Source organism: Abrus precatorius, unplaced genomic scaffold, assembly GCF_003935025.1.
Source record: "Abrus precatorius isolate BTA unplaced genomic scaffold, Abrus_2018 Scaffold2, whole genome shotgun sequence".
Taxonomy (NCBI): domain Eukaryota; kingdom Viridiplantae; phylum Streptophyta; class Magnoliopsida; order Fabales; family Fabaceae; genus Abrus; species Abrus precatorius.
In genome coordinates this window covers 2,587,325-2,654,963 of record NW_020874362.1, presented here as the reverse complement: position 1 = coordinate 2,654,963, position 67,639 = coordinate 2,587,325, and the positions used below count along the sequence as shown (strand labels likewise).

Genomic DNA, 67,639 nt, shown 5'->3' with positions numbered 1-67,639 from the left:
ATTCATTATGAACTACACCAAGGATTAACCCTCAAAACTTAGCCATCCATAAAGGTTTGATTCAGTATTACAAGCATTTAATGTTCAAAAATATAGAAAAACAGAGTAAAAGAGGGAGAAGAAATAGAAACCCTAAAAAGTGAGTTTTGGCTAGTCGCCCAGAACTCCTACCCTAATTCTTTGAGAGTGTAGAAATGAAAAATTACAAGAAATGGTAAAAAGAGTGCCTCCATTCTAATTGGGGATCTATTTATAGTAAAATTAATGTTTTCTCGATGTAGTCACTTTGAATGGAGGAAGTGATTATGCACAGTGATCCCATTGCATTGCTTCTTGACTAGAATGATTACTATAAGTGATAAAAGTAACCACGCATAGCAAAGTGATCAATATGAACACTAGAAGTAGCTACGTGCAATGAAAGTGATCACTATGAATATTGGAAGTGATTACGCGTAGCTTCATTAGTAGAATAAGCCTGCACATAATCACTATGAATGTTGGGAGTGATTACATGCAGCTTTGCTTCGTAGAGTTGGTTTTAGAACACTCACTATGAATGTTGGAAGTATTCACTTTCAGATAGCCATTGGGTAATGCTCTCTAGAACAATTACTTTGGGTGCTGGAAGTGATCACTTTCACCCAGTTTTCATTAAAAACTCGGTTCCCATGGATCATTGCTCAAAATTTCTTGCACAATTATTCTAATCAGTATATTTACAAAAGAGAATTATAAAACTATGTAAATTGAACTAAATTTAGGAAAATTGAAATTAATAACAAAAATAACATTTTTATGGTATTTACATTTTCTAACTTCATTTTTCTATTAAAAAGCTGTTGAAAAGATAACTAAAATATTAACAAAATATGGATTCATCAATGACAGTTAAAAGTAAGAATTGTGGTGCTCAGTTGATCATGGCAACACTCCTTCATCCATCACTCCCACTTCCACCTCTAGGCTATGAGGGAGGAGCAATTTATAATAGTGCCTAACCTTAGGTACGTGCTTCCTCCCCCTCCAATACAGCAAGTTTCATAATATGTACCGCCAACTACATATGCCACACAGTCCTTATCTACGCAATGTACATACGAGAGATCCACTGCTGTTGCTGCTTCCTGTGGTAACAGTAATCATATACCCAAGCATCATTGAGATTGCTTCTAGGTTTGAGATGGGATGGATCCACTTAGTAAGTTATATTCAAAATATGAAGTAAAGCTCTATTTGATATGAATTTTGTAATAATTGTGTTAGTTTATTGTGTGGTTAGTTGGTATCCACAATAGAAGAGTATCCATCAAGTAACAGATATCATTAAAAAGATGTATGATGTGCCTTACACTAGGTTTGCTAAGATGTCTACGGATACAAAGCTGGAGTGGTTCAAAGATTGGAAGGTAATTAAAAGTCAATTAACTTATTTTAAGTTTAAGATGTTAATTTCTTGGACCTATATTAATTATTTTCTATTTATGTAGAGCAACTTTTCCATTCTTTTCCCCGGATGAGAAGATGATTTCAAGGCCTAGAAGAGTCACACTGCAAAGTAACTAAGACAAATGTACATTAAGGCTTGTTAGGATTTGTTGTCTACAAATTGAATAATACTCAACTTCTTTCATGCCTTGCAAGAGTATTAACATAAGGATTAGTTTAAAAATCTCAATGTAAAGAATAAGACAAAGAGTGTAACGCCCCGAATTTTGGTAATATTAATTATTATTATTTATATAAATCTAAATGTATATATATATACACGTGTGTTGATTTACTTGATAATGATGTTTATGTGTACTAAGTATACAGATGTGTGTATTATGTGTATGCATAACTGGATAGGGCTGAAATGGGCTAAGTGCCTAAGTGCAGGGCGTGATACTTGGCTATTCTCGCTGCAGCGAGAGGATTCTCATTGTAGTGAGAGGGCCCTGGGAGAGAGGACTGGAACAGTTACCTTCTCGTTGTAGCGAGAGAGCGACAATTTGTGGTGCATTTCTGGGTGCAGTCTCGCTGTATCGAGATTCTGCAGAAATCAGGGTGCAGTTTCATCTGATATTTTTGCTGTAGCGAGAAGGCGTGTCAGACCTTGCTGCGGCGAGAATATCTCACTGTAGTGAGAGTGTCGCGACCAGAAAAGGATTTAAAGAGGGTTAGGGTTCGGGAAGGGCTATTTCTCCCTCTTCCTTCAAAATTCCTTTGATTCTCTCATTCCCAAACTCTTTTTCACCGATTAAATTGCCTCCAAAGCCATTCGTGAGCTTGATTGAAGGTTGAATCTTCGTAGAGAATGCTTGGAGGTGAGTTTTAATGGTTAGGGTTCCGTTTCTCATCCTCTTTTCTGTGTTTCTGGGTTTCCTTGGATTCTCATAAAGTTCTTCCATGTGTTTTAGGCCGAAATCTGTGTAGGGAGCACGTCCGTAGTCGAATCTGAGTGTGGGTCTTCAATCCAAGGTAAGAAGGGACTCTACCCTACTCTTTTTTATGTGTAATTGATTGAATATGGAGTTGTGGCTGAGTTAGAAGGTAGAAAATATGCAGAGAATGAAAGTTGATTGAAAATTGTGACGAGGGCCATATGTCGTGAGATGTGAATATTGTGTGTGTTTGACCGAAATGGATGAATGTGAATTGTATGCTAGATGTTGCATGATAGAATAAACATTGTGTACAAATGTGGGCCGGAGGCCGTGTAATATAAATGAATATTGGCTATGTGTCATGTAATGTGAAACAAATGTGGGCCTAGTGCAGTGTATTTGAATGCAATGTGGGCTGTGTGCCGTGTGTGAGCATGAATATTGCGTGTGTGAATGAAATATATGTGAATGGGGCGTGTTAGCGCTGTTGTAATGTATTGTGAATGGTTCAGCAATACACTAAGGGTGTAGGGATGAGGACGGTAGAAATACCTTGGGGAAGAGAGAGTGGTGGTGACACCGACTGCGAAACGGGTGCACTACGGGGCCACACACTCTGTTCTTGACTAGACCTCTGACCACTACCTTTGCTGAGCAACCCGCGACTGTTCACATGATATCCGTGAGGTGGGAATAACCGGCGACCATTCATAGTGAAAATCTGTGATCGCAGTGCCACAGTGAGTGTGGCTGGTATGCGTATGCATGAGTTTGTGTATTATACTTATGGATGTGAAATGTTGTCTGTGATTGCATTTGTCTAATGTATTGAAAATGTGCTGGAGGTGAGACTTTATGTTGACTGTGTGTTTTTGGTAGTATAAAGTACTCACCCTTATATTCATTTTTTAGGCAATCAAGACGATCAGCACTGGACTCAGTAAATGGGTGGATGGAACTGTTATAGGACTTATGATATTATTTTAGAAAACTGTTGTATTTGAATAAGTCTTGTAGCAATTGTTTGATATAATTTGTAACCCCTTTCTTTATTTGAAATGGTTGATGAAACTTGAATTAAAAATGGAAATTTTATTATTTCAAAAATTGACAAAATTTCTTATTTATTGAAATTAAATTTAAGGTGTTACAAACATGACATCGAATAAAAGAGTATCATTGCATATTGGTGACTCTATTCTTTTAAAATTTATGTATTTCAATTTATAATTAATATTTGAGAGGTTTATTAAATGAAATTATAGGAAAAGTTGTTGAAGAGATCACTTACGCATGAAGAGGTGCTCAAGAAGACACACACTCACAAAGGACAATCTTAGGCCACATATATAAGTATAATCACTAAAACCATATTTTATTATTAAAGAATTATCAAATATTTCTTGAGACTAATATATAATTATTTGCACTAAACTGTAGGATGACTATTTTCAAAAGCTTGAGGAGACATCTTCTCAGGACCCAAAGTCTGTTGATGAGGATGCTATGTAGTTAGAGACCACTGACAACCTTTATAAAAGCTACATTTATGGCATGACAGCCACTTTGCAGACTTGATGTCCCTTGCATCTATCATCGAATATGCCCTTTCCCTTGTGCCTGAGGAGTTGGAAGACATAGTTTGCACTCAAGTCTATGCCTTAAATGAAGAGTTCTAGAAGCAGATAAGAAGATGTAGAAGACCAAGGAGAGTACATGGAAGAAGAAGTGGGCCAAAAAAATCAAGAAGAAGATAGAGAAAAAGGTGATATCGATAATGTAAAGGGAGGTGCAACAACAAGATATGTAGATATAGTAGATGCATGTATACTTCAAGCTCATGAGAGTAAGCAACTCCACACTTCTTCCTCCTCCTCTACTAGCTTCAGCACCACTAGTCTTTAGTTTCATACCGCATTCTTTCTCCTCTTCTCTCACTGATGATGATGTTCCTACCAAGGATGATCACATATTACTCATGAGCTACATTGTTATTTTATTTTTGACATTATTTCGTTGAATATTTTGTTATTTTATTTGTGATATTATTTCTTTGGATATTTACTTATTTAATGTTAATATCCATTTTAATTTAACATTTTTAAATAATTTTTTATTTTTAAATTATAATTTTATAATTTTTTTATGTTTTCAATTTGTGATAATTAGAAACAGTGAGAAATAATTATACAAGTATACAAAAGAAGAAAACAATAAAACAAATGATGTAGACAAATTATAAATGAAAAAATTTATTTGTAAACTATAGACAACAAAAATTGGTCAGACAGATTCAAAAATCTGTTAGTACTCATTTATCAATGAGGAAATTACAAATGACTTTGTCTTGTCTATAAATTTGTCTCTAATACTAAAGTGCGTCAACAAATTATTAAAAATATGTCTGTGATTTTGATATTTTTACTAGTGAATAAGGATAGATAAGATAGGATAATATATTATATTTACATACACTTATGGCTCATTTGGTGGTCATAATAAGGATAGATAAGATACAATAATATATTATATTTATTCTTAATTAAATATTTGTTGAGCCACAAGGATAAAAATAATTGATCATGTTATATTCCTCCTATTCATAATACAAATGACTAAATTTTAATTAGTACTTTACTCAATTATGCTTTACTAATATTGTTTCTTTCTTTCTTTCTTTTTCTCATTCTATTCACAATTAAGCTATATTTGCATCATAGAATATTTAATATTAGATTATACGAGGTAATCTACTAAGGCCCAATTCTGAAGGTTGTTTTGTGGTCTCGTTCCTATATTGGCTCAATCTGCTCTCATGACCATTAAGCATATGCGCTTATAAATCGTGTAATCTATACGCACTCAACTTGTTTGGTAGTCATGATAATGATAGATAAGATAGAATAACATATCATATCTATTCTTGATCAAGTGTTTGTTGAGCCATAAAGATAAGATTAATTTATCCTATTATCTATTAGACTAGTGTAATTGTTATCCTAAGAATATAACTTAGTTAAAAGATGAAGGAAATTATAGTAATTATCTCTACCAAAATATCCTTGGAGCCTATTTGGTGGTCAAGATAAGATCATGATGGATAGAATAAAAAGGTTAGATAAGAGTACGATATGATAAAAACATAATAAAATTTTATCATATCCAATATTTGATATAAACTTGATAAAAGAAGGATATGATATAACTTTACAGAACATGACAAAATTATCTTTTTATCTATATTTATTAATTTTTTTTTTACTTTTCATAAGTTATTTAAATTTATTTAAAAATTACATAAATAATTTAAAATATTTTTTTAATAAAAAAGATATAAAAATATTTTTACATATTTATGTCATATCTTTCTTTTTTATGGATTTAAATGCTCTCTAGTTTACATGAAATTAGAAGTCTAGTTCTTTTTTCATTTAAATAAATTTATCGCTTAAGCAAATTTATTGCTTAAGTTAAAAAACAATTTTTGCTTAAGCCTCTAATTTTGCTTAAGTGAAAGTCTCAATTCCTTCCTATTCTCTCTTTCTTCTCAAAGTTTGAACTCCATCAACGCAAACCTTTGTGAATGGGGTCAAATGTTTATACTCATTTGGTCGCAACTGACGGTCCACTATGTGTATTACAATAAGTTATGTGTGTATAACATGTTTAGACTCATCCACACTAGCCAATCCTTTCACTTCCATTTATCTTTTTTTCCCCCAATAGGTTATGAATGTAAAGGGTAAAGATAACAATCATTATAATTATCATAGATTTTGTAAATACGACAACAATATCAAATAAAAGTTTTATTTTTCATATTCACACTATGAAGTAGTCTTTCTCATTCACACTTAACATCACCATTGATTGAACAACTAAAATGGATAACAGAGAAATGACATAGATAAATACACTACCTAGAGGGGTAAAAGATACCAAATCAAAGCTAAGAAAGGAAAGAACTTTTCAATGAACTAACTAACCATTATAAGAGGAAGATGCATTCCAAGAAAAGCCAACAAACCCAACAAAGAGAGAAGCTTGCAAAGCATGGTGGAGTTAGAAACGAAGAAAGATGAGAGAGCACAATAAAGTATTTCACATATTCATCCACCCGCTGTCACAAAGGTTTTAGTTTTGGAGTTTATTAGCAAAATTTTGGTGGTGAGAACTTCAAACTTTAAGAAGAAAGAGAGGGAATATAAAAGAAATTAAGATTTTTATTGAAGTGAAATCTAGAGGCTAAAGCAAAAATTGTTTTTTCATGTAAGCGAGTGTAGATTCGCTTAAACAAAAAAAGAATTAAATATTCAATTTTCACGTGAATTGGAGAAAATCTGTATCTTCTTTCTATCATTATGCATCAGATGTAATAAAAACTTATGATGCATAAATGGGCTCTTATTATATGAAATTATAAAACTATAGTTGACACTTATAATTACGATAACACATATTTTAACAAATATGTCAAAATGGCACACCACGTGGACCACTCTCATTCCATGATTGTATGTTATTCACATTCATGCATTCTATTACTAGATAAAATATGTGATTTATTTATTTTCTGTTACTATACTAATTGGACTATTGTTTGCCTTTTACAAGCCTTATTTTATGACCAATCTTATGTATTAGCTCACTGTACTAATTCTATTATTGCTAAGCTCACTAAAATATGTAGATCATAAAATAAATCTAAGTGATGTTAGTGGTTATGTACTTATGTCTACTGTTCAAATTGCATCGAAGCAATATGAAGAAACAATGGAGCACAAGACTTTTGATGAAAGAGAGCTTGACAAAGAAAGAACCAAGATGCAGTTCAACCACTAAGGAGAGCTTATTTTGCTAGAATTTTAATCCATTACGTAATATCTATCTTTAATCTCACAATTATGAAATTACTATTCTCATTGATCTTGAATTACGTAGTTCTTACAAACATATATTTGAATGGCAAGTGTACCATTCGAGAAGTAATAAAGGGTTCTAAAATAAGTTCCTAAAATATCATCTCACAATGATTGATTTTCAATTACTAAGAATTTTTTAATTCAATTGCTTAAGCCTAAAAGATGTGAAATTAAGAAGAACTAGAATTTAATTATAAAATTAATTATGAATAAAAGCAAATAACAGAACACAAGTCTTGGTTGAACTTATAAGAAAAGAACCTAGGGCGTATAAATTTTTTCATTCAATCTTTTATGTTATTTTTTTGTTTAACTCTAAATTTAATTTTCTTATGATTACCAATCATTCATACAAATACTATAATACCAAATGAGCATGCAATACTAATATTCTTTTCTCTAAATTAATATCCTCAATGATCATGAAAGACATCAATTAAAGAAAGTATAAAACACTTATGAACTTGTTAATTTAATAAAGATTAGAAGAGAAAGATTGGTTTGGTCCACTTAATCCTTTGTCTCATTTTATCCTATAGATCCATTAACTAATCGAGGTACAATTGCCTAATGATATAATTAATTAGGATTATAATTTTGCATAATAGGATAAAAGCTAATCACGAACGGAAACCAAATATAGATTCAAACTTCAAAATTTCATAAATTCATGAATAATAGTTCTCATAGCTCTAGCTATGAACTTAGTTACTCGTCCTAAAGAGAAGAACTAAAATAATTATAATAAAACTATAGAGAAAAGCAAATTAGAGTGTGAGATGAGTTCCTGATCTTCAAGTACAATCGTTCAAAGCTCTAAGTCCCACCAAAAGTATGCCCAAGATCCTATACAAGAGAAACAAGATGAGAAGCATATTAGAGAGTAAGAAACAAGATGTAAATAGTGTGTCCAACAAGATGCATGAGGTATTTCTTTTATAGGGTTTAAAAATCCTAAAAGCTCTTTATAATTGGGCTTCTTGCAGATGAATACGACCATGCAAGGTCTTGTTGAAAGGGTCTGAGCATGCTGACTGCTGCGAAGCTCAGATCTTTCATTAATTTGGACCAAAAAGGCATCTAAAATCCACTTGTAGCCTCTTCATACAAAATTGCACATTTAACATATAAATTAGTGTAAAAATCAATTAAAATAAAGGCTAAACATATATATATGGGCCATAGAAAACTGCCTAACTATGGACTTATCAACATCAAGTTCTCCCACTATTAAAGATTTTGAGAGTACTAACCTAAATCCACTATAATCTCCCTTTGATGTTCTTAAGCTCTAGTATTTTTCTTAACTCTTCCTTCTTCATTTAACTCATCTATGGTAGTTGAGAGAAAGTGTCTGTGACATCCATAATTTCATATTCAACTTATATAATAAATTATGACAAAATAAAAGAAATAAAATGAATTTTTCATAAAACAATTAATATGAAAATGTGATAAAATTTAAACTTTCTTGTAAATGATTTTTTTAATGAAAATTTACAAAAGAATTAAAGATAACAAATGATAAATTGTACCTTAACAATTAAATTTATACTAGAACCTATAACATCCTTATTCTTTTTTATTGATAAATTTCAATAAAACTTAATTAAAATAGGTAACATTTTAGATGAATTAGAAAATGTTCATGTTGATTTAAATCTTAAAATAATAGAAGTTATCAAAATCTTAAGTCTTCACAAATAAATCTCATTCATAACATAGATGGAAATGTATTTTCACAATTTAAATTTATCATTAAAAAATAAAATTGAGGGAATTAATTGCTAAATATTACGAATATAATTCAAATAATTATTTACAGTAAACTTTATCAAACCTTTTAAGTATCTAAATTTGACATCAAATTATTTTCATCCCAGAATCCATTTCTATCTAAGACTTGATCAAAATTATTACAACCTTAATATAACTTAAATCTTAACAGAGCAAATTCTTCCTTGCAACACCCTTGAGAATATGATCCTAGAACGAATCATTCTTCATTTCAATTATTGAAAAATAGTTATAAGGGTAAATATTCATCATCCCACTAAATTCTTTATTTTTTTAATAAAACAAGTAATACAAAAATATTTTTAAATACAATATACATCAAAATAATACTAGTTTGCATATTATATTAATGATTTTACAGTAGATCAACCATCATAACAAACACATTATTAATATTTCAAAACATACAATAAGACCATGTTATTTCATATATTTTTACACCAATTAATATGTCATAATATGTGAGTGATAATCATATTAATCAATGTATTACAATACATACATTATAATCACACTTGTCGATGTATTACAATACTTATATTATAATCATACCAATCAATCTATTACAACACACGTTTTATAATCACAAGATAGTATTATAACATAGATATAATTATACATTCATTACTCTCGAGATCCCTTAAGGTCTTCATAGTATAAATAGTTGCTGGTTAGCCGTAGTAATACAGATACAACGTATTGCTAACTTGGCTCCTTCTAGCAAAAGTATGGTCAAGAGTATATGTCAGAAAATGAGTGTAAGGCCTGTGATACTTTTATTCTTAGTAGTTAGTGTGCAATTTAAAGGAAAGCATTCACCACCCTGCATTTTCCCAAGTTTTTCCAAAATTGACTCTATTTTTCACACTCTTATTGTATCTTTGTCATTATTTATACACATTTTTACCACTTTTTCATGACACATCCTTTTCTCAACAATTCACTTTTCATGTTTTTCTTTCATATTCAATCATTTTCACATTTTCTTAACTATTCAAACAACACTTTTTTTTTTATACAAATTCATATTCTCAAATATTTACACAAACAATTATTCCAATTTTCTCTTACATACTATCAATTTCACATCCACAACAATTCATAATCATAATAATGTTCCATTGAATTACAATTAAATCATTAAAAATTTTGCCAGAGGTTGAATACCTCTGGACTCAGCTCTAATCGTACAGTTAAAACACATTAAAATTAAATCACATACTATAATTACATTACCAAAAATCACACTTTCTTAGTCTTTAATAGAAACCATCTATGCTAAAGTTTAGTATTTTCTCTAGTACACATTGTTCAAGATAATAATTCATAATATCTATTGTACATACATAATAACCAATAGCAAAACCACACAAATTTCTTATAACATGTTTTATTCATAAATTTTACTATGAAATTTTGTTTAGGTAGTTCCAAAAATAAATAACAGCTTTTCATGCTCAAGAATCCATTTTTAACACTATAGTTTTAGGAAAACATTAGAGCTCTACTATTTAAAATAGGAAAATTTTGAGTTTTTAAACTAAAAACATGTAAATAGAAGTTAAGATTTAGGATTAATTCTCGTTACTTAGAAATTGGTCTTTCACAGTAGAGAGATCAAAGTTGATGTCTTTAAGACAAAGTTCTTCTTAAAATCTAAAGGAAAGCTACAAGGTTACGATGAAAAATGTTGTCCAAAAGACCAAGATCTCCCTAAGCATTATTAAATAGAATAACTTTTAAGAAAGAAGAAAATGAAAATGAAGGAATAGATATAAGATTGAAAGATCAATCTCTAAGAAACTTACTTGGAATCAAGAGGAAAAAATATCTAAACTCGAATTTAAAAGAGATTTGGAGTTCAAAGATATTTTCTTTGAGAAAGGAAAGTGAGAGAATAGAGAAAAATATGAGAATGGTTTCTTACTTTGAAATATGTGTTTTTAGAGGGTCATAATCACTTAAATACCCAATTCTCTTACAAGTTTTTATTTGAGTGAGGGTATTTTCACTTGAGCGAGAAAACCGAATAAAATTTGCTAATTTTTTGTTGATATTTTCACTAGAGCAAGAGTGTTTTCGCTCATGGCAGTGCTATATATTTTTGTCATTACAAATTTCTCGCTTGAGGGAGAGTACAATTGAAATCCGACCTTTTTTTCCTTGAGCTAAAAAGAATATTCTTTTATTCTTTTTTAAATATTTTTTTGGAAAAATCTTCTTTTGTAAACAAGAAAATACAATTGAAAATTTAGAGTATTACAATGTCTCTTTTCTAGGTACCGTAAGACTGTGAAAATAAAGAGAGACCGTGAAAATGAGAATGACTGTAATTTTTATTTTGTTAACCGCTTTTTGGTTTATCTGAAAAGAGAGGAAAGTTTTCTTATAATTGTATTTTTCTAATTATACTTTTAATAAATCTATATTTTATATTTAACAACCATCCCATTAAATATTTAATTAAAGTGTATAGATTATTAAAATAATCTAATATATTCTTCATCCATGACACTATACAAGAGGTTTATGAGTTCCTCCCAAGAGGCTATATCCTAAAAGTTGAGAGATTTAGACCATGCTTGTTTTTTTTTTTTTTTTAAAATCTCTTTTTAAAAACCAAAAATATAATTATTTTTTATTTTTGAAAAGAGAAATTTTTTTTTAAAAATTAAAATAAACATACTCTTACTCTTTATATAACTTAAAGTGGTTGAATTCCAAATACAATCTATTAAAATTATGATTTTTATGTTATTGACTGGGATTGGGTTACAGGTGGATTATTAATAAACTTTGAATCAATATATTCACTAATTTTAAAGATATTGCTTAATATCATTTAAATTTTATCCTATATTTTTAGTTTTTTAATCATGTTAATAACGTAATTATTAATTTCATAAAAAATGCATAAATAACTATTTTTTAAGATATATTTTGATTTGTATCTATAGTTAAAAATTTACCCATAACTATAAAAAAAACTTATTTGACTAATTCATTTAAGTGGATACCAACTTAGTATTTCTATTTATGTTAGGAATATATTTTTTTCTCTTTTAATACTTTCTTTCAATCACCAATCGACATTAGAAAAATGTACGTGTCAAAGAATTCACTTTAATCGAAGATTTATAATTACTTATAACTTTTTAAAATTTGTTTACACAATAATTTTAAACTTGAGGAGGCATTGTATATCTTTTCTAAATTTAGTGTTGTGATTTATTTAATATCTTAAAAATTAAAAGATATTTATGTCCTTATCAAATAAATCACTAACCTAACTATCCATTGATATAAAATTAAGAGTCATAATTGTTTCATGTTTAAAAGAATACTCTTTCATTTTAAGCAACACTATAAAATTTACCTTATAAATACCAACTGTGAGAACTGTTTTTTCTTTTTGTTTAAAATTAATAATTTTAAATAATTTATTTGAAATTTTAAAGTTAGTCAATAATTGAGTATTATTTTCATAATTATTTTAACTTAAGTTTAGAAAATAATTTCATTTTCTAATAATTGTTTCAAAAATAATTACAAAAGTGATTATTTTTAAAACTCATATATAAACTCACAATATCATAACCATATTGGAAATGATATTTTGAATAATGAAAGGGTTGTTTAAAAGATAAAGTTTCGATGGGAAAGACAAATTTTTTATTTTAAATAAGTATATTTAATTTTAAAATTTATTAAAATATAAATATAAATTGATACATCAATATAAGTTTAATGTATTAATATTAATTATCATAAATAATATATACTTTTTTAATTTAAAATTAAAAACTATATCTTCTTTATCATTCTCCTCTGTAAATTTCCTCCTAAATATATTTTAAGAGTAAGTTTGGTGAACATTGTAATGCCTTGAATTATGTAATAATGTGTTCATTAATATAAATACTTGAGTTGTTGTTTGGATGTGTATATATGAGTATATGTGGCGTTTGGATGCACGGTTTTTAATTTATGTGATGACGTGAATGTGTGAATGTGTACGAATATGAGTATATGTGAGTTTGTAACTGTGTGATGATTTGAAATATGAATATTAATTTGTGAATTGAATAGGATTCGTTGGAAAAATATGCTAAGTGTGTGTTGCAAGGGCATTCTTGCTGTAGCGAGAAGGTCGTGGGCGAATGGTATGACTATGTTGTGTTCTCACTATAGTAAGAGGCTCCTCGCTGCAGCGAAATGACAACAGAGGAGGGTGCATTTCTGGGTGCAGTCTCGCTATAGTGAGATTCTGTAAAAACTAAAGTGCAATTTTCTCTAATATTTTTGTTGTAGCGAGAAGGGGTCTCGCTGTAGTAAGAATATCGCGACCAGAAAAGTATTTGAGGGGTTAGAGTTCGAGAAATTGTATTTTTCACATTTTCCTTTTCTTCTTCCATGATTCTCTCGACTCAAAATCCTATTTCACCGATTAAATTGCCTCCAAAGCTGTTTGGATGTAAGATTGAAGGTTGAAATCATGTTTGAAGTGTTTGGAGGTAAGTTTGAGAGTTAGGGTTTACGTTTTTCCATCCTTTCTCCGTTCTTTTTAGTTTCTCATGAAATTCCTCCATATGTTTAGGACAAAATACTGCGTGGAAGATGTTTTCTCCCAATAAATTCATGTTGGGTCTTTAATCCAAGGTAATGAGGGACTCTACCCTATCTCTTTATGTTAAAACATCGTATATACTGTTATTTGTATAGTTGTAATTGAAATAGAATGTAGAAAATAAGTGTGTGATAGTATAGAGTATTCATTCTTACATTTATTTTTAGGTGACCAAGACGATCAGTATCAGGCTCAGCAAAAGGATGCATGAAACTCCTATAGGACTTAGAAAGTTATTTTGAAAACTCTGATGTATTTAAATTAGTCATGTAATAATAATATGATATAAACTTGTAATTCATCCTTATTTTAAAATACTTTATTGAACTATGTATTGAGAACCGTTTGAATAAAAAAATTTATTATTTCTATTTTTGTGAAGTTTATTTATTTGAAAATTAAATCAAGGTGTTACAAACATAATAGAATAAATAAATAATAAGATAGCGAGATGGATAAAGATCTTTATAATACGAGAAAAATAAATCTTCATTCTATTTTATGTTTAATGTATGTTATGATAGTAAAACAGATAATATCATACTATTATTTTTGTATAAAATAAATAAAATATAATAGAATAAAAAATAAATTATAAATAAATAAAAAATCTTTTATTAAAATTAATATAAATTTTAAAAATAATTTGAATTTAAATTTTTTAATTTTCAATATATATAATAAAAATTTAAAAGAATTTTCATGTACATATAATATTAAAATTTGATATTAAAAATTAATAGTAATTTTATTTAATTATTTTTCAATTAAATTTTATTTTTATGAAAGAAATTATAATTAGAACAAAAGATTATAAAAAGTTTTAAATATACTTATAAAATGATTAAAATATTTTTATAAATTTTTTAAAAAAAAACATTTTTCTTAAAATGATTATAGATTTTTAACAAATGTATAATTTTTAAAAATATTTTTTGTCAAAATTCGTGTGGGGTTTGTTGAAGAGAAAAAAGAAAATGATAAAAAGGGAAGAATAAAAAAGAGGTGTTTAAAAGATGTAGTATAAAATGTAAATAAAAAATTTGAGTAAAATAATAAATTGTGCACAAACTATTTGCCTGATAGAAAAGAAAACAAATTCAACAAAGTTCAATTTTTAATGAAAAAAGACTTCTTTGAAATGTTTTTATAAGTTAGAGGATGAAAATAAATTAAAATAAAATTAAAAAATAAAGTTAAAAGATAAAAATACTAATTTATATATATATATATATAATTATTTTAAATAATAAATTTTTTAAAAATTATTTTGACTTAACTTTATAATTATGAATATTATGTATCTAAACAATAAACATTTAATAATTTTTAAATATAATTGATTTTAGATTAATAATTTTTCTATATAGTGTAAAAAAAACTTTTTAATTTAATATAAATAAGTAATATATATTAATAATGAAAGAATTAAGATAAATTTTATGATTGTAATTTGTAAGAATAGATGTTCACAAAAATTCTAAAAATTTATATTAGACAATAAAAGAAAGTTAAATAATAACTTAAATATCTAAAATCTAGAATAAAATCAACAAAGATATCAATATAAAGTAAAACTATTATAACAAGAAAGAAAGAATGTAATTCACACCTCATTCTTAGACAATTTAATTCTAAAATGTATATATAGCAAAATGTGAAAGATAGTAGTTCTATAAATGCTTTGCTTCTTAAATAGTATATTTTCATTTATAATATAGGGTTGATATAGAGTTAGGATTTGTTGACACCATGTGTCAAATTTAAAAACTTTACACCTCTTAATATTTTTTTATATAATAAAAAATTAATCAATCTAACTATTAATTTGAATATTTTCATCAAATAAACTAACTATAAAATTTTATTAAAAATAAAAATTAATATTTATAAAACTAACTTTACAAACACATGGATGGAGTAGTGAAATCTAAAAAAAAATAAGATCTATGTTACCTTGAATGTTCATATGAATTTTATTGAAATAAAATTTACATACAAAAAAGTGTTTGTATAATATATATAAATTATTTAAATATAAGATTAATATTTAACTTTCCAATAGCAAGACTGAAGTAAGCTCACTTTCAAAATCTAATTTGTGTCTTATTTTGTTATTAGTATTTGTATGTACTTATATTCAATGATAAAATTAAAAAAATACAATAAAAAATTAATAATGAATTATGTATAAAAAGAAAAAAAAAAAGAAAATTTGGTAGATTATTACAAATTTGAATGTGTTCTTATTACTTTGTCCCATTATTTACTTATTATTATTGATCTAATTCAAAAGTATTGTTTTTAATTTTATTGAACTCTTTATTTTTTTTTATGATTATATTAGCATTAAATATATGTATTTTCAAGCTTTCAAACAAAATATGAACTAGTTTCATTGAGTCAAGTTTGGTTTAAATCACCATCAAACCGTTAACATTATCAATAATATAAAATACTACAGCCAAATAAGGTGCAATTGAAAACTTCTAGGTGGAGCTTATTCTAAAATTTTGAAGACATACATTATTATTTTAAAGTAACTAGGAAAAAGATCTCTACTAATTTAGTATCACCAAATGTTAATTTAGCGACACAATAGAGACTGATTCTTCTATGCCTTCATTATTTTCCCCATTGTCCTCATTTATTTCACCCACTAACTCTCTAGCTCGATTTGCTTGTTCTGTCCAGTCTGTTCTTGCCAACACAACCACCATCACAATAGCACACACTATTTGAGCTGCTAATAAGCCCAACAAGAGGCCCAACAAGCCCAAATCAAACACAAAGCCCATCAAGAGAGCAACAGGCAAACCTACAATATAAAATGAGACCAAGTTTATGTTAGCACCCAAAGTAGGCCTAGCACTCCCCCTTAGCATCCCACATATTGTAGTTTGAGGACAATTTCCAACTTCACAAAGTCCCACTATAGGCAATGTTTTTGCCAACAAAGATAGAATAGCTTCATCATCTGTAAACATACGTCCCCAAATATTGCTTGTAGTTACCATAAATGTCATAGATATGATGCCTGTGAAGAAGGCACATAGTAGTGCAGTGAATGATGATGTCTTTGCCTTGTTAGGCTTGTTAGCTCCAAGCTCATTGCCTACTCTTGTTGAAACAGCCAAGCTTAGTGCAAAAGGAAAATTATAGGTAAGCGCAGTGGCTTGAATTATTATTCCAGTGGTGGCTACTGTATCGGCTGCATTAGTTAGGAGCCCTGAAAGAAGTATTAACAATTCATACCACCACCACTCTAAGCAAATAGAAACACAACTTGGGATTGCTTGGTGAAGAATGGGCTTCCATCGATTGAAGCATTGATGCGACCAACCATGCCATGATTTAGAACAAGCTCCAGAGAACCAAAGGTAAAGTAAAATAATAATAAGAAGGTTTAAATCGGTGAAGGCACTAGCCAAGGCAACACCTTGAATGCCTAGGCTAAAAGTGTGAACGATCACATAATTAATAAGAGCATGTAAAACAAGTGCCAAAGCAGCACTAAACATGAGAGGGAGGGTCAAACTTTGTGCTCTTAAGTAAATCTTGAGAGGGTTAATGAAGGATTGCAAAATGAGGTCAGGTAAAGTGAATGCAAGATAGGTAGTAGCAACAGATGATATGGTTGGGTCTTGGCCACATAAGAGAAGGATAGGTTCAAAATTAAGCCATAAGATTGAAATAGGAATACAAGTTAATATCAAAAGCATGATAGTGCATTGGAGAGTTTCACTAATAAGCACCCATTGTTGTGCTCCACAAGCTTGAGAAGAGATACCTTCCATGCCCGCTGCAAGGCCAGAAATGATAGAATAACCAGTGATGTTAGCCATGCCAATAGCTAGACATCCACCAGCTAATGCCTCTTTGCCTAATTTGCCCAAGAAATGCATTGATATTGCTGACTTGCCATAAAGAAGAAGACTGGTGATAATTGTTGGGAAAGCAATGGTGTACAAGTCTTTGATTTCCTCCATTACCTAAAAAAGAAAGCCATCATGATAAGTTATTAACATGCATGAATAATTTGAAAAGAAAAGAAAAATTAATGCAAAACTAACCTCTAAGACTAGAGATGATCGACTGTCATCACAATCATTATCAATAGATAATTCATTGCTTTTACTACTTTCTTCCAATTTGGAATTACCATAATTGGATAAAAGAGGATCAGAACTTGGATTTTCCTCATGCATCTCAGCAATTCCTTGCAAGAAAAATATCTTTTTAAGGAAAAGTATCACTTTCTCAAAAACTAGTTTCAGAGAGAAAGACATTTTATATCTAATTCTCTTTCAATTATCAATACATGTCTTGCAGAAGCTTTCATTTTTATACACGCATTCACACACTTTACCATGCTCCTTTACTAGTCCTGTCCTTGGTATTACTCAGGAATATTCCTTTTTCTTCACTCTTTCCTCGAGGTGTCAGTTAAGGTTTGATGGATAAGAAATGGACAAGTGTAGGCAAGAAAAGGACATGAGGAAAAATGCCCAGGGAGTTTTGTCGTATTACAAAGGTGCTTCAAGTACTATTGGTGGTAATCCCGAAAAAATACGAATGCCGAAGCATAGAAAGGTGTCAGCTTATTTTCATGAAAATCAGTGTAAATGTTCAAAACTATGGGTTTCAAGTTTTTGTTTGAGTCTTTTAGATGGTCGAACCTTTAACGTCTCTTTCCTAGGTAAGCACATATGCTAGCTGAGATCTGGCCTTACACGTGTTTTTTAGGAAAATGTGATAGCTATGGATGGTTTGAAAGAAACAATGTGCTACAACTATCTGTATTTGCTCCAAAATTTACTAGTGTGAGTATAATTTTCTAGGCTTTATATAATTCATGCCATCAATCACTTAGCTGACTTATTTTAAAATTTATATGTTTGAAAGAGACATTTTGTAATAGAAAAACTAATCTTATTTTTAAAATAAAGTACACATTTTATAAGTGGATAACATTTTTTTAAGTCAAGAAAATTATTTTCTTTCAAAATTTATAAAGTAATTACAAATTAATAATTTGATACAATTAATATTTTCTTGATAAAATTAAAAATAAGAAATAATTGAATGAAAAATAGTTTCGTAGTAAAAAAATTCTCATGTAATGAAATAGTATATAGATTGTTTGAGTTGACAACTCTAGTCTGTCGCCTGTTGTTTTGAATTACATTGAAAATAGGAAAAGTTACATAATTTAAGTTTGTATCAAATAAAAATCATATAAAGTGGGGTCCACCTAACTTTTCTACTGTACTTGTACGTTTAAATATAGAAATAGGTAGAGTGGACCCTACTTACTTCACCTATTATACTTTTTTATTTATTAAAAAAAAAGTAGATTTTATTACACTACTTCTTGTGCTTACCTTTACATACTAGATACACAAATATGTCAAGTATAATTTGTACACTTAGCCAATTATGCTTGTCTAAAATATTCCTTTGTTATATAATAAAACTTATAATATTTTAATGTCTACTATATTTTGGTTATCTTTTGCATTATTTGAATTTTTTTTAATGATAGTCTTCCTTTACATTAATTGAATTTCTTGTCATAAAAGCATATGTAAATGAAGGCTATTAGAAAAAAAAAAAATCTATAACAATAACAACTTAGTCTTATCCTATTAGGTGAGGTAGACTACATGAATCATCATAAAATATTATTAAGTTCAATAAATAATCACATTATCAAAAATATAATTTATTACTACATCTTTTTTAATAATTTCCTTTAGAGTCTTTCTGAATTAAAAGTAATGCAATCAACTTTTCTCACTAGTGGGCTTCATTGCACATGATTGAATCACTTTAAATGATTTTCAATTATCTTTTATAATATTAGTGTTACTCCAATATCGTTGCATATACAATCATTTCTTCTCATGTTCTTTCTCATATGATTACTTATCTATTTTAATATTTTCATTTTTGTCACATTTTTTTTCTTATGTTATTCATTTTAGATCTATCATTTACTACCATGTAAGATAGCTAGTTATATAATAGTACAATAAAACTTCATTTTTAACTTGATAAGTACTTTACAAGTACAAATAACTGTTAATATCTTCTTTCACTTTAACCACATAATTTATATTTTACAAGTAACATCTTTACTAATTTTTCATTAATTTTTAAAATTAATCCCAAGTGCTAAACTTGGAAAATTGAGATACATAGGTTTTATTTTAGACATCCTAAGTGCTAAACTTGGAGAATTGAGATACATAGTTTTTGTTTTAGACATTTTTTTGGCATAAAACCCAAATAATTATCTACAATATTAATTTTGTTTCTTATTATGTGTTCACTCACCTTTTTTTTTTTTAACTTCATAGTGTGGTTCATAAATTTGAATCCTTCGTAATTTGCACAATTATCAATATTATCATTTTTCTGTATGTAAGGACAAAAATACTCCTCCCTCATTCCTTTAGTACATTCTTAAATTTCAAGATTTGATTAAAGAGCTTAGTAAGACATATAATTTATTATTCTTCTATACATTTTTAAACTTCAATAAGGACATTATTAAGGCCAATTGGTTTACAATTTTTTATCTTTTTACGAGCTTATTTTATTCCTCCAATTCAAATTTTACAATAATATGCTAAATTTAGATGATTTTCTTAGCTTTTCAATCTTTTTAAATCTTTATTAGCTCTTTGTCCATCACTAAAATATTTTTAGAAATAGTTTTTTTTATATATTTTTTATAACTTGATTTGTAACTAAAAATTTTCCTTCTTCATCCTTAATACACCTAACTTAAACAAAATTTATTATCTTTCTCTACTTTTAACTAACATATATATTTTTATTTCAATGTTCTATGTCCCAAGATCTTTATATAATTCTTGAAAATCTTTATAATGCACTTAACTAATTTTCTTTCTTATCTTTTTTCGTTCATTCTAATACCTTAACCAATTTTTAGCATTATTGTATACATGTAAGGTTTGAAAATATGTTCTTTTATCTCTAATATTTTTTTACACATTTTCATTCTATCACCAAGATTTTATTTTATTTTTTCTATCTTTTGGCCTAATAGATTCATCCAAAATTGTCTTGATAGCTTTCTTGAATTTCTTAGCCATCTCGGTGCAAATGTTGTTAGCACTATATTGTTCATCTCAATTATCTTCTTCTTCTTCTTTTTTCCTTTTTCTAAATCCTTCTTAAAATATATTTATTTCTTACCTTTAAGTAGTCATCACTTGATCTATAACTTGTTGAGTTCTTTATTTACTTATTTTTACCACAACCATACATTGTGTAGTAAGATTCTCTCTTACAATTACTTTGCAATCCTTGAAAATTCTTTTATTTAAACTCCTTACCATAATGAAATTGATTTTTAATCTTGATACCTTACTATGATGAGTGATAAGATGTTATTCTCATTTGAAACAAGTACTTATAATCTTTAAGTTATAGGTAATTAAGAAATCAGGAATAAGCTATCCTTTCTTTTTTAACACTCTAAAATCAAAACTACCATAAACACTTGTAAATTGTCTTGCCTCTGAACCAATATGATCGGTTATGTTTCCACCTATAAAAATCTTTTTAGCTTTAGAAATGTCTTGGATAATTCCTTCTAAATCTTCTTAAAATTTTGATTTTGAATGACTTTAAAGCCAACTTATAGAGCATAAGCACTAATAATATGAATAATGTCTTATGTGATGAATAACTTAAAATATCATCTTTCAATTATTGTATAGAAACAAGTTTAGTTGTTCTATAAATTTTTTTTAGTCATTTTTTATCTTAATTATTTTAAATGTTTTTCTCAAATTTGTCATCCAAGGTTTCCAACTCTCTCTCTCTCTCTCATTCTTCTTTTTTATTGTTTAAAAGATAGTGGTTCCTTTATTTAACATTTTATTGATTAGGAATCTTATAGAAATTGTGATTTTCTTTTGAGAAAACACATCTAATGCAAGACTTTTGGATATTAAGAGTGGTTTCATTTTTAATTTTTCAATCATGTCACATATACTTTTTAGATGATTTACAAATTGTTGGATGTCCTTAACTTAAAAATAAAATTAATGAAATCATATATATTTTTAATAAGAAAGGTCATTTTTCAAAAATATTTTTTAAGATTAGAACTTTTTATTTTGTATTAGAAGTACACTTTCTTTTCCTTTAAGATCATTTTTATAATTAACATGAGACCTATAAGCCTTGATAAAGAATCATATTCTAGATAAGATGGTAGTGACCTTTAGTAAGAACTTTTATCCAACTAAAATAATCTATAAGGTACTCAAGTTTCAAAATTGAGTATTAAACACAAGTGGATACCATGAAAAACACACACACACACAGGTGATAATAGGTGAAACATATTTGTTAGACGACTTAATATATCAAGAACAACTACCAGAAGACATAGGTTTTTTGTAATATGACAATGAAGAAACCCTAGCATATTAGTTAGCAATGTAACATGGCTTAAAATTCCTAAACAAAGCTATTACACAACAATTGAGAAGGTCAAGAAAGACCTATATATTCTTTTTTCAACAAAACAAATTAAATCACTTTGTGCCCTACAGTCTTTATGTCATCCATGTGTGCTAATAAACTAGAGTTTCATTATTAAAAAGTATTATTTTTTAGCTCCTAAAGAAAGACCTATATATATATATATATATATATATATATTTTGCATGAAGTATATTTATCAATTTTGCGAACGTTTCTTTGACCAATATAAGAATTTTGGGAATGTTATGGGATATATTAAATATGTTCACATGGTTAAAAATATTTCTTTTTTGAAGCAATTTTTATATGACCTATAAGTTTTGGCCTCATATCTCAACTAAGTATCTATATGTAATTTTTTGTCAGAGAAATTCTATGATGAAATATCATTTCAGTTACTTCTTTCTTTAAATAGATAACATTTGGATAATGTCTTTAATTAATTAAATTAATTTGGTTTATTATTTAACTTATTTTTTGTTTTGTTCTCCTCATGTTATGCAAGTATATTTTTTTATGAAAGTTATTAAAATTAAAATACACTTTGTTGTTTGTGAAAGTTGTTCTCACTGTTACTTCATATCAAATTGTAGGAACAAGTTAGAAAATCGTTAAAAGGTGTGCTAAATGCAAAAAAAATGAATTCAAGAAATAGGACATGAAAATTAAAGAATTGAAGATATAAGAGAAGGTAAATGTGATGTTAACAGAGGGATTTAGTTAATTAAGATGTCCTATGTTGATAATTAAATCAAACAATCATGTTATGAAGGATTTGTTCAATTAAAAGTGGCAAGTATCAGTCTTAATAAGTTTTTATCGAATTTGAAATAAATTGAGTTGCTGTTGTCAAAAATTAAAACCAATCATAATATACTATAAGAGTGAAGAAAAATACTATTTGAAATGCATTTTGATTGGAAAGAACTATTTTATGAATAAATATTTATATGATATGTGTATAAAAATATAACTTGTTAAGTCAAATTATTTTGCAACTTGAGCCTACATGCATTTGCATACATTTAAAGATTGAAGTGATGTTTATTATCCGTGTACTATCTAATTTCTTTCTTGATTATTAATTAAAGATGTTTAGTGTTATTTTAATGTATGAGTTTTTCTTATATAAGGGTGGATAGTACTCGAATATTGTCGATCAATTTCATACAAATTATATTATGATGAAAATTCATCCTTGTCATTCATTTCTTTTGTTGTGTGTGTGAGAGAGAGGGGGAGACAAGGTTTAGTTAAAAATCAAGTATAACCTGCTAAGATCTCTTTCCGAACATAGAAATAAACATATAATGTCTTTGATTGGTTTACGAGTATATGGCAAATAGATTTCTTAGAATTCTTCTATTTAGGAGTGATTTTCCTCCATTAACATGGAAGAGACATTTTGAATTATGCATTACTATAGTAAATGAGACTTAACAACTTTCACACAAGAGTTAGCATGACATAATTGATATCAATGTTTGAATTTGCTTGTATTTAAATAATGTCTTTGAAATATATTAATTTTATTTTTTTAAATATATTTTGTGAAGTTTCTTTGACATGAATAAGTAGAACTTACTCAAATATTTTAATATTTATGACTCGTATGCTTTTGTATATCATACTTTCACTTATGTGCTTAAAGAAACATTTTTTTTAAGTAGCAACGAGGGAGTATTTGACTAATTAATGTGTATTTTTTTTTTGGTCTTTCTGCTATATTAATTTTATTAGCAATTATCATAATTTGTATTGGCTTTGTAAGACTATAAGAGTTGTTGTGTGTTATTGAGTCTAATGTATAATATGTTCTTATTTAAATAAAGTGTTTGCTTGAATGGATAATATGTCGGATTATCTTTCAAGTGTTGTATGCTACTTTGATTTTTTTTCTCCCATGAAACCTATTAGAATTCCATTAGTTTTTCTTCCATTTTCTATAACTAAAGAATTAGGTTTGGATACCATGAGCTAATTAACATGGCAGACTGGTACCATCCTACAACTTTTAGGTTAATAACAAATTGGTAGGATCCTGTCCTAGCTTATGTCAAAGCAAGTGTCTAGCTTTCTTTAGTAGTAGTTTGTGAGGTAGAACATACAATTTGTTTCTTCATTATATTTGTAAGTTTCAAGATTTTAAAGGTTTGAGAGAATGTAGAAGAAAAATATTAAACTTAAGAGAATATGCCAAAAATATTAAGATTTAGTATCTTTTCACATTCTCAAAATGTAAAGAGTAGAATTTAAATTGTTAGAGAGAAAAAGAGAGATAGAGGGAAAACACATTAAATGTAGATCATTGAATACTTCTTAGAAGTTGAATCATAAAAGACAATTATATGTAATCATTACTATTTTTTAACTCAAAATTGGAAATTGAAGTGATATTTTGAATTTGAATGTTGGAGCTCTTGTCTTTTAGCATGCTAAATTATACAATCATTCTAGACAACATGATTAAACCTTTGCCCATGCAAACTATTATTATATGCACACATATTAAGACTATCTATAATAATATAATTAAATTTATTCTTAGCTAAGCCTTTTGTGCATAGTATCTTATGAAATGGTTCTTATTTTTTTTCCTATATGTTTTACTCTAGAATGCTAAATTGAACTTTGAAATAGATTTATGCACTAGTGTTTTATCAAAAGATGAATATATTATGTTTATACAAAAATATATCCAATTAAATCTTTTACTTATGACAATTGAGAATAGCATCCTACAACAAATATGTACTCTACTTATGCATTGATTAAGCTAAAAAAAATTACTTTTCTTTTTTCGCCTAACATGTAAGGTTTTCTTAAAAGAATTGACATTTTCTCCTTGAGTTTGTTTTTTTCTTACTCTATCTTTGGTAAAGCCATCATCACAAAATCATTTTAGCATAAAACTTGCTATGTGCTTGCACAACAAACTATAGTCATTGTTATCAATGAAATACTTAAAAATTCTTTTAATTACCTCCATGTGTGACTCTTTTTGGTCCAATTGAAATCTAGCATATAAATAGTTTATAATGTTTGTTATACTTATTAAGTATAATAGTGATTTAATCATACCTTTGTGAAACTTTTGATTTATTTATTTACCTTTTTTTCTTTATCTAAGACTAATTTAGCGTACTTATACTAATAAATGATGATACTTGAGTTGTATTGGTTAATTTAAAGCTGAATCAATTCTCTCATCATACTAATCTCAAACTCACTTTGCATCAATTTTTTTAAAATTTCTTGCATATATAGTCATTCACTACTAGAAACATATTGTTTACAGATGAATTTTATGTAAATATTTAAAATATATTTAAGAACTTATTTTTAATATTAATTTTAAATAATAAAATATTAAAAAAATTAAATGACGTGGCCACATACGTGTGTTAAGCTAGCTTTTCATTAGTCAGTGAGCTCAACATTTAATAGAAGAGAGTTAGTAACAAAGACTGAATTCTAATTTCTTAACATTTTAAAGACTAAATCCTAATTTTTTTTAAAGATTTATTATAAAATGTGCTATATTTATTGAAATAATTACATATTTAAGCCATTTATATTTTTATATTAGTCATATTTAATATAATAAAATATTTATTATTAATAATAAAAATATGTGCTCATTTTAAACTTATAAAATATTAAATTTAAAAATAATTATAAAATATAAATTTATTTAAAAAATATTTTAATTTATTAATACTGGGGTAATACATAAAAAAAACCTTTGTTAAAATAAAAAATAACTGCGGGTAAAAACCACTTTTTCTTGTGGCATATTAGACATTTTACCTTCAGTTTAATTATGAAAATTCTAATTCTACAAATTTTTATTGAACCAAAAGTTCTTTACTTTTAATCTTAAATTTGCATTGTCAAATGTTAAATTTCACTTAATTTTAAGAATTTTAAGACTTAAATCATAGCTTTAATTTACAATTTTGTCTTTAATTAAATTTTTTTTGAATGTATTAAAACATAAAATTCATTAAAATGTAGGATTAAAAATATATTTAAGTCTATTTCATTTTTTTAAAAAATTAAATGCATCTTCAAACTAGAAGATATCACTGTACTCTCTCTTAATTATATTCGCATCATCTATAAATTAAAGTAATTTTTTTTTTGTTATTATCCTTTGAAATCTTGTGTTTAAGAGAATGTTTCTCATCTTCATCGTTTTTACATTTATTGTACATTATTTTTTTTTTCTAATTTGATTCAAATTACAAGACAAACTCAAGTGCCAGGATTGTTTAAGAAACAAAGTACCAGATGTTATAAAAGACAATAGTAATTTTATCACTTGTATTTTTTAAAATGAAAATAATTATACCCTTCACCGTAACAAAGGGATGCCCTTCTATTGGTTTGAAATAAACTTCTCTTAAAATAAGGTATCTGAACACTTTAAATGGTCATTCAAATTCGAACAATGCTGAACAAATATTGTTTACAAATTTCTATGGTTATATAAAGGTAAGAAAGCCCATAAACCAAAAATCCACATAGGTTATTGCTTCAATGACTGCATTAAAATAAGAAAATTGACAAACGAACCCGTGACTAAAGAAGGAAATTTAATCGTCTTTGCAACCAAGAGTTTTGATTTTTTATATTTTGTGATAAGTCTAAGAAAAGAGGTAGCTCTTTAAGTAACACCTCAATCTTACAACATTTTTCTTCTAATACTTAGATATAGTTAGGCTTAATCACATTTTTCTTCTAACATTTAAAATTTAAAGAAATTACTATAATAAATTAAATTTAAAAATTATACATAACTTAAAGTATAGAAATCAAAAGTATAATTAAATCTTGCGGTCAAAGTCAAGAAACTCTAACATGAGATACTACTAAATTTTCTATGTTAAATAAATAGATTTTCCAACCGTGTTAGAGTTGAGAAAAAAGAAGAGGAAGTTTGAAGAAAGTAAATGAACTTCGTTGCCTTTATACCTAAAACTCAAGCCTGCATGGCTTTAGACGGAAAAATAAAAAAGAGTAAAAAAATGAATAGAGAAACTTTACTCAAATTACACTAATTTTGACATAAAATATGCTAATAAAATTTTTTATATTCACATAAAAGAACTTTTGTTAAGTGTGTAATTTTATAATGAAGACAAAACTTAAATATATTATTTGTTAAAAATATTAGAATTTTATATCAATAATATATAATACAGACTTAAATATATTTTAATTATTTTTAAATAGGTTTTATTTTAAATTAATATTTATTAATTTTTTTCATTTTAATGTTTAACTAATTTTTTTTAATTTTATACTTGACATTAATTTTTGTCAACTAAATAATAATATGACTCATAATTTATTATGTCACTTTTAATTTCTTTCCTTTACATTATTCTTAAATTTTTACGTCACAAATCTATATTAATATTTTATTTTTTAAAAAATAAAAATTTAAGATTTAAGCAAAAAAAACTCTAATTTTAAAATACTGCATACTTGAATTTTAATTTTTTTATTTTTTTAATTTAAAGGTAACATAAAAAAGGGAGATTAAAAATGGCATGGTAAATTGTGAGTTACATCACTGTTTAACTGAGATAAGTCAATGTCGAGTACAAAATTTAAAAAATATTAATTATATATTAAAATGAAAAAAATTTAATAAGTAATAATTTAAAATAAATCATATTTAAAAATAGTTAAAATATATTTAAGTCTATAATAAATATTAACACTAATTTTAAGATAGATTTTAATTTATATTAAAAATATCATCAAAATACTTAAATAATGCATTTAAATTTTATTATTTAACAAAAAAAATGTATATAAAATAAGAAAATGTTGTGAATGGATAAAAAATAAATTAAGGGAGAATATAAAATAACTTCAATGGTGGCATGGCAGAAACATAAATAGGGAGAAAGAGGGGGGAAGAAACATGAAGACAAGAAAAGCACGCCTTGGTTTGGCGTACTCCGATTCATTGTTAACTTTCTCTTTTATGTTTCTCTCTCCCCGCTAAGAGTAGGGCTTCTCCTATTGGTCGCGCTCTTAACCATCACCCCGCTCTATTTTACGCCCCTGGAGGTGACCCTCTTATCCTACTCCCCCTTCCCATTCAAACCCTAATTTGAACCAAAACAGAAAAAATTGATCGAGCGAGATCCCAGCCACGATCGCAGCTGAACCCTCTCGTTCAACCTCTTGCTTCGTCGTTTTGATCATCAGGTTAGGGTTAGGGTTCGATCACCAGGGAATTACAAGCAGAAATCAAAGGGTTAGGGTTTTCATGCTTTGGCGATTAACACTTGCGGTGCGACTGCGATGGCGGCCAATTCGGGCACCAAATACGTCTCTGTGAATCTTAACAAGTCGTATGGGCAGCATTCCTCCTCTTTCGGATCCACCCGAACGCCGAGACCCGCCGCGCACGGCGGAGGAGGCATGGCGGTTCTGTCGAGGCCTCGCAGTTCGCAGAAGGTTGCGCCTAAGCTTTCTGTTCCACCCCCCTTGAACCTCCCTTCGCTGCGCAAGGAGCACGAGCGGTTCGATTCGTTGGGATCGGGTGGCGGTCCGGCCGGTGGCGGCAGTTCGGGAACCGGCTCGAGGCCCACCTCGTCAGGTTTGGGCTGGACCAAACCCGTTACTGAAGATGGGTTGCGGTCTGTCGATGGTTTAGGCCGTGGAAGCAAAACGGTTGGGCCAGCCACCGCCGCCCCTGTTTCGGCGGCGGTTTTGCGAGGAGAGGATTTTCCTTCTTTGCGGGCCACGTTGGTGTCTTCCTCACCTGGGCCTGGCCCAAACCAGAAGATCCAGGAGAATTCGAATCAGAAGCCGAAAACTTTGGCTGATGAGAATGTATCTGTTGAGGAGAAGAAGGGGGGTTCTTTAGCTGTCGATGTGAACTCTCAGTTGAGTGTTTCTCGCAGTGTGAATGTATCTCTTAATGATGGCCACGAGGGTCGTGGTTTCGTTGGTTCCCGGGTTGTGAGCCAGAACTATGGTGTTGGTAGGAAGCAGGAAGAGTATTTCCCTGGTCCTCTGCCACTGGTTCGGTTGAACCCGCGGTCAGATTGGGCGGATGATGAGCGTGACACGAGTCATGGATTGATGGATAGGAATAGAGAGGGCAGGGATCATGGATTTTCTAAGAGTGATGCCTATTGGGATTTTGATATGCCTAGGGTTGGCGTTTTGCCGCATAAGCATGACAAAAGGGGACAGTTGAGGGGCAATGAGGCTGGAAAGGTTTCCTCCAGTGAAGTTTCTAAAGTGGACCCTTATGATAGAATGCGGCCCGAAGCGAATTCTTGGAGGAGTTCGAATTCAGCATTTTCCAAGGATGTGGGAAATGAGAGGAATGGAGTTGGTGTGAGGCCATCCAGTGGTAGTAGAGATGTAGGGAAGGATAACAAATATATTCCGTCTCCCTTCAGAGACCCTGTTCATGATGATCCTGGAAAGAGGGATATTATTGGTTATGGTCAGGGTGGGAAACTGCCTTGGAATAATGTGATGGAATCATACAGTGACCGTGGGTCTGACCGCAGTCGTCATGTTGCTAGCGAGCAGCAACACAACAGAAACAGAATGGATTCTGTCCAAGGCTCAGTGTCAAGATCATCATTTTCCTTGGGTGGTAAAGGACTTCCTGTTAATGATCCTCTGCTTAATTTTGGTAGAGAGAAACGTACTTTACCCAAGAATGAAAAGGTTTTCTTGGAGGATCCCTTCATGAAAGACTTTGGAGCTTCTAGTTTTGATGGGAGGGATCTATTTTCAGCTGGTCTTGTTGGGATGGTCAAGAAGAAGAAGGATGTCCTCAAGCAGACTGATTTCCATGATCCAGTTAGAGAATCCTTTGAGGCTGAGCTTGAAAGGGTTCAGAGGATGCAAGAACAGGAGAGGCAGCGAATCGTTGAAGAGCAAGAAAGGGCATTGGAGTTAGCTCGCAGAGAAGAGGAGGAGAGATTAAGGCAAGCTAGAGAACAGGAAGAGAGACAGAGGAGGTTGGAAGAAGAAGCAAGAGAGGCAGCGTGGAGAGCAGAACAAGAAAGGATTGAATCTTTGCGGAAGGCTGAAGAGCAGAGGTTGGCAAGGGAAGAAGAGAAACAAAGGATCCTTTTAGAAGAAGAGAGGAGGAAACAAGCTGCCAAACAGAAACTTATAGAATTGGAGCAAAGAATTGCTAGGAGGCAGGCTGAAGCAGCCAAAAGTGGCAATAATGCTTCAGTTGTTATGGATGAGAAAATGCCTGTGATAGTGAATGAAAACGAGGCATCCAGGGCTGCTGATGTGGGTGATTGGGAGGATAGTGAAAGAATGGTTGACAGGATATTAACTTCCGCATCTTCTGATGCATCAAGTGTGAATAGGGCATTGGAAATGGGCTCTAGGTCTCATTTCTCTAGAGATTTATCTTCTTCCTTTGTGGATAGAGGAAAACCAGTTAATTCATGTAGAAGAGATGCTTATGAGAATTGGAGCAACTCAGCATTTTATCCACAAGACCAGGGAAATAGTCACAACAGTCCCCGTAGAGATTTATCAATAGGGGGAAAGCCATTTATGAGGAAAGAATATAATGGTGGTGCTGGATTTGTTTCAAGGACTTATTATAAAGCAGGGATGTCGGAGGCTCATTTAGATGAATATGCTCATGTTAAACAACAGAGGTGGAATCAATCTACAGATGGAGATCATCTTAGCAGAAATACAGAGATGGATTCTGATTTTCATGAAAATTTTGAAAGATTTGGTGATGGTTGGACGCAGAGCCGTTCCCGGGGCAATCCATTTCCTCCATTCCCTGAGCATACTTATCCAAATTCTGAATCAGATGGATCCTATGCCTTGGGGAGGTCACGGTACTCTGTTAGGCAGCCCCGAGTTCTTCCCCCTCCTTCCCTAGCGTCTGTTCACAGGACGTTCAAGAATGAAAATGATCACCCTGGCCCTTCGGCCTTCCTAGAAAATGATATGCATTATAATCAGGCAGCAAGGAATGAATCTACGATGCCAGTTAGTTATGACAATGGGAACCGCGGACAACCTGATGCTGTGGATCCCCGGCAAGAGACTACTGAGAACGAGGACCATAAAGTGGAAACCGCACCAAGGTGCGATTCTCAGTCTTCAGTCTCTGTTTCAAGCCCCCCTACTTCCCCAACACATCTCTCTCACGATGATTTGGATGACTCTGGAGATTCCCCTATGATGTTGACTTCTGAAGAAAGCAAAAATGGCCTCCTTTCAGCTCCAGACAATGAATCCATTGTAACACCTGCCAGAGCTGGAAATGAGAATGTAGTCATTTCATGTGCTGTCTCTAGTGGCGATGATGATGAATGGACTAATGAGAATAACGAGCAGTTCCAGGAACAAGAAGAATATGATGAAGATGAAGACTATCAGGAAGAAGATGAAGTGCATGAAGGAGATGATAATGCTGAACTCAACCAGGACTTTGAAAATTTGCATTTGCAGGAGAAAGAATTGCCCCACTTGATGGATAACCTAGTATTAGGATTTGATGAGGGTGTTCAGGTTGGGATGCCCAATGAAGAATTTGAAAGGACTTCAAAGGATGAAGAAACTATATTTATGGCACAACAGGGTTCTGGCATCTCTCTAGAAGAACATACATCTTTTGATAATGCATGCAATGATGACAAAGCCCTACAACCTGTTGGTGATACCTCTCAGGTGAATCTTAATAGTGCTTCCAGTGTGTTCCAGGAATCAGAGAAGCCAGCTCAAGATTTGGTCATTCAACCTAGTAATGCTCATTCATCTGTGGCATCTGAGAGTTTAGGTAATGTGGAAGCTTCTAATGGCCTGTCTACACATCATAGTGCATCAACTTCAGTTACTATTGCTCCTAATTACTCATCCTCTGGTCAAGCTGTTACCTCTAATGTAGCTGCCGCTCCAAGTCAAGCTGAGTTGCCCATTAAGCTTCAATTTGGTCTTTTTTCTGGTCCATCTTTGATACCATCACCTGTACCAGCCATACAGATTGGTTCTATACAGATGCCCTTGCATCTGCATCCACAGGTTGGTGCACCCCTCTCTCACATGCACCCACCTCAGCCTCCTTTGTTTCAATTCGGGCAGCTAAGATATACATCTCCAATATCACAGGGGATAATGCCTCTGGGTCCTCAATCAATGTCATTTGTTCAGCCTAGTATACAATCTGGTTTCTCTTTTAACCATAACCCTGGAGGTAGAATGCTTGTTCAAACTGGTCCAGAAACTTCTGATTCCTTTATAAAAAATGAGATCAGGCATCAAGCTGTTGACAGACAAGGTAATTCAAGAAACTTATCTCAAGGTTTAGTGCCAAGTGAGGATGCAGAAAATATTGCTGGAATAAAGAAGGGTCGAATTGAGCCTGCTCATAATGCTAGTAATACCACCAGGACTTCTACAAGTTTTCAACTTGACAAGCAGGCAAGCCAAAATGTAGTTGGAAAAGGCAGCAATATTTTGTCCAATGCTAAAGAATCAGAAGTTCGGCCTGTGTCTGGAGATGCATCACTTCATTCAGTTTCAAAAGAGAAAGATGTTATGGAGTCGAAAGTACAATTTCCTGCATCTGGTGGTCGAGGCAAAAGATATGTCTTTACTGTAAAATCTTCAAACTCAAGATCATCAGGTCCTGCTCCAAGGATTAATCGCCCAGACTCTGGAGGATTTACAAGGAAGCCTCGTCGGAATATGCAGCGCACTGAGTTTCGGGTTCGGGAAAGTGCTGAGAAGAGGCAGTCTTCTAGTTCGGTTTTGACTGATCAGTTTGGGTTGGAGAATAAGTCAAATGTCAATGGAAGGGGAACAGGTATATCTGGAAGGACTGGACCCAGGAAGGCTATGGCAAATAAATTGGGAAAACACATAATAGAATCTGCTACGGAAAATTCACATGGAATAGATTCTGGAAGCAGAGCTGAAAAAATTGATAGAAAAGAATCAACAAAGACTCAAACCATCTCACATTCTGGACAGAGTAATCTCAAAAGGAACTTGTGTTCTGAGGAAGACGTTGATGGTCCATTGCAAAGTGGAATTATACGTGTGTTTGAACAACCTGGAATTGAAGCTCCTAGTGATGAAGATGACTTTATAGAAGTCAGGTCAAAGAGGCAAATGCTAAATGATCGGCGAGAACAGAGAGAGAAAGAGATTAAGGCCAAGTCTCGGGTTGCAAAGGTAACCATTCTTACTCAGTTTCTATCTGTACATGAAACCTTAAACGTGTTAACATCTTTCTTAATCGTCTGTATTTAATACTAGGTTCAACGAAAACATCGTTCTTCACAGAGTGTTGTGACCATGGCCAACTCTAGCAAAGGATCCCTAACTACTGGTGAAGTGGCAAACACTATTCGTCCTGATTTTGTTGCTACGGAGATGCATGGAATGGCCAAGATTGATGCCTCATCTGGATTTAATTCAAGCATATTGTCCCAAGCATTGCCTCCTATAGGCACACCTCCTTTGAAAATTGATGCCCAGCCTGATTTAAGATCACAGATAAGCAGGTAGTTGCCATCTTGCAAAATTTGTTGTGGTGATCACTGTACAAAAAGCACCGATGAATTTTTTTCCTTTTACAGGTCACTTCAGACAAGTCTCCCAGCTGTTTCTGGTGGTGAAAGGGACCCTGGGTCTAGTGTGATATTTGAAAGCAAGAACAAGGTTCTTGATAATGTTCAGACATCTTTGGGCTCTTGGGGCAATGTGCAAATTAGTCAACAGGTTTGAACTTCATCTCCCTCACTTTTTAAGACAACAGTGGCAGTTGAAATTTCGTCATTTCTGATTTTCTTGTGTGTGTTTGGTGTATATTTTATTAATGCTTTTTTAGTTTTTTAGATTAAAAAATTCTAGAAACACGGTTAAACTTCATGTATGCGGTCCCTCCTTTGCTGCATTATTTCAGTTTATCTACTTAGAAATTTAGGATCTGCTTTTTCCTATGAATTGTTTAGTTCCGTGTGGAGAAGGTATCCTACAATCAAATTTTGCCTATGTAATTGTTTTGGGATTGACTGAAAAGTTTCTTCAGAAGCAACTACTTATTACATGTTTGGCTCAGCTTAAATTTAGGAAAAGCTCTCTCAAGAAGTTCAAAGGAATAAGCGATTATTTCTCTAAAATAAGTTGAGCCAAACATGCTTTTGTAGTTTTGATTTTTTTTAGATGGGGGATGTCAGGGGATCAAAATGACAATTTAAGATGAGATGCTCGGATTCAGACAGAGGCAGAAATATTTTATCATTTGTTCCACCATAATGTTGAGAATCTAAAACAAATTGTATTGCAGGTAATGGCGCTTACACAGACACAACTTGATGAGGCCATGAAGCCTCAACAGTTCGATTCACAGGCTTCTGTTGGCAATATGGCTGGTGCTGTTAATGAACCCAGTTTACCAACATCATCCATTTTGACAAAGGAGAAAAACTTCTCATCTGTGGCCAGCCCAATTAATTCCTTGCTTGCTGGAGAGAAAATTCAGTTTGGTTAGTGAATAATTTTTGCATTGGGATTTGTTTAGTCAATCATTTGATTATAATAAAACTCAAGCAATTCTCTTGCAGTCTGAGGTTATATTTCTGGATTTTCAGTTGCCTTACTGACGGATGATATTTCATTTTATATTCAGGGGCAGTGACATCTCCGACTGTTCTTCCATCTAGCAGCCGTGCTGTGTCTCATGGCATTGGCCCACCATCTAGATCAGACATGCAAATGTCCCACAACCTTGTTGGATCTGATAATGATTGCAGTCTTTTCTTTGATAAAGAAGAACATGGTAATGAATCTCATGGTCATTTAGAAGATTGTGATGCAGAAGCTGAAGCTGAAGCAGCTGCTTCAGCTGTTGCTGTTGCTGCCATCAGTAGTGACGAGATTGTTGGAAATGGATTGGGTTCTTGTTCTGTCTCTGTTTCAGATGGCAAAAGTTTTGTAGCTGCAGATATTGATAGGGTAGTGGCAGGTGAATCTTTTCCCTCAGTATTACACATTAGTATAGTTTTTCTTTCTTCTCAGCTTATGCTCTAATTTGACTTCAGATCAATTTGTATTCTGCAACTTCATATTGATCTGTTAGTTACTTTGGCAGGAGTAGGTTGTGATCAGCAAACAGCCAGTCAGTCTAGATCTGAGGAGCCTCTTAGTGTATCACTTCCAGCAGACTTATCTGTTGAGACTCCACCAATTTCCTTGTGGCCACCCTTACCAAGTACACAAAATTCTTCAGGTCAAATGATTTCACATTTTCCTTCTGTGCCTCCACATTTTCCTTCTGGCCCTCCTTCTCATTTTCCTTACTATGAAATGAATCCTATGATGGGTGGTCCTGTCTTTGCTTTTGGACAACATGATGAGTCTGCATCTACTACCACACAGTCACAGCCTCCAAAAAGTACTACATCTGCATCAAGGCCAATGGGGAGCTGGCAACAATGCCATTCTGGTGTTGAATCTTTTTATGGACCTCCAACAGGGTTTACTGGGCCTTTTATTGCTCCTCCGGGTGGCATTCCTGGAGTCCAGGGGCCACCACACATGGTTGTTTATAACCATTTTGCTCCAGTTGGGCAATATGGTCAAGTTGGCTTGAGTTTTATGGGCACCACTTATATCCCGTCGGGAAAGCAGCCTGATTGGAAACACATCCCTACTTCTTCTGCCGTGGGGGCTGCTGAAGGGGATATGAACAATATCAATATGGCATCTTCACAGCGGAATCCTGCTAACATGCCTTCTCCAATTCAACATCTTGCTCCTGGTTCACCACTTATGCCGATGGCTTCTCCTGTGGCTATGTTTGATGTTTCTCCTTTCCAGGTAAAATTTTTATGTGTCTTGAAGTTAATTTCTACAATGATCATACAAAATCTTCTATTCTCATAGTGCAGTATTGGAGTACTGGGGATAGTATTTCTGTTTTGGAATATGTCAATATTGTAGTTTAAATTTGTACAAAGAGATAGCAAAAGCTATTGGTTTGTGCTTATGTTTTAGTTTATCTGTGTGGTAATGTTTTGTTTCATAAGTTAACAATTGTGTGAAATTTGTGCCAGCCCTCTACTGAGATGTCAGTACAAGCTCGATGGCCACATGTTCCAAATTCACCACTTTCATCCGTTCCTCTGTCAATGCCACTGCAGCAACAAGAAGGAATGCAGGCTTCTCAGTTCAGCCATGGCCCTTCTGTTGACCAGCCATTAAATGCCAAAAGGTTTACCAGTTCTCGAGCTTCAACATCTGACGGTGATAGGAATTTTCCTAGAGCAGCTGACATGAATGTCAACCAATTGCCTGATGAACTTGGATTGGTGGATACTTCAAACCCCACTGCTGCCAAGACTCCAGCACAGAGTGTTGTCAACAAGACTCCATCTATGATCACCATTACAGATGCTGGGAAGGTTGATGCGCAGAATGGCAATGGCAGCAATAGTAGTAACCAGAATGCAAGTTCTTTTAAGAGTCAGCCCTCACAACAAGCTATTATTTCTTCCCAGCAGTCTGACCATTCCACAGGACATTCTAATTATCAGAGAGGTGGTGTTTCTCAAAGAAATAGTTCTGGGAGTGAATGGTCCCATCGTAGAGGGTACCAAGGAAGAAATCAATCTCTAGGTGCAGATAAGGGCTTTTCCTCGACCAAGGTAAAGCAAATATATGTGGCAAAACAGACTATTAGTGGGGCATCAACAGTGTCATGAGGAACAAGACATATTAGTCAGTTGCATTTGAAAAAACTGGTAAGGCTTTATTATTAATTTTTGGTCTGGCAGAAATAAAAGTTTTGATTAAGCTTCTACGTGGAGTGTTAAGGCAGTTTGCTAGAGATTTTTGCTGGCTACAACAAATTCCATACAAGCCATCATCAGGCTGCGTAGGGTTGGATAGCTCTTTTGTTGTGCTCTCGTGGTTACTGGGCACTACTGTTTAGCATGTCGACGTGGCTTGGTGGACGCTGTGTTGTTTTGCTATGGTGTATCGATCAAGCATGTTCGATCTCTGTTTTCTTTGAACGGTATAAAAACCAGGCAGATTATTTATTTGGGTTCTGTGTATCGAAACCATTAGTTGTCCTCCTATATTCTTTTCATTATTATAAGGGAAGTATCAGTTTTGAGAAATGCTACTTTTCTTGTCTACTCGTACACTTGGATTTCAAGTATTTTTAGAGCGCCGAGACCAATTAGACGTTGACCAAGGGTTTGATTTGGCTTTGAATTTTAATAATTTTTAAAGGGATGGATGGGAGCTCCTGTTAAAACTCTGTTTGATATAAAAGTGTGAATCTCTGCCCTTGCAGTCATTGCTTGTCATTGTCTTCCACTTTTTGGTGAATTGAAGGTGTAAAGGCCCAACAAGGCAAAGACTTTATTATACTGCGGATTATGGGTTGACCTAAAACAAAAAACAAAAGCAGAAAGTTGAGTACGGGAACAATCTGCAAAATCTATGTAGAGAAATAAAATAAGGCTGAAAATCAAACCAGCTGACTGAGCCCAGTGTTTTTGGTCATTTAATAGCCTTGTGATAAGCTGGAAGAACATGAAATATAAGGAGTAAGATTCAAATTCTGTGACGCCCAAAATCTCCAACCTCCTCCCTTGGAAAAATAATCTTAAATTGATATCCTCCAAACATTTTAAACAAATGGCTAGTTTGATTACCGTTGAAGGCAGCATTAGAAGATGAACACCTTGGATTTTATATGCAGAAAAATTGAAATTTGGTTAATAGAAGTGATTATTTTTTACTGTCAACAAAATCGATTTTCCTTTTAATGCATATAGGTTGAAAATTGATTTCTGTATAATATTCTCTAGTCTTTTTTATAAGAAATAAAGTAGAGTATTTTTTTTTAATCTTTATTATAAGAAATAAATGATATATTTAAGATATATTAATTATTAATTTTTTTTATTTTTTATTAATATTATTAAATATATAAATTACTAATTATACTATTTAATATCATGAATATTTTTAAAATAAAATTTATATTTATAAAAAGTATAACAAAATTAATTATTTTTTTGGGTCTATATAAAGTAAACATATTCGTTGTGCTCCGTGTCCGAAACAGATTGGTGAGAGGACATGATTTTCTTGCTGCGGGATTCTAGGGGCTCGTCGTGAAGTACCCGAGTTTAAACGAATTTATTGTATCCGATGGTTCCGCTGTTATAATTACCAACGCATGCATGGGACTGCCATATCTAATATCACTTTTGTTTAAGAGAAAATAAATTCGTTTAAACAAAAATATATATATGAGAAAATAAAAAATTGGATGTGAGAAAAAAAAATGATTGAGGATAGATAGTGATAAAAAGAATGGTGGTAAAGAGAGAGGAAAGTAGGGAATTGGAGTTAGAGTGAGAAGAAAGAAAAAAAGAAGTAGACATGGAGTAAAGAAAAGAAAGAGTTGGGAGAAGAAAAAAAAAAATTAGTTATGAGAGAAAAAGAAAGTGAATATGAAAATTTAAGAGTTGAATATAAAATTTTAGGCACGAATAAGAGAAAAAAAAGACTGTAAAAAGAAGCAAAATTAGCTTAAGTCAATAATTTTTGTTAATTAAAAATTTCTGTTACATCATAGAAAAATAATCAAATTTATTTATTTTTAATAATAAAATTTAAGTTTCGTCCGAACAAAGAAAAGATAAGAAGATGATGCAACAAAAATGACTTTCAATAAAAAAATATTTTGTTAATATCTTATTTTGATAATTTATTTTTAATTTTATCTATTTTAAAAAAAATTAAAAAATTTAAGATATTAAAATAATAAAATTTTATTAAAAAGTATTTATTTCACTTTTATAATTTTAATACAATAAATATAACTTCTTTTATAAATTTTTTATTTAAATATATTTAAATTAAACTTTAAAAATTAGAATAAACAAAACTCTTATAAATATAAAAAAAAATATAATAAGTAAAGTTGTAAAATAAATAAATAAAAAATAATGTACAAAATTACTTCTGATTTTATTTATAAAATAATTATAAATATTTTTTTAGTTTTAAATATAAAAATAATAAATTTTTTTATATATTAATTAATATTTTCTTATATATTTATTTATTGTAAGATTTATATTAATAAAATATATATTCTTTATTAACAAAAATAGATACAGATTCATTTAATATATAATATATCAATTTAATTATTTAATATTATAAATATTTATAAAATAGAGCATACATTTATAATATGTAATTAATTTTTATTAGTTTTGTTCAATTAAGTATTTGTTTCCAAACAAATATAAAAATAAAATAGACGATTTTAACATTTCAATCTTTTGAAGAGTAAACTGTCAGAGCATAATTTTAAAATATTAATTAATATCCTATAAATAATAATTAATAAATTTAAAATATAAAATATTATTAATATACTTTTTATAATGTTTAATATATTTTAATACAATCTTTAATTGTATAAATTTCTTTGTTAATAGTATAATTTAAATTTGAATATATTTTAAGACAATTTTAAATAATATAACTTTCTTTGTTTTGGGCAAAAGTTAGTATGATTCATAAAGGGAAAGAACAGAAAAAGAGGAACATTAATACAAAATAATAATTTTAAAGTATAAGTTTATAAAAATTTAAAGATTTATTTTAAAAGCTCTTTCTCACGTTTAAATAAAACAATCCTTTAACTTTCTATCATTTTTTTTTTCTAAAAATATAGCCTAAAAAGATATCAGGGGTGAACAAAATTTGACAACCTAGCTAATAGCTATTTAAACTAAGGAAAAAAAAACGTTGATTTGTGTCAAATTTCTATTAAAATGAGCTAAATGTACAATTTTATATGGGTTTATTCGGTCAAAAAGGGGTGAATAGCAGTGAGTGAACAACCATCGAATCCGATTAATTGATTCTATTTTACTCTTCTCTACACCTGTTAATACTCTATGGTCACCGTTCAAAATATTCTCTTGTGTTTCATCTTTTAAATGGTGATAGTCTCTGATGATCTTTCATTTCATCTTTTAGACTCAATTTAATCTACTAGTCCAACCCGAGTTGGCCTGCATCAGCTAGGGAGCTAACACACGACATGCGATTTTAACCCATTATCATAATAATCAAATATTGATTATATTAACAAATTTTAATATAAAATAAATTCAAAATATAGTTTTAAAATTGATAATTTTAAATTTTAATTGAAAACAAATATTACTTACAAAAGCATATTCACTTATAAAAATAAAAGTGATATAAACTCTGAATAAACTTAAATAGACCAAATTAAAAAGGTCCAAATATATTTTGACTTTCAATTATAACGTGACTTTTATTCAAAATACAGGTTTTTACATCTAATCAAAATAATTTTGGAACTCCTTTTTCGGCCAAAATACTATGAACTATGTTGATAATGGTTTGATTTTTTTTTTCTTTTAACAATATGATGTTTATAAGACTATGAATTTTCTTTAAATACCATGTTTATTACAAAATTCAACAAACTCTTTGAGGAGATACTCTCCCCCTTGTCACTATGCAAGGTCTATATAGGAACACTAACTTGGTTTTAACTAATGTTTTAAACACTTTAAATACACTAAATGGTTCATTCTTCTCAATAAAAAAATAGAATTTTTTACTCAAATCATTAATAAAAGAGAGTATGTAATTTTTATTTCCATTAGATGTAGAACCAATATAGGGTCACAAATATCAAAATAAATTAATTCGTTGGTGCTTCTCTTTGAGATAATGTTTGTAAAGTTGAGTTGGTGGCTTAAAAGTGAGTAATCTTCTTACAATATTATATTCTAGTAAAGTTTTTAGTCCACCATAACTTAAGATTTTGCATATATTATCATGTGATTAGAAATTTTAATCCAACTAGTAGTTTTAAAATAAATAATTTTTATATTAAACTGATATAATTTAATCCTTTATATATATATATATGAAATGACTCAATTAAAAACACTTATTTATTAAGAGAGAGAATGAGAACAATCAAAATAAATCATTAAATTTAATTTAAATAATTAAAATTAAAAAAAAAGCATTTGACTTTTTTAAATAATCATGTTAACACTATCAAACTTTTAATTTTAACTATCCATGTATTATTTTATAGTTTATATTTACTATTCTCAAAATTTTATAATGATAATGACTTTTTTAAATAAAATATAACACTATTGCCAAATTTTTTATACAAATAACATAGAATGTATTGAAGAGTTTTTCACTAATTAGGTATCATAACTTTAAGAGTTGTAAAATTTTAAATTAAATATGAGGTGAAATTTAAATTATGATATATTAGAAATTGGTAAAAAAATTAGTGATAACTCAAAGACAATTGAAAGGTCATGCTTTAGATGTACATACTCTACGTAATTAAGTGTGTTTTTAATGTTGCATGCAAGTTATTATATAACATCCTAATTTTTGAATTCTAAAAATAAATAATAATTTACTGTAAATTAAAAGAATAAATTGATTTTTATTTAATTTTTGAAATATAAACATGTGAAAAAATTTGAACTTTTCTTTCATTGAGCATATTTGTAATGTTTTTACTATTCCTTTTTACTAATTTAAATCATAAATATTTAAAAGAAATAAAATTAATTTATAAGATAAAATGAGAAGCATAAAAATGCAATAACATTGAAACTTTTTTGAAAATAAATTCTTTCATAATACTTCACAAAAGTTATTAGAAATGCATTTTCCTCAATTTAAAAAAAAATTCAACATAAAAATAATAGGATTGGTGAAGTTAATTGATGAATATTATAAATATAATTTAAATTATTATTAATAATAATTTTTATCAAACCTCTCAATGTTTAAATTCATTAGACATTATTTATATATCAGAAATTTAATTCTAACTAAGACTTAATCAAAACTTTCACAACTTTAAATACAATTTAAAGCCTACAAAGCATATTCTTCCTTGTAACACCACTGAAAATATGATCCTAGAACATACCATCCTTCATTTTAAATTCCTGAAAAATGGTTATAAGGGTGAGCAATCCTGTTTTCAATAATTCTTTAGTTTAAAAGTCATCCAAATTAAAACAAGAGACATAGATTCTTGTGCCAACATAGTAAATAATACAGTTTTCAATACAAAATTAATAAAATTACAGCAGCAGCAATCATGTTAATTATAATTTAAATCATGCATCGACATAATATCAATCTAAGCTATTCACTAACATATGTTCTATAAATCAATAGATTATCCTATCACATCACCATTACATCACACATTTACAATTTTCGTACCACTTCATTCATTTCTTATCGAGCAATATGTTATAATAAGTGCACTACAACCATATTAATTAATGCATTATAATTACACCCGTTAATGTTTTACAAAACTTGTATTATAATTACACTAATTAATTCGTTATGATTCACCTATTATAAACACACATCTCACAATTTTACATTCATTACCTCTGTGATCCCTTGAGGTCTTACATACGTATAGATAGCTGCTGGTTAGCCGCAACAACACAGATACAACATGTGTTCCCCCAGCCCCTTTTAGCAAATGTATAGTCAGGAGTTTCGTCAGGAGATGAATGTGTGGCCTGTGAATGCTTTTCCTTTCAGCAAATCTTTGGGCACTCTCTTCCAATTAGCATTTACCACACTCATTTTCCCAAATTTTTTTAAATCTTCTCTGGATTCTATACCCATAGTGTATCTCTATACTATCTATACAGGGTCTCAACATTTCTTATGACCCTACTTTCTCAATATTTCATATACATTCAATTTCTTAGTCTTTCTCATTGCAATTCATTTATAAGCACTTCATCATTTCATATGACACATATCTCATCGTCATTTCAACATTTCATATTCCTCATAATTCATCAACATTTCCTTTTAACTTTGATAACACAAATAACTTTAATTTAACATGCTCACTTATTCATATCACCTCCTTTTTATTCATGAATTCTTACTAATAAAACATTACCATTCAAAACAATTAAATACCTTCCACGAGAACACAAATTCACCAACTTTCACATTCATTAGTTATTAAACACAAATTTATATTCATTACACTACAAAATTTCAATATTAATCACCAATCCACCTATTTCACATCAATAAAGTGTGCTGAAGGTAGGTCACCCTCGGACTCAAACCAATCGTACATCTTTAACACATTAAGCTAAATCACAGAGAAAAATTTGCCAGAAATTACGCTCTCTTGGTCTTTTATAAAATTGTCTATCCTGATGTTCCACACTTTTTATCATCTATTATTCAAAGTCATGACCCAACAATAATCATACATACATGTCAACCTTAAGGTCATAAACTTTCTTACAAACTTGTTTTACTTCTAATTTCTGTTACAAAATCCTAGCCTAGTGTGTTCAAAAATAAATCATCATGCTTTTATGTTCTAAAGATCTCGATTAATGAAGGCTTTACTATTTAGTACACAAGTATTAAAGTTTCTAAGCCAAGACATAGAATAATAGTTAGAGTTCGTGATCTAGTTCTCTTACCTGAAAATGAGTCTCTACTATCAAATCCTTCTAGCGGTCCAGAGGGAAGTTACAACACGTCTAAAATATAGAGATATTCCTAAATATTACAAGGTGAACATCTATTGAGAAAGAGAACAATAAAGAAAAGAGATAAAGCTAGAGATCTAAGCTCTGAGAAACTTACTTAGTTTCGAACGAAATAGTTATTTGAGCTCAGATCTGGAAGAGATTTAGAGTTTGGTAGAGCTTCTTTTGACAAAGGATAGAAAGAGAACAGAGAAAAACAAAGAGAGAAGATTGTTTAGTGAGAAAATGAATATTTTTGGGGTTGGGGTTCCTTAAATACTCCTCTCAGCCTGCGCATTCTCACTTGGGCGAGCGGGTTCTCGCTTGAGTGAGCTCTACCCTTGCCTAGGCGACCCTTCCTCGCTTATGTGAGACAATCAGACAGTGAAACTACTTTTTTTTACTATTCTCGCTTGAGCGACATACAATCTCGTCTGAGCGAGCTCAATCTCACTTAAGCGAGATTAAGTCCATAGACCTCCCTTTTTTTCTGTGACTCCTCGCCTGGGCGAACTATATCTCGCCCAAGCGAGATCCCTTCTCGCTTGGCAAGAGGACAATTGGGTCAATCTTATCCTTTCTCGCTTGAGTAAAAATACTCCAGAACGCTCTCTTTTAAAAAGTTCTATCTCGCTTGAGCGAGACCTATCTCGCTTGGGTGAGAAACTTTGCACCAAAGTTCCTATTTTTTTTCCATATAAGAGTACCAAAAATTTAGGGTGTTACATATTACATATCCTATGATACATTTATTAGCTTGACTAGTGAATGTATAATATATGTTAACTGCTTGCAGAGTGAAATCATATATTCACCCTCTAAAGTAAATTTTAGAAAGCAAATTATATGTTAACAGTTCTTATAAATTAAAATTTTAAAAAATTGTAGCAACTTCTAAATTATAAATCCATGTAAGGATGAAGTGTCACTCAACTCATAACAGCTTCATGAATATCTTTTTTTTTTTGTTTTCTTTACACTAACAAAGATGATTTTTTCTGCAAATGTACACATTTTTCACACATCTATCTCTATTCTCTTTCTATTAATAGTGAAACCTCATATTATTTTGATCTCATTTTTGTTTTCTGTTTACTAATGTTTCGTTCATTTAGAAGTGAACTATTTAGTTAACACAATATACAAATTTGAATTTCAACGAGGCAAAGAATCAATTTTAGTTTGCAATAAAAAAATCATAAATAAAGAATTTGAATTTTAGATATACAAACTCAAGTTTAAAGTAACACTAAATTAATATGGTTTATAATAAAAAAACTCCTAAGAATTTTTTTTTCAAATTTTAGATTCACAATTTATACTTTCGATAGCAGTTATAAAAACCGTTCTCTAAGTGACACTTAGAGAGTGATTATTAACTTTTCTCTAAGTACATCCACTTTAGATGATACTTGTTAAAACATTTTGAATTACTCTCTAAAATGATGTAGAACCACTCTCTAATGTCTTTTCTATTGAAATATAAAGATAGTAACAAAAATTTAAATGCTTCTAAAGATGATGAATTAAAGAATAATAGGGGTTTCATTATCCTTATTTAAAGGAAGGTGTTGATTATAAAGAAATAACTTAATATTTAATATTTTTTAAGCATTGCATAAGTGTATCTTCCTCGTTCTAAAATTCTATTTAATGCATTTATATCATTAATCTTCTATATTTGTTTAAAAAAAATTCAAGAGCATTAGAAAAAAATAAAATAAAATAAAATTCAAGAGCATAACTGTTAGTTTTCATTTTTATTTCATGTTGAATTCATTATTGTTCTTGCCTTAGTTAAAGAGGTTGATCATAATAAAGAATGGTATATGATTCATAGACTAAGTGTTTCAAAAAGCTAAAGAAAATCAAAATAATTTTTTAAAAAATGGTTAGAGGTTTGTCATTTCTACTCCTAAGTACTTACCATATTACCTATGAATTGTTTTTTGAAATACTAAAAACAAAATGGTTAAATCATCTGGAAATTTAATTATTATTTTGAAAAATAGGTTTAAGTTGTATATTAATGTAATATATATCTTTTTCTTCTTCTTCCATGTTATACAAACAAATGTTATTTAATGTATAAGCAAGATTTATTGAGTTTATACAATTATTAGGGCAATAACAATAAAATAAAATTGAATCTTGAATTAATAGATTTAAATATGATAAAATTACATAATAGAACTAAAGGAAGGGCATACAAACATGGTGTTTCATGTTTTGGGCGTGGAAACAGTCAGCTTAATTTCTTATACTGTGTGCTCTACACCTTTTTTGACTCGATGGAGGAAGGGAACAAGAAACTACAGGTGAAGCGATTTAGACTTGTTCTTCACTTATATATAATCAACATGCGCCCCACTATGTCCAATTCTTGTCCGTAAAGTGCAGGCCAACACTATGACTTGAACTTTCTAGAGCTTCCATTGATTCAGTCGCAGGTGAAACTCGAGATAAGAAGGTTCAAATACAGCACAGGCAAAAATGTCATTATTTGGAGGAGCTTCCAATTGATGGAATGATGGTTTAAGAAGTTAAATTTGAATACTCAGTATTTTAGAGAATTGTTATGTATAATAATAAATTGTAAAAATGATTAAAATTATTTAAATACTATTATATATATATATATATATATATATATATATTGTAAAATTATTAAAATCTTAACTATTAATATTCAGTCACTATTTAATATTTTATATTGTTTAATTGGTGTTTATATATCATTTCATTAGAGGTGTTTAAGATTTAAAAACGAATTTAATTAGACCATTCGAAATCACTGAACCCATCCAAAAATAAGAAGAGAAAGCATCGTTAATAAAAAATCCAAAATAAATTATTTAATTATACGATTTTGTTTGATTTTCAATTTCTTTATTTAAAATCAAATCAAACTAAACAATAGAAACTAAATTCATTATTTTTCTATTATATTTTTACATAATAATCTAAAGTATATTTCATCAAACATATTTTTATTGTTTAAATAAATTTGAGATTGTAAGAAAAAATAAATTTGAGATTATTTTGGCTTGGTTTAGATGCATTATACTTTATAATGAGATTTAATATTTTTAACAAGTTTTTCCATATTTATTTTGCCTTTATCTTTTTAATTTAATATGTGTTATTTCTTGAATAAAAAATGAATTACTAATAAAATATATGCATTAGTTTGAAGCTTTATTGTACTTTCATTAACAAAATTTTATTTATTTGTTAATCTAAAAATTAAAATGTATAAAAAAAAATTAAGTATCAAAATGACTAATTCAATATAAATGACAAAAGATCCATTTGAATTGATCTAATTTTATTTTTATTTTTAAATTGATTCAAATTAAATTATAAAATTTTATAGGATATAATTGAATAGTGTTTAATATTTAGATTGATTTAAATCAAATCACAAACGCTCTTAATTTGAACGCATGCAACATGAATTGACTTGAATATCAAGATAAGTTTAGTGACAATCAAGTTTTTTTTTCTCACCATTACAATATTCAAATTGGTTACCCTAGCAAAGACCCTAATGTACATCTTTTATTTCTAAAAAGATTATATTATTTATAATCATAGACCTACACATAGGTTAATTCAGTTTCTTCTTGTACTAAAGTAATACGAAAGCAACTTCTTAATTAAAAATCGTTTAGAGAAAATCTTAATGTCATTATCCTAAAATTTGACTTACAAATAAAGTTTTATTCGGCAGAGGATCAACCGGAAAACCTGACGCATAAGGGTAACTTGGGAGTCCCAACTTGGGACAAGTGACGTATCATAATTAAGATTGAGATGATCCAGAAGTCATGTCCCACGCATCAGCGTAATTCGCAAGACCATCAATTAACAGGACGATGCATTTAATTAAGAGTTCAAAACAAACACCATCCACTTAAATTCAATCATACGAATGTTATACACATGATCACCATCATTATTACTATTGTCTACTTTAGTCCTGCAGCTCCTCTGCAACACCAAACCAAACTACAAAAGGCCATCAATTAACAACTATTACCATCTGTGTATATATATAAGAAGAAACGATTAAAAGCCCTATAAAATTCTTAGAGGAACTTCATGAAATGTATCCTAGACAAGAGTCTTCAACTGTTTGGCACCAGCACCGATTGGGTACTCTTCGCGCCCTCTCTTGCGGCAGTTACCATTGGCGGCAATATTCAATTTCTCTTTCTCTTCTTCGCCCTTCAACCAAACACCAAACAGTTTCAAACTCTCTCCTTTCGATTCACACTCACCTACCGCATTTTCTTCGTCATCATCATCATTAGCATCAAAACGCACCGCATCGGGGCTGGACCCACAAGTTCCTTGCCGAGTGATGCGGTTTATCACATCGGGACCCACATTCAGAGAATTCCTCAGAAAGGCCACGAGTTCGTCGCATTGTTTCTTCGCGCGCGCCAGCTCACAGCTCAATTTCTCGTTGTCTTTCTTCAATTTCTCGTTCTCGCCCGATAAATCCGCGCACTGTGTCGTTCCCTCCACCGATCCCGTCGACGTCGAACCCATGTCGTCGCCGCCCGAGTTCGACGCCGAGATCGACGCCGAGATGTTGCCGCCGACGGATTTTCCCGCTGCAGTGGAATGGGGCACCGTCTTCCGCCGTTTGATTTCGACGAGGAGCTCCTTCTGTCCTCGCTTGAAATGCTCGTTCGCGAATTCCCATTTGTCAGGAACGATCTTTCGAAATCCCTGAGTATTCAACGATCAAAACCAAACAAATATTTCATTTATTTGTTTATTCTCAGCAACAAGTTTATAAAATATGAAAAATTATATTTTTTTTAATTAATAATGGGAGACGTCAAGACCTATTGTAAATACACTAGTTTTTGAGAGAGAGAAAAAAGAAAGATACACTAGTCCTTAAAATATATAGATCATATGAAAACATAGAATATATCTTATTAAATGTTTTATATTATTATATTGAATACATTTTTTTTTCATGATATTTTTTTTAATTTTTGACTTCTCAAAATATGTCTATAAACACATACTGAAAACTGTAATTATAAAAGGATAGACTAAATATGGAATAAAAACTACTTCCATTAACGAGTCAATAAAAATGATGAATGTTAAATTCATTTAGATGATTTTTTTTTTCAAAATAAAAAATATTTATCTTTAGTATTTAATTACTTTAATTTAAATATAGAATAAATATGATATCTACTTAAAAAATATATTCTAGAAAAGTTTTATCTCTTTCCATATAACTTCAGCTTAATTATTACTTATTTATATTTGTCTTCATTTAGAATAGTTAGGAAGTTCTTTTTTCTATTTAAGTTCATACAAATTTAGTTTGAAAGAATTAGAAATTGTTGAAATATTGTTATTTGTTATTCAGTTTAAAGTATTGATGTATAAGTTTTGTTAGTGTAAGTAATAATAAGTTTATTTTCGTAATTCATTAAAGCCAACCTGCAATAAAAATGGTGTACAGTGAAATCAATTAAAGAAAATAAAAAGCATGATCCGGGCAATCCGCCATGAGCCCACTGTTATTTTATTCGGAACAGTCGGCACTGTGACCACTTTCAGTTTCGCATTTATATAAGGCAAGTGGCAACTAAATTCGAATCCAATAAAACTAAAAAATAATTATGGATTTCGGCCACCAACCACACTTCCTATATTATCATTTTTATCTATAATTTCATTTATTAAGTAAATAATATCACTCCGTTTATTATTAATAATAATAAATTTAAACTATTAACATGAGCTTTAAAGTTACTTTTAAGCATAATTAAATGTTATTAAAACGCGAGAATTGATTACATAAAATATAATAAATGTTTAAAATAAATTTATTATTTTGTAATTATAATTAATTCTTAAATTTAATTTGATAGGAAATGTTCATTTTGGAATTAGATCAATGCATCAAATAGAAGGCGGGTTTATAGAGGATAAGATTTATTTTATTTCATAAACAGAATGCTTATTATTATGTATTTGCATACTACCCTTGCCTATTAATTTACTCATTTAATTTATTTTCGTTTTCACTTTTCATATTTCCTATTATTTCTTCAAGATGAAAATTCACCAAAATAAATTAATTTAATGTCTGAAAATAATTCCTCCAATTTGGCCACCTAACAGAAACATCTATAGCACGAAGCTTCACGTGCTTTCTACCACACATAAATCGCTTCTTATATTCATACATTTTTTACATGAACCCATATGTGAAGTAATTTTCCAAGAAACATAACATATGGTATGGAAAGTATTTAAGAAAACAAACCACTGATCAAAATTAAACAACGATGCTTCAACAAACAAGAGACAAATTCAAAGCAACCCATCCTATACAATTTATATCAAACTTTTTATATTCGATATATCCCTGGATCGAAAGTTCCACATAAGATTCTAATCCACGCTTTTATGTATTTAAAAATATGCAAAATCACCAAATCATATGGTGAAAAAAAAAAAAAAAAACACGAACTGCTGTATCAACATTCAAATAACAAAACGGAAATTCGTTCACCGAATGGACTCGAAATTAGCATGATTTTATTTTAAGTTCATCATATGTAAACGACACAAAACACAGACAAAGACAGGGAGTTTAGTGTTAAACGCACAAACAGAGGAGGGAGGGAAGAGAGGCTTACATAGGTATTGAGCTGGCGAACGAAGCTGGAGAAGTTGTTGTGCTTGAAGTACTTGGGAAGCAAATCCTTAGCGAAATCGGCGTGTTTCCAAACGACAAAAGTATTGCCAGTTTGGCTCCACGAAATAACGTCGTCGGTGGCAGGATCCTCCACTAACTGATACGTCTTCGTCAAAAACGGCGCTGGCGTCGACCGCTGCGACATTTCTTCCCGATCTACCCCTTCACCTACCTCACCAATTTACTCTCTTTTAAAAAATAAAATAAACCTATGCTTTTTTTTTGTTTCGTTTAAAAAAAAAGGAAGAAGAAAAGGGGGTTGTGATTTTAGCAATAAGAACTAAAAAGGAGAAGAGCTGTTAAGAACTCCCAGGTCCAGCAATAGAAGCCAAAGAGGAAGAAGCGAGAGTGGAAGGAGGTGCGTCGATCAGAATCCATTGGTCCAAAACAGAACCAGGTGTGTGAAATGAAATACCATAACTTCCAAGGGGAAAAGGGAAAGGTCAATAGTTTAGAGGGTGATGGTGATAAATGATGACAATGTTCTGGATTTCTGCAAGGGACTATTTTATATATACGCACGCACGCAAGAAGGCCGAACCAACCCAACCCCCACCCCCCAAATAGTGACGTGGGTTCTAGAAAATTTTAGATGCACTCAAGTCTATAATTACAATCACCACGATGAAACGACCCACTCACGGTGATTCTTGTCCCTAGACCTCTTCACTACACCCAATAAACTTCTTTTCTTTTCAATACTAATCGCCTCCAACAACATCTTTTTCATCTTGTATTTATAGATAATATTAAAGCTTTTTTTTTAAATATCAATTGTCATACGATATTTTTTAATTACTATTTTATATATTCTTTTAATTTATTTTTTTATTTTTTTTATTTCACTATCTCTATTAAGCGAGAAAAGGAATTTCATTCTTATTTATCTGTATAGGTAATATTTCAAACAATATTAATTATTATTCTTTCACTTTGTTCATATAAAAATATGATTTTTTTAAATTTAAAATATTAACTTTCATTTAAAAATAATTTTATTTTTTAATTTTTAATATTATAAATATTTATTTATTAAAAAATTATTATTTTAAATATTTAAATTCAGTCCTAATGACTAAAGTGAATAAAATTATAAAAAAATATTATATTTTATTGTATTTTCTAATTAATCGTCATGTTACTTTATAAAATAAATATTACATGACAAAATACATGTATTAATTATTTTAAAAAATATTTAACAGTTTCTTATTTACTGATTAAAAAGATTTATAAGCATAAAAAATGAAATGGTTTATAATTATTCTATAATATTTACATTATTTAATCAGTCTAATAGTATAAAAATGTTAATGAAAAATAAATTAGTAATTTTACAATTAAGTCTAATAAAATAATTAAATTATTTAATTTAATTTAATTTTTCTTTTGAGACGGATAAAAAGAAATAAAGATACAATATATGACTTTTACTATTTATATTGTTATATTTTCAATTTTACTTATATGTTAATGTTTTTTAATAAATTGTCACGTGATGCTTTCAGGCATTAATTTAAATAAATAAATAAAATAAAAGCTATACATATTTATAGTATTCATTAAATGTTATTCATTATTCATTTGTAAATTTTCTACCTTTTTTCATTTTGATGTATAACTTTTATTGTTTTTTACTTTATATAAGTTGTAAAAATTATAAGTCAATTAAAATATTAAATTGTAAGAATAAAAAATTCTATAATATGTATAAATAATTTAAAAAATATTAATTTTGAAAAAATATAATTCCAATCGTCCGCGTCCACGAATATAATACAAGTCATCTATATTTAGTTTACGACTAAGATTTTAGGGAAAAAAAAAAGGTATAAAGAAAGAGAAAGGTTTTTTTTTATTCCTTAAAGATTAATTTAAAACAAGTAATTTTTCTTACATTGAATCAATATCATTAAATTAAATTATTTTAAATAAATAAATAAATAAATTATATTACTAATTTTAAATTTGATAAATTTAAAAATAAATGTATAATATAAAAAAACTATAATAAAAATAAATAATTTCTAAAAGTATTAAAAAACACACTTATTCAAGCTCAAAAGTCGAGAATAGTGAGATAAGATCTGCATACATTTACTTTAAAATTGAAATTATATATAAAGAAAGAGAATCAAGCATTTACTAATGTGCTCCTAATTTAATAGCAAAAAAAAAATGTGCTCCTAATTTATAGTCTCATATTATTTTATACATTTTTCATGCTGTGTTATTTTACTTTACTTTCAATTAAATTATCCAGTCTTTTTTATTAATTTTATTTTAATCATATAAATATATATATTTGAAAAGAGTTTAAGATTTTATATTTTTAATTTTTTATTAGTATTATTAACAATATAATTTAAATGTAAATAAAACAAAAAAAATATAATTATAGAGTTTAATTTAAATAAAAATTAATGATTTTTTTATAATTATTTTAAAATTCATATCAGAAGTAATTTAATTAGTTAATAGTGTAAAAATATTTACATTGACAATGTCTCAAAATTAAACTCTTTTACTAATTACTAAAAGACACTCTAACAATAAAAAAATTTAAATATAAATATAAAAAATAAATTTATTCATTTTCTCTAATAATTTACTCTCATCTACAAATACTTTCTATTTTATATTCACACACATTTTCCATTTGCAGATTTAAAAGAAATAATAAAATTTGAAATATTTTTATTCTTTAATTGACTTAACATCATTAATTGTGAATAAAGCAACAATCCAGATCTTTATTCCTTGAAATCACACTTTTAAATTTGTAACCATATAAGTATAATTTATTAAGAAGTTTATTTTAAAAATAATTTAATATGAACATAATAGTTGAAATAATATAAAATATAGTTAAATTTTCTTAAATCCAACTATTATAATTATTAAGTGGCTATAGTTGTTTTAAATTTAGATAAAATATGATAAAATGCATAATCAAATTAATTTTAATCATCACTGAGCATTTAGATAAATTAGTAGAAGTAATTCTAACTTAATTTATGGTGGCAACTGGCAAGTTCAACTTTTAACAACCAGGTTCTAACACAAAAGGTTAAATTAACAAGGGCCAAGAACTATGCACGTTTTTAAGCAATTGCTGTGGTCGTATTTGGTTTTCAAATTATTTTTTCATCAGAGGAAGCTACCAAAACCTTTCTCTCTCTGGAAACTTTTTATCAGCCTGTTGTACAATATTTTTGGGTCAAAATTCCGTTATAGAACGTGAGAGTGCAATGTGTATTTTCTATGGACGCGTGAGATTGATATTCTATGTTTTTACTTTTTCAAAGAAAGGAGAAGAGACGAAGAAGAATGGGAAGTTAAGAACGAGTGAGAAGCTTAGCCGAGTGGGTAAGATGACTTTTTCTTTCACTGCAGATTTCCCCCTAACACTTTCCCTTTCTTAATTGCGTGTAGTCTTTGTTATCGCTATTACCAATTTATTATGTACGATGTCTGTCCTCTTTCTTTAATTTCTAGTTCCTTCCCTTCGTCTTGTATTTACACCTTTGTGGCCCTTGTTACAAATAAGAGAATCACAATAACAGCAAAGACGTAAATAAGGTGATATTAAAATACCATTAACGTTTTAAAGAGTTATATCAATCATATATTTTAATTAATTAATAATGTAAAAAATTTTATACTGACAATTATAAAAATTAAACTCAAAATTAAACATGATTTCTTAAAAATAAAAATAAAAAACAAACTTTATGCCTAAAAAACAATTAAAACAATTAAAACAATCAAATCTTAACTACAAAGTAATTTATTGAATTAGTTCAATTTTCAAATTATTATGAACTCAATCTAAATCAAATCATAACTTTTTTTAATGATTGGGTTGAATAATTTTTTTCTTTCCAATCTAAATCAAATTAAAAACATCCTTATTCCGTGTAAAGCTTTCGCCTTTCCTTGCCAAAGTGGGTGAAGGAGTGAGGGATTTTTTTTTCTTTATTTTGTTTTAATAAATTGATATAATAAAAACTATTTATTTATTTTGAAAATTATTATAATAAAAATTATTTATTTATATAATTATCACATATAATTTTTTATGATATTTTTATTTTTATTTATCTAAAAATACATTTTTCATTCTACTTCTATTTTGTTTTCGACCTCTCTTTAGTTTTTTTTCTTTATTTCATTTCTTATCCAAATAGATAGCAAAGTAATTATTATAGAATTAATGTATAATGTATACGTTTTTATATGAGCAAACTTTTTATTTAATTTCTAAAATTATAGCATCAAGTATTTATTCCTTAAAATTTTATAATGTGTTTAATAGTTATTGAAATTAATCTTCGACCATTAATTTTGTACTTCTGACCATCTATCAATAAAAAAATATCTTATACGAATAACTTATTATGTGTAATACACACAATTTTCTTTGTTCAGTTATTGAAGCATAATTTTATAGGTAAGCGAAAAGGATTGGTGGGGATCTAGTAATGGATAACTCATCACTGCACTTCTATTCTAAGACACAAACAGATCCTGATTGAACTATTAGTTTGTCGGCTGCGCAGAATTCGGAGGGTATAGTGTTAAGTGCATTGAAAATCATTTTATGGCATCACCATCATTCACACACATTATTAATTAATTAAGTATATGTTATGAATTTTTATGAATAGATATATATTTTCTTTTTTTTTTTTATATATTTTGTAAAAGTTTAAAAATTATAATTATTTATATAATTTATATTTAAAGAGATAAAACTCTTAAATTATAAATTTAGCCTATAAATTAGGGGTGAGTAACATTTAATTTGATTTTGTCAGGTGTGAGGGGATGAGTCAACGGGTTTTGAAGGTTGACAGTCGGATTGAAACGGGTTAGGCGTTCAACGAGTGATAAGGAACTATGGCGTTGATAGATTGATGGTAATGGTGAGAGATGATACGTGGCGGTGGGTAACAAGGGCGCTGACGTTATTGCAATTGTGAATCTAAAATCACAGATCAAATTTGTGATAAGGGAAAACAAATTTGTGAGGTGGATAGTGGTCACCGGTTAGCGTCCAACTGTGGTGATCGGTAATATTATATATAGTGTGTCTTGCAAAATCAAGTGCGGTGAAAATTGCACTGTGCCTGAGTATATAGCCTTTACACATTCGCCGTTGGCAGCTTAACATTTAGCGGTTTGATTTTATTATATGTTGAACCACTCAAGGGATGAGCATATATGATTTGTTGCACCTAAATCAATAATTCAAAAATTTTGCTAGTTCTTAGTCTGCATGAAAAGGATAAATACTTCCAAATCTAGTCTTTGTACCTACCATTTTGTATGATTGAACATCTCTAGATCGATGCGCTGCTACTTGCCGACTGCTATGTGACGACGTATTACCAACTTCACTAGGCTTTATCAATTCAAGTTGAGCCTTATACTGCTACGGTGTGAGCCATAGATTTGAAGCATCATTATCAACCTTTTCATTTATGAATTCTAACGTTCTTTTCTTCGTCGATTTTGCCAATGGCATTATTAACAATACCTTCATTATAAAACTTGTGACTTGGAGGATTGCCATGTTTCTTATAGCAAACATCCACACTATATCCAGTTCTTCCGCACTACGTGGACATCTTCATGCTTCTTTCATTTCCTCTTCCACGATGAGTATTTATGCGTGCACCTGTCGCATTCACTGTTACTCTGTTCTCATTTGAAACATTAATTTGACGTTCTTGTTGAAGAACGATTGGAAATACTCTAGCCAAAGTAATCTTGTTGACTAAACATTTGCACATTCCTTATCGTTTGACATGTACATTGAATAGGAAATGTACATAGTGGCATAGGCCTATAATTCTCGAATTCCTACTAGAGTGTGTTCTGAGCTTGGTAAAATAATCTGTCACAGATGACGAACCTTGTTTAATGCTGAGGATTTCTTGTTGCAATTCACAAACTCTGATTAAATCGCCTTGTGAAAATCTCCCTTAGATCTTTCCATACATCGATAGCTTTGTCTATATACACTACACTTTGAGTTATTGATTTAGAAACTAAATTTATCAACCACGAGTGAATCAAATTGTTGCAACGCTCTCATACTTCAAAATTCATATCAAAATTGGAAGGGACATGTATCAAACCGTTAAGAATTTGAAATTTATTCTTGATCAGTGCTCTTTTCATCGATATAGCCCAAAGATGATAGTTGTTACCTGATAGTTGTCCTCCATTGAAAACTCCACTATTTGAATTGTTTGAATTCGGGTTTCTCACCATTGTTATGTTGTGCAGCAGAGCTCATGAATAGAGCTTTGATCCATCAATAAACCAATGTACTAATGAATTCTAGTGAATGAAATGCAAACAAACGTTATAAATTCGTTCATATGTATATATAGAGGTGCATAACGTCTCAACTATTCTTGCCTACCCATAGAAATTACATACACATGCATTATATCATATTCTTACCCTTGTAACTAATTAAATACAAATTCTATTATATTAACAACTTGCGACTCTCGATAAGTGAGAACTAAGAAGAATAAAACAAAGAAAAATAAAGGTGAAAACTTTCTCATATAAATTATTACAATAAATATAAAATGTACAGTCTAAAGAATGTCCTAAGAGAATAAGAAGGAATAAAAGATAGAAAACATATTCTTGTACTATTTATAACTCATATTTTAAAATGTTCATTCTATATAAATTTATACAAATTAGAAAAAGATGTGTGTTGGTATGCTGTTGTATTATGTGACATTTTGGCTTGAATCACGTGCTTCTTCTATTAGCCCCCCACAAGCTGGAGGTAGGAAGATATCAACTAGCTACACCTTGGAAAGATTGGTGCCAAAGAGTTGTGGTGAGAGAGCTTTGGTGAAAATATCTGCCAATTGCTTGGAAGAGGAATCAAAAGTAACTTCATGAAGCTAGCTTGACACTTCTCTCCAATAAAATGACAATCAATATCTAGATGCTTTGTCTTTTCATGAAAAATTGGGTTAGTAACTATATGTAAAGAGCACTTTGATTGTCACAGTAAAGAAGGGGTTGTATTGAGTCAAGAACGTGTAAATTCTTGAGAAGGTAATTGAGCCATTGTAACTCACAAGTAGCTGAGGTAAGGGCTCTATACTCAGCTTCAGAAGAGGAACGAGAGACTGTGGGTTGCTTCTTTGTCTTTCAAGAAACAAGAGAATTTTCAATGAAAAAGCAATATCTAGTGATGGAACGTCTAGTATCCACACATGTGGCCCTATCTACAAGAAGTTGAGTAGTGCAATTTCTAGGAAAAAAATAGCTCATTTCCAGGGCATCTTTTTAGATAGCGAAGGACTCTCAACACTACTGTGAGACAATTGCTTGATTTTGTAGACCCAGTTGCAACCAATGGACCATACATGAGAAGGAGTGGTGACTATGTCCCAGGTTTTGTTCATCATCAATGCCTTAATTTCACAATTCATAGCTTTTCTCCAACGCTGATGCTTGACAACTTCTTGGTAACTATATGGTTCAATCTCATATAACAGAGACATAAGATAACGACGATAAGAAGGAGATATGCGATTATAGGCGAGAGAGACCTGGATCAGATGTGACAAGATGATTGAGCAAATTTTTGGGAAGAGAGATCATACCAGTAATCAACAAGATAGGTAGGTGGATGACTGGGTCTGGTTGATAGTCAGAGATAAAGTTGTTCATGGAGTGATGGTGCGGCTTAGGAAGGAGATGAGGTTGTCGAAGGACTAGGTTGTTGTTCAGGAGAAATAGAAATTTCTAGGTTGGGAGATAAAGGCGAAAAAGAATTTGGTAAAGTTGATGAGGATGTGACATCCATGTTGGGTTCAGAATAATGAGGACAGGTGGGAATGATTTGGGCTAAGGGTGATGTATATATTGGATTCGTGTCAACATGTGAGTTTATAGGAAAGGGTGATGGTTTGGAAAAGATAAATTGCATATCATGAAGTATGACATTTCTGGAAATAAAAACTTGTATAGTTTTTACATCTAGGATCATATACCCTTTTACACCATTTTAAAAACTCAAAAATGCCCCTTTGCTGGATCTAATGTCAAAATTGTGATGATAATTATCTATTGATGCAAAACATATGCAATCAAAAACCTTGATGATAGAGAAATCCAATTTCTGTTTATAAAGTAGCTCAAAAGGTATTTTATTTAAAATAACAGGAGAGAAAACACTATTTATTGGGAAAACATGTTTGACAACATAAGATCAAAATTACGAGGAATATTTGATTGGAACATATGTCAATCATTCTTATTGATATTGATACTATATGTTATTATTAGTGATTTATTAAATAGTTCTCCAGACTAATATCTAATTATTTGAACTGAACTATAGGATGACTATGTTCAAAGGCTTGAGGAGACATCTTCTCAGGATTCGGAGTCAGTTGATGAGAATGCTATTTGGTCACAGACAGTGGGTGACCTTTATAAATGTTACATTTATGGTATAAGAGGCCACTTTACAGACTCCATGTCCCCTGCATCTGTCATCAGAGATGCCCCTTCTCTTGCACCTGAGGAAATGGAGGACATGGTCCGCACTCAGGTCCATGCCCTCAATGAAGAACTCCGGAAGCAGAATGAGGAGATGTGGAAGAGTAAGAAAAGTGCATGGAAGAAGAAGTGGGCAAAGAAAATGGAGAAGAAGATAGAGAAGAAGGTGGCATTGAGGATGCAAAGGGAGGTCCAACAGCAGATGAAGCAACAACATATGCAAATGCAGCAGACGCATGCATATTTTGAACTCATGAGAGCAAACAACTCCACACCTCTTTCTCCTGCTTCACCAGCTCTAACACCACCGGTTTTTAACTCTATGCATCATTCTTCTTCCAACTCCTCATCTACTGATGATGATGCTCCTTCAGATGATGAGCATACTGATTATTCATGATGAACACCTGTATTTTATTTCTAACAATATTTATTTGGATATTTTTTTCTTCATTTGTAATGACATTTAAATTTTATATTTTATAAATCATTTTTAAATTTTTAGATGCCCAATTTGTAGTTTTTATTATGTTTATAAATTGTGATAATCAAAAACAGGCAGAAATAACTATGTATATAAACAAAAAATAATAAAAATAGTAAAATATATCACAGATGGATTATAGATGGATTTTTCATTCTGTAATTTATAGACGAAACGTTCTAGACAAATTTTTTTGTCTGTAATTTATAGACGGATTTTGCCGTCTCTAACTTACAGATGGATTATGAAATTCATCTGTAATTCTTTACCGACAACGATATTACAGACGTTTTATGTTCGTCTGTAATTTTAGAAACTGTCTGTAATAGTTTGAAAATTTGTCTATATGTGCAGGTTTTGTAGTAGTGATAAGGGCCCTAGCAATATTTAGAATATTTTGATATTTTCATTCAACCCTTCTATTTTGTTGAGGAATATAAACACAACTTGTTTGGTGAATTATTCCTTTTGAAGATAAAAAGTCTCATAGGAAAAATTTAGGCTTATTATGAGATTGGATACACTTGATTATGGTTTCAAATTGATTTTTACCAAGGCAACAAAATTCTGTATATATGATTTTATTTCTACCTTTGATTTTAACATGACAATCCAAGTGTATCGACTTTAATAATCAAAGATGGTCAAAAAATATTTATGACTATAAATCAAGGTATTTGAGAAAGATCCCTAAATATTCATATGAATTAAATCAAATATTTTAGAGCTTTGATTTGTACTAAGAGAATAAGTTTTCTTTTTTTTTACTAAATGGCAAACATCACACATTTCATTAAAATGTTTGGAAATAAAAGTGTATTGATCATGTAAAACAATAAAACAATTTCTTGACAAATATTCTAATCTAAAATGCCAAAGGTTAGAGTTGATAATGTTGATGTTGTTGGTAGTGCAATGTAGGTTAGAAAATGATTGCCTTTCTTTGTCAATTACCAAATGATATAGCCCCTCCTTTAGTCTAGCTGAATCAATCATTTTTAACATGTTGACTTCTTGGATTTCACAAGAATATTTAGAGAAGGTTATTACATACTGAAGTGTGAAAATCAATTTTGAAATAGACAAAAGATTGAAAGTGAAATCAGGAACATATAACACATTATATATCTATCACAAAATCGGGTGAGAAATAAATGTTGCCAGAAATTTTGTCTTTAACAATCGAGCTGTTAGGTAAGTTAATGTTAACAAGTTTGATATTTGAATATGTGTGAAAATAATGCAATGAACAAACAATATGGTCTAAGGCTCATGAGTCAATAATCCATAGTGTAGTATGTGATTTTGTTATATAAAGTGTGTGTGTGGTGCAAATAGAGAAAAAAAAGGGGTACCAAACACAGGATCAGAAAAGCAATTTGGACTTGAGAGGGAAAGGATGGCTTGAATGGGCTTGTCATATGGGGTCTCCTCAACAGATCTAGGAGTTTGTTGGAGAAGAGCCATCAATTTTTTATATTGGGCTTGTCTGATGTTTAGCTCAAGTCCATGCGCAGAAGCTTCCTAATAGCTATCTCCTTCATGTGCAAGGGTTTTATTCCCTTTAGTAGTGGTGTTGTTCATAGTGCCTTAAGAACGAGAATGTTGATTCTTGTTATTAGGGTGTGGTCGGCCTAGGTACTTGGATAACCAGGAGGATAGCTATATTTCCCATAGCAGACATCCATTGTGTGTTTGAAGCATCCGCAATGGTCGCATTTTGGGGCAAAGGTGTCATTCTTTTGATAACAAGTATCGATTGTGTCTAAGGCACCCGCAGTAGTTGCACTTCTTGCTTGATGTGGTGGTTTCGATCCCTCTAACTATGGAGCACCACAAATTTTGTTAGAGATGACATTGACAAAGGGATTGACGTCAGTGGAAGCAGACCCTGTGTGCTGTCTCTTATGTTGAATGATCATGGAGAAGACATGGGTTGCAGAGGGAAGATGATCGAGAAGAAGGGTCTGCGATCTCACCATAGAAAAGAGTTCGTCAAGCCCCTTGAGGAATTGAATGATGAAGTCTTGTTGGTGAAAAACTTTAGCTAAGCAAGAGCAAGAAACTAGGGGATAGAAGTTATCAAACTCCTCCCAAAGGGTTTTGAGGTTGGTGTAGTAATTAGTGATAGAGTTGGTTCCCTATTTCAGGGAGTAAATTTCCACTTGCAACTTAGTCATGCGAAGCAAGTTTCCCTAAGAAAAGCATTCTTTGAGATTAGTCTAGATATCAATAGCGTGTTCAAAGAAAATTATACTTTGAGCAATAGAGGGTGATAGCGAATTTGGAAGCTAGGACATGAGAAGAGTGTTGCATTGTTCCTAGTAAGGATATAGAGGATCAATGGTTAAAGGTTTAAGGATGGATCCTGTGAGAAAACCCATCTTGTTTTTGGAAATGAGGGCCATATGAATGGACTTAGACCATGAATGGTGATGAATTCACATTTTATAGATATTTTGTTTATTTGTTTATAAATTTTTAACAGAAAAAATAGACTTAGAAATGATAAATACATAAAAATCTCATTTAGATTAAATATCATAGCTTTCTTAATTTTTTTCTAATTTACACTAATTTTTGTAAATATATTTTTTAATTTTGATCATTTGAATAATTTTGCAGAAATTTTCAAGCAAATTCCATAGATTTTTGGCTATTTGGAAAATTGAGGTGAAAGTAACTACTTTCAAGCACCATAATAATCACTACAACAAGTCAATTTCAAGGGATAGGCTAAAGTAACTATTTTTAGAAGCAGTAGTAATAACTACAAAGAGCCCCAGAAGGACGCATGTTGCGCGTGGTTACTATCATCCACCATAGTAGCTATGCACACTGCGCGTAGCTACTTTTGTGTGCAATAGTAGTTACTATGGAGAGAAAGATAAATGCATGTAGCTACTTTCGTGTGCAATAGTAGTTACTACAAAGAGGAAGGTAAATCTTGGGGCTACACATGTCTACTATCATGAAGGATAATAGTTACTGTGAAATACGTCAACTTCACTATAAATAGATTTTTATCATTTAGGGTTGACGAATTTTGCAAAACCTTTTACTTTTAGATATTTTAGGGTACTTTTGCAAAGTTGAGATCAACCTTTGGTGACAGCCAATGGTTCGACTTAGGGTTTGATTTCCATTTCTTCTTGCTTTTCTTTTATTTTTATCTTGATGTCATTAATTTTCCTTGATTCTCATCTTGTAATGGTGAAACCCATCCTCATGGAAGGTTAATATTCTTGTAATCCCTAGTGAGTTCACATGAATTCTTGAATTCCTGGGCCTTTAATGTTAATACAAAACTCTTTTCTCATGAATTTCTTCTTTTTCCAATCTCTTGAACTAAGTTAAGAATTGAATGAGAGGACGTTGCTTACTCAATTCGAATTCATTTTTAACAGAGGCTCTGAACGTGGTTTTCTTAATTCTGAGTTTAATTCTAATGTTTCTTAATCTTAAGGATTAGAAATTGGAGCTCATTGATTTGCTTAATTTGGTATGGGAATTTAAGGTCAATTTTTGCTTGTTAAATTAACCTAATTCAAGGAAAATGATAGAGTATTAAATCTTAAGAGAAATTGGAATAGAGTCTATGGATAAACAATGGGTTATTATATTCTATTGATTGAACTTTGTAATTTAATTTTCTGCTTAAGTAGCTTGAACTTAAAATCACAAAATTCTGCCCCCTTTTTTTACCTATTTTCTGAATTCACTGCATATCATATGTTTGATATTTGGTCACTCATCCAATGATTCACAAGATGACGATCTAGGTTAGCACCCTAGTATTGCATTAATTTATGTTTAAATTTTGATAAAGATTAACGACAAATCTTTCGTATCATTAACTGGTAGTTGTTTGCAAAAAGAGCATAATTAATAATCACAGAGGAGAGACTTTCATTAGGTGAATATGATAGGGACTAGATGAATATTGGCTTGGATTAGTAAACAAAGAAAGTGGAGGAGGAGGCGTGCTATCCTCATCACCTAAAGAATATGGATTGTTATCCTCAACACTTAAAAAATTTGGATCATTTATAGCCATGAAACCTTAGAAGCTCTAATACCATAAAATATAAACAAAGAAAAGAATAAAATAAAAACTTTATCATATGTCCCTGTATCCAATAATTACAATATATATAGAATGTGCAGCTAAAGAATGTCTTAGGAGAATAAGAAGAAATCAAAAATAGAAAAGCATATTCCTATACTATTTTGAGCTCATATTTTATAATGTTCATTCTATATAAATATATACAAATCAGAAAAAGATGTGTACTAATATACTGTTATATTATGTGACATTTTGGCTTAAATCATGTGCTTCTTTTATTAAAGAGCAAAACTAGAAAGAAAGAATACCAGCAACAGTTAGAATTAATGGTTAATGTGTTCATGGTCAGATTTAAATACCGATGGTTCTAAATTTTTAACTCACAGTTGTCTATTTGTATTTCAAACTTATTTTTGTTTCATTATCAATTTTGGTGGAAGGAGATATTCTTAATCACCGTTAATATATCATTTATATTGACAATGTTTGAAATAAAATAATTTTTTTTCTTTTATTTTTATTCCCTCAAATTTTTTTATTTATATATTCATTATAGTTTTATTTTAATTTTATAACAGTATACTATTTAAAAAACTATTATAATAATTAAACTTTTCATAAATAAATTTCATTAACACTGCATTAATCAGACCTATAACATTATATCTTAAAAACTTTTTTTTTCTTTTATCATTTGATTATAACTCTCGTATAAGTTCGTAAAATGTAAAGAAAGTTTACACCAGCATCCATTGATTTTTATCTGACAAGGCAGACAAATTGTAGAAACTCCATGCATTAAAATATTTTAAAAATGAAAAAAAAAAAATCATTCAGAACATGTATCTAACTCAAAGGCAGACTTCGCAATTTTCTCAAATATCTTTTTGGCGTCAATGCTAGCTTTTGACATTCAGAGTAACTTGTACAAAACACATTAAACATTAGTGATTACATTATCAATATAAATAAAGTGGCATAAATCAAGTACTTGGCCATTTGCCTATTTGGCTTACCAGTTAAGCAGATCAATGTTTCCTGTTTTAATTAATGGGTATAAATTTTCAAAAATACATTAAGGCAAGAGGTGCTTCTTATCGTCATGAGAGATATTTGTAATATCTGTTTTCAAAACACTGGTTTTATATTTTAATTAAGCTACTTTACTTTTGCTGATTTATGTTTAGTTAAAACCTAATGCTTTGAATATATTTTTTTCTTGCCAATTATAATTAGTTAGCGGGACAAAGACTTCTCAAAACATAGTTGTACAATGTTCGAATAATAGATATTCTTCTGAAACCTTTGAATGTTCACATATATATATATATATAACATAAAAGTAAAATACAATAATGATTAGATAATCAAACTAATTTTATCAATTAAAAAAAAACTTATATATATCTTAGTTTGAATTTAAATTTGTATTTTTATATTAATTTATGGATTATATCTCAGTGGTGCCTTTGCAATTTTTAGGATTTGTTATATACTAATAACGTATCCCTACACCAAAAATATCGCATTTGTAAATGATTAGAAACATAATTTTACAACCATGTTCAGATTTTGGCTAAGCAAGACTCTTTTTTTATAACAATAATGTATGCGTTTAACTTCTCATTTATTATATAAAGATTGGATTGGATCACTTAAACCTTTGGTTTAGATATTAATAGAAAAACAAATCTATAACCATTCAAGCCCTCTTGCGCGCTGCTCACACCTTAGCGTGGATCAAAATATTAATTGGACGAATGTGAAAGCAACTTTATCAAATGCTTATGGAAGTCAATGGTCTAGAAGGTGAAAATGACACGTATTATTCACGAAAGTCGTTTTCACTCTGGAATTCCACACGGTAGAGCGTTATGTCGACGTTCAATTTGGCCTTCGTGGTCGTGGGTGGCCATAAAGAAAGAAAATTATATATATATAAAAGCCTTTAATCAAGCATTGTAGGTGAACGTCGTGCAGTTAATTTCGCAGCCATGCATCAGATTAGCTGTTGTTACCAACCAAACATTTCAAACATCTCAACTCCTGTGAAAAACCCTTTTACACTGAAATAGAAAAATTATAATATAAATATTTATTAAACTTTAAGCTATATATGATACTCCTATTTCATTTTTCTTACACTTTTTTTTTTTATTTATCTTTCAATTTTGTTCTCTATTTTTTGTTTCATCTCTTTCTTTAGATATATCCGCCCAAAGGGATATCAAACAATATTTTTTTCTTAAGGTTATTGTATGATATATGGATCAAAATATGATAATTAGATAAAATTCTGAACAGAGTAAGCTAAAAAGATTTTTCTAGTGTTAAATGTTAATGCTTAATTGAAAAGATTTTTATTTTAGAAGCTTAAGTAATTTCACGAAGTTAAATGATAATGCTTCGTTATAACCAATGTACTAAAAAAATAAAATATAAGACAGAAAATTTGAAGTATAAAAACAGTATTTTTTTTACTATTAAAATACATATTAAATCATAAAATATAAAAGTATAGCTAATACTTTTCTAAAATTAAAAAAAAAAAAAAACCTACTTTTGAATGTTTAAATTTTTTTTAACAAAATTTTAAATAATAAAACACTCTCATTAAAGTGATGAATTAATCAAGAATGAGTTAAAACCCTTACGAGAAAAGTTTACGTAGTGACATGAGGCATTTCATACTTAACCACTTTCAAAACATATCGATGACCAAGTTAATACTACCTTTGGTCTTGGATATAACATCTTTTTAATTAATTATTTTAGAAGAATTAAGAAAAGTAATTAGTTTTACTGATGCGGCATTAAATTTATCAAAAATTTATATTTTTATAAAAATCCTTAAAACTATTGGAATTATTATCCTACTCTTTTTTTATTTAATTATTTTATTAAGTAAAATTTTATTGGAAAAAATTATTTATTATACTTTTCTGTCTGTAGTGTAGTATTTTTTTTAATAAAAATTACTACTTTTAAATACTTAAACTTAAATCTAAATATTGACGTTAAAATCATTACATATTTTGTTTTTACTCAAGATATTTTTATAAAAAAATAATTAATATAAAAAGTAACTTTAAAAAGTTCTTATAGAAACAACTATGATCAACACTTAAAAAAATTATAGTTAAGAAAAATAATAATAACATTCTAGAAGCTCTCAGGCTACAGCAGTAGAATAGTACCAATGGTGCCCCCCAATTAAGCCGAAAACGGGATATTGTTAGAAGTTCCTTCCAAATTGGTAGGGCAACGTGATTCATGAGCGTTATATTGCATGGGAATCAATCAGTGGAGACATCCAAAATCTTTAAATTTATCATTAATATTTTTAATAACATATTCATATTCATCTTGAATGAAGAGATTTATCTTTGGAAAGATGAAGAAAAGTTAATGTCCACTTATGAGTCTATTTTTTTCACGTTATATATTTATGAGTCTATTTTTTCAAACAAATCTCATGATTTTAAGAGTATATAAATTTTATTAAAATTCATTGTATCTCTCTGTTATAAAATAAGAGTGTGATAAAATAAAGAAAGTTCTACTAATTTCTTAATAAAGTTTAAATGCTAAATTAGCAGTGGAAATCCTTGATTTATAGTTTTATTTTCATTTTTTTCTAACTTTTTTGTTTTATTTTGATTTTTTAAATTTTAAAATATTTTTTAAAAAATATTTATTTTCTTGCTTTACCTTCTTTTGCTTTTCATCCTAACATTTTTCCTTTTTTTTCTCTTGTGTTTTTCTTTTTCTTGCTGCTCATTTACATCTTAAGTCCTTGTCTTATTTTATTAATATTATATACAAATTTTATTAATATTTATATTTTAAACTTGGTTTTATTTACTACATCTAAGGTGTTTGATTATGAAAGTGTAAAATTAACTAATG

At 29.8% G+C, this 67,639-nt stretch overlaps 3 protein-coding genes across 7 annotated transcripts; 1 reads left to right on the top strand and 2 right to left on the bottom strand.

The window, feature by feature from the left end:
• Positions 1–16,297: 16,297 nt before the first annotated feature.
• LOC113858186 (protein DETOXIFICATION 49-like) lies at positions 16,298–17,923 on the bottom strand. Its single transcript, XM_027490699.1, has 2 exons — positions 17,789–17,923; positions 16,298–17,707 (listed from the first exon to the last, which is right to left on the bottom strand). Exons 1-2 carry the CDS (start codon positions 17,921–17,923, stop codon positions 16,298–16,300), a joined length of 1,545 nt encoding a protein of 514 aa, XP_027346500.1.
• A 10,231-nt stretch (positions 17,924–28,154) lies between these two features.
• LOC113858979 lies at positions 28,155–37,800 on the top strand. Of its 5 annotated transcripts, XM_027491792.1 has the most exons (8): positions 28,155–33,455; positions 33,540–33,787; positions 33,863–34,004; positions 34,573–34,771; positions 34,915–35,250; positions 35,377–36,104; positions 36,341–37,027; positions 37,101–37,401. In XM_027491792.1, exons 1-7 carry the CDS (start codon positions 28,569–28,571, stop codon positions 36,986–36,988), a joined length of 7,188 nt encoding a protein of 2,395 aa, XP_027347593.1. In that variant the 5' UTR covers positions 28,155–28,568; the 3' UTR covers positions 36,989–37,027; positions 37,101–37,401. The 5 variants fall into 5 exon arrangements, with proteins under 5 accessions (XP_027347593.1, XP_027347592.1, XP_027347591.1 ...); XM_027491791.1 differs by having other exon boundaries at positions 36,341–37,800; XM_027491790.1 differs by having other exon boundaries at positions 35,365–36,104; positions 36,341–37,521.
• A 9,950-nt stretch (positions 37,801–47,750) lies between these two features.
• LOC113858748 (heat shock factor protein HSF24-like) lies at positions 47,751–51,208 on the bottom strand. Its single transcript, XM_027491494.1, has 2 exons — positions 50,566–51,208; positions 47,751–48,619 (listed from the first exon to the last, which is right to left on the bottom strand). The coding sequence occupies exons 1-2, from the start codon at positions 50,767–50,769 to the stop codon at positions 47,996–47,998; spliced, it is 828 nt and encodes a 275-aa protein (XP_027347295.1). The 5' UTR covers positions 50,770–51,208; the 3' UTR covers positions 47,751–47,995.
• Between the last annotated feature and the right edge of the window lie 16,431 nt (positions 51,209–67,639).

Coding starts and splice junctions, on each gene's coding strand:
- LOC113858186 (XM_027490699.1), bottom strand. CDS start 17,923: ATGCATGAGGAAAATCCAAGTTCTGATCCTCTTTTATCCAATTATGGT. Junction 17,708..17,788: donor GATCATCTCTAGTCTTAGAG/GTTAGTTTTGCA, acceptor TTTCTTTTTTAG/GTAATGGAGGAAATCAAAGA.
- LOC113858979 (XM_027491790.1), top strand. CDS start 28,569: ATGGCGGCCAATTCGGGCACCAAATACGTCTCTGTGAATCTTAACAAG. Junction 33,456..33,539: donor CCAAGTCTCGGGTTGCAAAG/GTAACCATTCTT, acceptor ATTTAATACTAG/GTTCAACGAAAACATCGTTC. Junction 34,772..34,914: donor TGGAGAGAAAATTCAGTTTG/GTTAGTGAATAA, acceptor TTTTATATTCAG/GGGCAGTGACATCTCCGACT.
- LOC113858748 (XM_027491494.1), bottom strand. CDS start 50,769: ATGTCGCAGCGGTCGACGCCAGCGCCGTTTTTGACGAAGACGTATCAG. Junction 48,620..50,565: donor TTCGCCAGCTCAATACCTAT/GTAAGCCTCTCT, acceptor TTGAATACTCAG/GGATTTCGAAAGATCGTTCC.